The following is a 60674-nucleotide window of genomic DNA, read 5'->3' on the forward strand; positions in this document are numbered from 1 at the left end:
AATCAATGAACAACTAAGGTGTTGCAACGTGCAATGAAAAACTAATGACTGATGTTTCTCGTCTCTCTCCATTCTTGTCTGTCTGTCCCTGTCTATCCCTCTCTCTGTAAAAAAAAAAAAAAAAAAAAAAAAGCGGGGCCTCTGAAGTTCTTTTGGGAATTTTTGTGAGCTGAAGGTACTGGGGTTTCTTAAACTTCAGGGATTATTAAGCCCTCTTTATTGGGTCCATCTCCTTAGAGACCAACAGGTAGGCTTCCTTACCCCAGGACCTCAAAGGGTCATGAAATGAAGTAGACAGTGCCCACTAGATGTGCTCAGATGTTGCCAGAACTTACTGTTCTCTGCCCAGAATGCCTGCCTGATTAAAACACTAATTGTGCTTACAGTAACCAATTCAGTTGTCCAGTGGTGTATGGAACCAACAGCCATAGGTTCCTGTAACTATCTACTGGCTCCAGGCAAGGCTGTGTCCAGGGGCAACGGGTATCAGGGTATCAGTAAGATTCTCCATCCCTCTCCACAGGCAGGCAGGCCACAAGCTTCCCACTCTTAGTAGTCCCCAAATCACTGAGGATGAGGTTTAGATGACCACATGATTGGCCAACCCTGATCCAGGTTACATGCTTAATCAGTTAGGTTTTATTTTGTTTATTTGTGAAACAATAACAATCGCACACACCAGATTAATTTAGGGTCAACCCTCCTGCCCCAAAGAAGTCCAGAGCTGATGATACCAGCTCTACCATCATTAGGGAATCGGTTTCCTAGCATCCTTAGAGGACTGCACCCCTCACATGCAGTGATATAGCTGTCAGGCTTCCAGCCATCACACCCAAATTCCAGAAAATAGAGGGGAGGAGAAAGGGTATATTTTCTTTTCTTTTTTTTTTAACAGGGACAGAGAGAGTCAGAGAGAGGGACAGATAGGGACAGACAGACAGGAACGAAGAGAGATGAGAAGCATCAATCATCAGATTTTCGTTGCAACACCTTAGTTGTTCATTGATTGCTTTCTCATATGTGCCTTGACCGCAGGCCTTCAGCAGACCGAGTAACCCCGTGCTCGAGCCAGCGACCTTGGGTCCAAGCTGGTGAGCTTTTTCTATTTTGCTCAAGTCAGATGAGCCCGCGCTCAAGTTGGTGACCCCAGGGTCTCAAACCTGGGTCTTCCGCATCCCAGTCCAACGCTCTAATCACCGCGCCACCACCTGGTCAGGCAAAAGGGTATATTTTCTTGCCCTTTAAGGATCCTTCTAGAAGTCTCATATAATACTTCGTTATATTTCATTGGCCTGAACTTAGCTGCAAGAGGCTGGGAAATTGTTTTGACCAGGATAGCTCCAGGGTGGCATCTGTTCATACTTGACTCCTCCACGGGCTGAAAGGATCCGTGTCACCTCGTCTGTCTTGGGTACCTAGCACAGTCTGGCTCATTGGCACTCAACCCTGAATGAATAAAAACAGGCCAGATTTGAATAATAAATGGTGAAGACCTGGAATTTGTCATCACATACTATGTTGTCATAGACATGAAGTCACAGGCCTGGCAAGGTAAGTCAGTTCTCTATAGTTATCTAGCTCAGGTCAGTCCAGCATCTAAGGCCAAAATCAGAGGGAAAAAGAAATCCAGTAAAAGTCCTATTTATGTACAAACATTTAATTTTAAGCTGATCTCACCACCAAGGCACAACCACACACTGCAAATGATTCCCGCTGTGTGCTGGGCACAGTGCATGAGACTCGGACTACTACTCCATGTCCACCAAACTCCAAAGATAGTCGCTGACGAATTTCTTGGAGAGCTGGGTGCTGTCCAGGTGAATGGGCTGGGCAACACTGGGGCCACCATGGACTGAGGAGGGCATGATGTAAGGAAACTGACACACACAGCCCTCCCCATGACCCCTCCAGCAAAAGGAGACTGCCCTAAAAAACTTATTAGTCAGATAAATTAGAGCCTGACCAAGTCATGAGTGGTGCAGTGGATAGAGGCAGCCTGGGAAGTGGAGGATCCAGGTTCAAAACCCCAAGGTTGCCAGCTTGAGCCCAGGCTCACCAGCTTAAGCATGGGGTCACTGGCTGGAGTGCAGGATCAGAGACATGAGCCCAGTCGCTGGCTTGAGCAAGGGGTCACTGGCTCAGCTGGAGCCAACTGGTCAAGGCACATATGAAAAACAATCAGTGAACAGCTAAAGTGCCACAACTATTAGGTAATGATTCTCATCTCTCTCCCTGTCTGTCCCTCTCAGTTAAAAAAAAAGATGTTTAGAGCCCTGGCCGGTTGGCTCAGCGGTAGAGCGTCGGCCTAGCGTGCGGAGGACCCGGGTTCGATTCCCGGCCAGGGCACACAGGAGAAGCACCCATTTGCTTCTCCACCCCTCCGCCGCGCTTTCCTCTGTCTCTCTCTTCCCCTCCCGCAGCCGAGGCTCCATTGGAGCAAAGATGGCCCGGGTGCTGGGGTTGGCTCTGTGGCCTCTGCCTCAGGCGCTAGAGTGGCTCTGGTCGCAACATGGCGACGCCCAGGATGGGCAGAGCATCGCCCCCTGGTGGGCAGAGCATAGCCCCATGGTGGGCGTGCCGGGTGGATCCCGGTCGGGCGCATGCGGGAGTCTGTCTGACTGTCTCTCCCTGTTTCCAGCTTCAGAATAATGAAAAAAAAAAAAAAAAAGATGTTTAGAGATTGAGAAATTTTCATAAAAAAAAATTCAAACTTGGTCTTGGCTGGTTGGCTCACCTGTGTTGGCCTGGCCAGGGCACACAGGAGAAGCGACCATCTGTTTCTCCACTCCTCCCCTTTCTCTCTTACTTTCTCTTCTCCTCCCACAGCCATGGCTTAAGTGGTTTGCGCAAGTTGGCCCTGGGAGCTGTGGATGGCTCCATGGCCTTGTCTCAAGCACTAAAATAGCTCGGTAGCTAAGCAACAGAGCATCGCCCTGTAGGGGGCTTGCCAGGTGGACCCCAGTCGGGCACATGTGGGAGTCTGCCTCTGCCTCCCTGCTTCTCACTTAAAAAAAAAAAATTGAACTCTAATGATGCACTATCTTTTTTAAAAATTGTGATAAAAATATATATAGCAAAATTTACCATCTTAGCCATCTTTAAGTGGTCACTGGCATTTAGCACATTCATACTATTGTGCAGCCGTCACCACCATCTATCTCCGGAAACTTTCCATCTTGTAAAACTGAAACTCTGTCCCACTGCACACTAACTCCCAGCCCCGGGCATCCACCATCTATTGATACTTCCTGTCTCTGAATTTGACTCCCCTGTGGGCCTCATGTAAGTGCAATCTTACAGTAGTTTCCTTTTTGAGCCTGGCTTATTTCACTCAGCATGTCCTCCAGGTTTATCTACGTTGTAGCAGGTACCAGAACTTCCTTTGTAAGGCTGAATACTATTCCATTGTATGTGTACACTCCATTTTGTTTATCCATCCATCTCCCAGAGAATACTGGGGTTGCTTCCACCTCTTGGCTATTGTGGCCAATGATACTATGAACATAAATGTGCGAGTATCTGTTCCAGCCCCTGCTTCAATTCTTTAGTGTTTACACTCGGATGTGGGCTTGCTGGATCTCACGGTGACTGATTCCTTTTTAGGCTCCACCACTCTTTCCACAGTGGCTGCACCACTTCACACCTCATCCCAGTGCACAGGGTTCCTTTTCTCCACAAAGGATACTGCCTTTGATCATCCCCGGTTCACACTCATAATCCCACTCAATTTTACTAATTCGGTGATAAAGTTGAGCCACATACCTATACAAGACAAAAAGAAAGAGAAAAGAAAGTTATCCCAGCGTCAAACGCAACAAAGAGCCGTGGCATTGAACACACACAGACACGGGCATGCACTCACACGGGCATTTATGGGACCTACGTGGCTGCAGGGATGGTGACCGTTGTGTCTTCATCAACTTCCTTCTCCCGTTTTTCAAGATCAGCCTCGATCTCCTTGAGGTCCTCTAGCTCCCTGGTGAGCTGAGTAAAACGAACAGTTAAGGGTCCTTGGTTTTGCCTGATCAGGTACTGGAGCAGTAGATAAAGTGTAGGCCTGGGATGCAGAAGATGCAAGTTTCAAACTCCAAGGTCGCCTGACCTGTGGTGGTGCAGTGGATAAAGCATCAACCTAGAACGCTGAGGTTGCCGGTTTGAAACCCCAGGCTTGCCTGGTGAAGGCACATATGGGAGTTGATGCTTCCTGCTTCTCCCCTACTTCTCTCTCTCCCTCTCTCCTCTCTCTAAAAAAACAAATAAAACAAACAAACAAAAAAATTATTTCAGCCCTGGCCGGTTGGCTCAGTGGTAGAGCATCGGCCTGGCGTGCAGGAGTCCCGGGTTCGATTCCCGCCCAGGGCACACAGGAGAAGCGCCCATCTGCTTCTCCAACCCTCCCCCTCTCCTTCCTCTCTGTCTCTCTCTTCCCCTCCTGCAGCCAGGGCTCCATTGGAGCAAAGTTGGTCTGTGTGCTGAGGATGGCTCTGTGGCCTCCACCTCAGGCGCTAGAATGGCTCTGGTTGCAACAGAGCGATGCCTCAGATGGGCAGAGTATCGCCCCCTGGTGGGCGTGCTGGGTGGATCCTGGTCGGGCGCATGTGGGAGTCTGTCTGACTACCTCCCTGTTTCAAACTTCAGAAAAATACAAAAAAAAAAATTATTTTAAAAAATTTTATTAAAAAAAACACGAGAAACTTCAAGGTTGCCTGATGAGGTGGTGGCACAGTGGACAGAGCATCGGACTGGGATGCAGAGGACCCAGGTTCAAAACCCCGAGGTCTCTGCTTGAGTGCAGGCTCCTCCAGCATGAGCATGGTCTCATAGACATGAGTTGCTGGCTTGAGTCCAAAGGTCACTGGCTTGAGCAAGGGGTCACTTGCTCTGCTGTAGCCAACCCCTCCCCCCTCAAGGCACATATAAGAAAGCAATCAATGAACTAAGGAGCCACAATGAAGAACTGATGCTTCTCATCTCTCTCCCTTCCTGTCTGTCTGTCCGTCCCTATCTCTGCCTGTCAAAACAAACAAACAAACAAACAAACAAACACAAAGAACTCCAAGGTTGCCAGCTTGAGCATGGGATCATACACATGACCCCATGGTTGCTGGCTTGAGCAAGTGGTCACTGGCTCGGCTGGAGCCCCTGGGTCAAGGCACATATGAGAAAGCAATCACTGAACAGCTAAGGTGCCACACCGAGTCGATGATTCTCATCTCTCTCCCTTCCTATCTGTCTGTCCCTACCTGTCCCTTTCTCTGTCTCTAGCTTAAAAAGATTAAAAAAAAAAAAGGATCTCTGGCTTTGGAGGGAGGGTTGCCTATGTGTGCAAACACCAGCCACACGGGACCCAGGGCCTCTGGCTCTGGCTCAAAGCATTTTTTCTAGTGTGAATGACTCGCACTTCCCAGGCAAGGGTAAATGCCCAGCTGTTTTGAACAAGCAGGAAAGGATATAGGAGGCTGGCCTTCAGGTGAGTGTCCTCCTCACTGGCCTTCTGAAGCTTGGCTTCAATCTGCTGTAACTCAGCAACCCCCTGGCATGCCTGCTCCTTCGCATCAAGAAGACTTTGGGCCACATCCTTCTCTGCATCAAGGATCTCTGCAGGGTAGAAGAATGTTGAGCCTCAACTTTGGCTTCCCAGGGTCTGTCCTTCCCCTGGGAGAGCCTGAGAAGCAGACAGTGGTTCATCAGCCTATGACCTCTATTACCCCCCATCAACAATGAACATTCTTCCTTCCCTGTCTACACCTCCCCGACAGGCTCATCCTATTTCCAAACACCCACCTGACAGCTGCACCTGGACCTTGCATAAATGCTGCCTTTCACTGAAACACAACTGAACCCATAAATATATAAAATTTTAAAACCCTGTCCTTTGAATACTTAGTCTTTTTTTTAGTTTATTATCTCATGCATTTAATACTTAATAAGAATAAAAGAGGTATACAGAACTAGATTGTTATAAAAAATTATAAAATATTAATGAAAAAATATTAAATAATACCTTACAAAAATCTTAAAACTGTTAAAGATATTTCCACATTGCTTCTTTGAGTGTGTGTGTGTGTGTGTGTGACAGAGACAGAGAGAGGGACAGATAGGGACAGACAGACAGGAAGGGAGAGAGATGAGAAGCATCAATTCTTCGTCACACCTTAGCTGTTTGTTGATTGCTTTCTCATATGTGCCTTGACTGTGTTGGAATCCATGGGAGTCCGAAAGACCAGAGAAATAGGCTTTATTGAAAGGAAGAAAGGAACCCTGCCGGGCATTTCTCCCAGGGAGAAGAATGCCGGTTTCAACTAGGGGTGAGTTATATAGTGTTTGGGAGAGCCTGAAGGGATACTGTGGCAAAAGTCCTGGTATGTCCAGAATGCTCCTCCTTGGGGGGCTTCGAGCATGTGGGTGTTGAATTAAAAGTCCGGGTATGTCCGGAGTCCCTCCTTGGGGCGGCTTGTCAGCTTTTTGGAATTCCTCTGTCTCAGGGGCAATAGTCCAGTAAGGGTGAGGTCTGACAGATAAGCGGAACATCAAGAGGGCAGTTTGGAATACACATATCTATCATTTCTCAACTCTGTGGTTACATATAAAAGAAAGGCAGTTATTGATTTTATAATATATGGTGAGGGGTGATGAGAAGAAAGAGGAGAAAAAATGGGAAAATTATTGCTTCTTCTGGAGAGAACTCAAGAAGGGAACCTTGCCAAGCCAAGTTCCCCATCCAGTTAAGGATGTCATAAATTTCCATGCTGTAAGGTCTGAACCAGGCAATGTCTCCAAAAACTTGAGTGAGGAAGTAAAAAAAAAAATTTGCAAGGAAATAATTGTGAATTCCTTGCTGTGAGTGCCAAGTGGACAGAGTGACATGGTGATACATGGTCTCCTGGATGAGCCTCATGAGATATGCTAGTCTGGTTCCTCTCGAATGGGAGGACATGTGGAGATTTTTAGAGACAGGGAACCTGTTGGTGTAAGTTTTTAGAAGGACTGGGTATGTGTGGTTTAAAAAGAAGGGGGTTTTGGCCTGACCTGTGGTGGCGCAGTGGATAAAGTGCCGACCTGGAAATGCTGAGGTCGCCAGTTCAAAACCCTGGGCTTGCCTGGTCAAGGCACATACGGGAGTTGATGCTTCCAGCTCCTCCCCCCTACTCTCTCTCTGTCTCTCCTCTCTGTCTCTCCCTCTCCTCTCTAAAATGAATAAAAAAAAAAAAAAATTTAAAAAAAGTTAGTGAGAAAAAGTTATTTAAAAAAAAAAAAAAAAAAGAAGGGGGTTTGGAGAACATTCAGGAGGGAACTTCTTGGGCTGAGGGGCAGCTTCTTCCTGCTGTCATCCCTACCTATTTGATATTTCCCTCGTGAAGTTCTCTGGGGTATTGGGGAAGAGTGTAGGAGCATTAGATTGTAGGTAATCCTAGAGATTTCTCTCATCTGGGCCTGTAGGAAATTGATAAAGAAGGGGGCAAGTATTTGTAGATCAGGAATAAAGAGATAAGGAGGGCTGTATAGCGGGTGTGTGTGTGTGAGAGAGAGAGAGGGAGAGAGAGAGAGAGAGAGAGAGAGAGAGAGAGAGAGAGAGAGAAAGTTCTTCCATGGTAAAGTTGGAGATATTCTTTCCTGGCAGCCCTGGAGAGAGTAGTTAGTTTGAGCTAAAAGAAATGTTTCATGTGTTTGTAGGCTCTTCTTCAGCCAGGAAGACCCAGCAATCTTGTCCCCTTACTATGTGAAGGGTAAAAAGACTGAGAAGCGTTAAGAGGTGAATGCTATTTATTCTCCTAGTTCTTCAGGGATATGGGAGAGCTTTAGGGTTAGGGGACCTGTAGGGGTTGAAAGATAGGATTTAGGAGGTTTGCTGATATAGGGTTTCAGATTTTTCTGTTTCACGAGGGCAGGTTTCAAGGTTGATGTGTAGGGTTAGGTAGATTTTTCCAATTTTCTGATTGGTGAAGGTCTGTATGTGGTTCTGTAAGAAACTAGTGAACAAACATAAGAGGCAGAGTCCAAAAGTTAGAAAAATAAATAGGAGAATGAGTGGACTAATGAAAGGCAATAGTCAAGATACCCAGTTTGTGTGAAACCACTGATTCCTTGTTTATGAATTTGCTGGGCTTCAGAGAAAGAGAGAGTAGGAATAAGACAGGGAAGTGGCCAGTCCCCCTGCCCCTAGACCTACTTCTGTAGAGATTCCTAAAGCAACAAGAGGGATTACCTGTACAGCTCTTTGGTCCTTAGATTGACGGGTACTGTACTAGGAATTGAAAGAGGCTCATGGGGTGGGATTAGGTTGATATTTGGGGTGAGATAGATTAGGGTACAGGTTTCTGTCTAATTAGTATGGAGACACAGATAGGTGTTGGTCCCACACGAGTAGAAAGTTCCTGATTTGGTGAGGTAGGTTAAGAGGTGCAGTGGGAGTTGTTAGGATTATAGTGTGTGGACCTGTCCATGTGAAAGTCAGTCCTTGGGTGATGTAATGCTGGAAGCACCTCTTGGACAGTCTTTGAATAGTTTGCTGACTGACCTGTAAATCCTGTAAGTACTTAGGGAAAGGGTGGTTACATTTCTACACTTTGCCATTAGAATTTAAATCCTAGTGACCACTGCTTCTAGCTGGAATTAGCAGCAGGTCCCAGCCTATAATAGGCATGGGGCATTGAGATAAGAGGAACAAAGGAGATACTATACATTAAATAAAGTAACAAACTCAGAGCCCTGGCCGGTTGGCTCAGCGGTAGAGCGTCGGCCTGGCATGCGGGGGACCTGGGTTCAATTCCCGGCCAGGGCACACAGAAGCGCCCATTTGCTTCTCCACCCCCCCTCCTTCCTCTCTGTCTCTCTCTTCCCCTCCTGCAGCCGAGGCTCCATTGGAGCAAAGATGGCCTGGGCGCTGGGGATGGCTCCTTGGCCTCTGCCCCAGGTGCTGGAGTGGCTCTGGTCACGACAGAGCGACGCCCTGGAGGGGCAGAGCATCGCCCCCTGGTGGGCAGAACGTCGCCCCCTGGTGGGCATGCTGGGTGGATCCCGGTCGGGCGCATGCGGGAGTCTGTCTGACTGTCTCTCCCCATTTCCGGCTTCAGAAAAATACAAAAACAAAAACAAAACAAACAAACAAAAAAACTCAGACTGTCAATACCCACAGTAGAGATCTTCGAAGGATAAATATTCAAGCAAGGCATAGTAGATGGCCCTTGTGTTTACAAGAAATGAGATCAGCTTATCTACTACTTGGAAGAAATACCTTAGGCTCGTGAATGATGTCCTTGGGCCTTCAGTGGCAATTCCCAGTAAGCTGGGCAAGGTCAGGTCACAGGTAGCTGGAGCAGGGCTAGAAGAGACTGAACCCTCCCTCCATGGAGCAAGGGGGCAGCTTACCTTCTCATGTCCCTCTTTCCACAGCAGAGGTGTGTCCCTTGATGGGGCCAGGAAGCCTGGCAGGCTTCAGTTCAATGGCCTTTTTTCTACTCTTGAAGTAGGGCCCTGATGGAAGTCTATGAAGCCCTTTAGGGTGCTGGAGCCAAAAGCTGGTATTTCCTGACTTCTTTTGGGCCTTATTTGCCTTTTCTGTTACTTCCTTGGCCATTATAGACCTTAAAAGCCATGCTCAGAAGATCTCACTGAGGGACTTGACAAAGAGAGCAAAATTGGTAATTCAGTGTTTAAAGAAGCCTATTAGATCGAGGAAAGAAAAGAGTTGATCTGTGATGGTAGGTGGTTGGAGACTGTGGAGAGTCTGAGTTTGATCTAGGGTGAGACTTCAGGTGGTGCGGGTTAAGGCGATGCCTAGATAGACTACAGACTGAGAATAAAGTTGAGCCTTAGCAGAGAGGACAGGATATCACTTCATAGCGAGGAAGTTAAGAAGGGTGGCGGTGTGTCTCTTTGAGGCAGGCAGGGAGGGGCTGCAGAGGAGTAGGTTATCTACATATTGTAAGAGAATACTAGTTTTCAGATTGCATGCTGTTAAATCCTGAGCTAGTGTCTGCCAAAACAGGTGTGGGCTGTTTCTGATCCCCTGTGGTAAAATAGTCCATGTAAGTTGCTGGGCTGCATTAGTGTCTAGGTCAGTTTAAATAAAGGTAAACAGAAAGTAAGAGTCAGGGTGTAGAGGAATGGTAAAGAAGGCATTCTTGAGGTCTAGGATTGTGAATGAGTGGTGTTTGGGAAAATTTAGAGATTAGGGACCAATGGATAGAGGGGAATTACTGCCTCATTGATTAGGAGTAAGGCTTGTACTAGGCGATAAGCCCCTGAACGTTTTCAAACAGGAAGGGTGGGGGTATTGCCAGGAGAGTCCATGGGGATGAGTAAGCCTGGTTTAAGATGTGGGTAACTATTGGTTTAAGGCCTTAGAAACAGACAGTTACAAATTAAACAAAGACTTCAGATACACATTATGAATTAAGAAATTTAAATGAGCATGCTTTACTTGTTTCAATTCAAATTATACTAGAGATATTTTCTGACAAACAAAGAGATAAGACGGATTACTTACTCACATAGCTTAATAGACAATTTTGTTTTTTAAAGCTTTTCAAGATGGCAGGGAGTTGCCAGCATAGAGGGGAGGAAGAGAGAAAGCAGATGGATGGACAGTGTGAGCAGCTGGATGGAAAGAAGGGAGGGTCAGAATCTGCAGAAGGAGGAGGAGAAGGAGGAGGAGGAGGAGGAGGAGGAGATGGAGATTAAAGTATTGGTGTGGCGCCACATGGTCAGAGGAGTAAAAAAGATTTAGAGCTTTGAGGAGAGGGGAGAGGGCAAGGAAGAAAGAGGCACAGTCACAGTTTGTAAGGAGGGAGGATGGGTTGGAGAAGAGACAGACAGAACTGCAGTTTGTAAGGAGGGATCAGAGAAGAGACAGGCACCGCAGCCAGAGCCACAGCTTCTAAGGAGGGGGGAGGAGATGAAGAACACAGTGGAGAAGGGAAAGGCCCCCGGCCAGCAGGGGAGGAGAAAGAGAGACTGGTGAAAGAGAAAACAGGATTTAGTGAAGGGAGGGGGTTTTCTGGAGGGAAGAGACTTCAGCAAAAATGATTTGCTAAGGGACTATAGAGGGGTACCGAGAGAGGGATGCCCCTGGGGGTCAGGCAGGAGGGAGAGAGTTGGAAGTTTGCAGAGAAGGAAAGATTAGGAGCAGAGGTTTTAGGTGAGGTTTCTTTGGCCAAAAATGGCCTGCGTGTAGAACAGAAGGCACAGAAATTAAGGACAGGAGAGAAGGGAGAAGAAAGCCTGCACGTCAGGAATTTCTGATGCCCTCCCCGTCCGGTGGCAGAAATTGTCAAGATTTCTTAGGATACTAAGAAACTTGTAATCGAATGTCCCATTTTCAGGCCAATGGGAATCACTGTCTAATTTGTACTGAGGCCATGCCGTGTTACAGAAGAAAATGAGTTTTTTTGGCTTAAGGGCAGAGGTCTAATTTAGTGAGGTTTTTTTATGAGACATCCTAGAGGGGTCTGGTCGGACCAGTGTTTCCCAACCTTTTTTGTGCCATGCCCCACCTTAACCTTTCTAAAATTTTTATGTCCCCCCCCTATGTAACATACATAATTTTTAACATTAAAAAATTGATTTGTTCACTTAATAAACATAAATGATAGGTTCTAGGAAGAAATCAGTATGAAATTGTTAACAAAACACAGTAAGTAAAATTTCAAAACATATAATGAAAAACAGAAATTTAAATTCCAAATAATTTTAATACAGATTTTTCTATATTAATTTATTATTTTAATTTAGTGTGATCCTTGTACAGAGATTTTATATTAGGTTCCAATTTGGTTAGCTTTAGTCTCAAGTCTCCTAGTTGTGTTATATCCAGCCGATTTCTTTTTTTACCAGTAAATAATTTACAGCACTAAATCCACATTCAGCTAAAAATGAAGATGGAAACGGTAGCAATAGTTTTCTTGCACATTTGGTTGAATTTGGGTATTTGATTTCTGTTTCCTCACAAAGCCATGCCATCACTCCTTTGATATTAAATAAAGCTTTAACTGACTCATCATTTTGCAATTCTGCGAGTTCTTCTTGATACTGCATATTTGATATATCAGACAAATCCACTAACATTGGCTGCATCATCCATGTTGGGAAATCAAATTGTTTTAAATCAGAAAATCTTTCTTTTAAATCAGCCGATAGAATATTCAAATGATTGACAATAACAAGTAAAGCGGTATCAGTTACTTCACATTTTTGGAGCCAATGAAACTGTTTAAAGTTCTTGTTGTTAATATGTTTCTGACATAACTCAATATTGGTAATGAAACCAAATATCTTTGCTTTTGCATCGACAAGAGTTTTATTTGTCCTTGGAGTTGCTTATTTAATATATTTAGTTTTTCAAAGATATCGGCTAAATAACTCACAAATGCTTTACCATCTATTGTTAACAGATACTTCATTTCAGGTTTGTCGCTTAAAAAATCACTAAGAGTATCAAACAGTTCCATAAATCTTTTCAAACAGTTTCCTTTAGATAGCCATCTTACTTCAGTATGAAGTAAAAGTCTCACATGGTCTTCATTTTGTTCTTCACAAAATAGCTTGAAAAGACGCTCACATTTGGCACTAGCTTTAATAGCATTAACACACTTTATTACTGTATGTAATACTTCATTCAGAACAGGCGAGATGTTTTTAGCTACCAAGTTTTCCCTATGAATAACACAATGCACAAGAATCATTTCTGGATTTGCATCTTTCATCAATTTTAAGCAGCCATTTTTCTTGCCCATCATATTGGGAGCAGCATCTGCAGCACAAGATGTTGTATTTTTCATTGGTATATCATTGACATCTAAGTAGTTTTTTAGCTTATTATATATACCTTTGGAGGTAGTGGTGCTTTCTAATCTTTTACAGAATAACATTTCTTCAGCAAAATGTCCTTTATCAATATATCTTACGTAAGTTATCAATACTGCCTCACTGTCTCTCAAAGTTGATTCATCCATTTGCAAGGAGAATTTTCTTGTTTTCAGCTTTTCAGTAAGTTGTTTTTCAATATCCTCACTCATTTCGTCTATTCTTCTGCTAACAGAATTGTTACTGAGTGGCACAGCTTTTACATCTTTGTCATCTTTTTCAAGAACCGTTTTAAGAAATGCTGATATTGACGGTTTTATTAAATTCTCTCCTATAGTGTGATTTTCTCCAGTTTTAGCGATGAATAAAGAAATTTGATAACTAGCCTCAAGAACACGATTAGTTGAAGTATGAGCAGTAAATAGAGACTTTAATGTTCTTTTTTCAAAAATTTTCTTTAAAGTTTTAAAGTAACTCAAATCTGAATTAATATGAGCACTATGTTTCGCCTTCAAATGCACCTCAAGACGACCTTGTTTCATTGATTCGTTGGTCAAGCATTGCTGGCATAAAAGACAAAAAGGAATCCGCTCATCGTGAACAGCGGGTATGAACCCAAATTTTAAATATTCCTCCGAATATTGACGATTTTTTTTCTTGCTTGCACCACTCATTTTACTATGGGCTATAATAAAAATAAGATCAATTAAAAACTAATATTAAAATATGTGTTAAAATATATTCAATGTGACATAGAGTAAACGTATACTAAAAATTCATATTTATTTAAATGTATATAACACATTTACTACACTACCACCGCAAATCAAAAGGTATCTATATATTTTTTTTTTATTATTATTATTATTTTTTTATTTATTCATTATAGAGAGGAGAGACAGAGAGAGAGAAGGGGGGAGGAGCTGGAAGCATCAACTCCCATATGTGCCTTGACCAGGCAAGCCCAGGGTTTCGAACCGGCGACCTCAGCATTTCCAGGTCGACGCCCCATCCACTGCGCCACCACAAGTCAGGCGGTATCTGTATTTTTTCCACTTGACAAAATTTTCTGGAAAGTTATGCTTCTAAAATTAAAATTGTCGTGCATGCACTATTATAGCCCCAATAATATTTATAAAATATTATTGCTTTCTAGCCCCGATGCAAGAAGTACTTAATAAAGAGTTTAATATTGATAAAAATAAAATCAAATACTTACCAATTATATCTATACAATATATATATGTATATTTATTAAATCAACGAGTTTTGTTTTTTTTTTAAGTATTTTGTTTTTTGTTTTTAATTTTATTTATTCATTTTAGAGAGGAGAGAGAAAGGGAGAGAGAGAGAGACAGAGGGGGAGAGAGAGGAGAGAGAGAGAGAGAAGGTGAGGAGGAGCTGGAAGCATCAACTCCCATATGTGCCTTGACCAGGCAAGCCCAGGGTTTCGAACCGGCAACCTCAGCATTTCCAGGTCGACGCTTTATCCACTGCGCCACCACAGGTCAGGCTCAACGAGTTTTTACAACAGTTTTGACTGACACTTATTTCAAATTAACACCAACTAAATGCTGTGAAACACTACAGAAGTTGCGATGGGCCAATTAGGTGAGAATAACTGCGTTGTTTAGCGAGTTTTTAAAACGTCTGGGGTTCCCCGCGGCAGACGGCACGCTCTGCGGTGAACCCAGGACGAAGTTTACTTGACGACACCAATCACCCAGTTGATATTTTGGTCTCGTCAAACGAAATTATACTTAATAATTATTTACCGCAATTATTTAAGAATTGCATTTTTTGTTAAATTTGGCACCGATATCTAGCATTGCATTTAAATGGCCCGGGGCGAAAGAGTTAAAGTCCCGTCGAGTCCATTTTCAAATTGCCCCCCTTAACTATCAAACTGCCCCCCTGTGGGGCATGGGCCCCACGTTGGGAAACACCAGCTTAGACCCTGAAGAGCCCATAGTGGAGACAGGTGAGCAAAGGGGGCATCCCCGCCTTTTGTCACTGTCCCAAGAGGAGAGAATCTCCGTGTGGGGGAGTCGTCCCTGATAGAGGTTGTCACCACCTGTGTCAGGGAGCTCTGTGGATGAGAAGTCCGAGAGAGTGGAGAGGTTTGGCTAGGCGCCTAGTCTTCTGTGCAGTCACTGAGACTGAAAGTCAAACCCCTCAAAACGTGAGGTGTGTCAGAGAAAACCGTCCGACCAGAAGGGGTGTTTTTAGAGAGAAATTTAGAGGCCAACCGGGGAAGGGGAAGGGAGAAATTCCTTACCTTTCTGGTCCAGCAGGGGTTCAGGACAGGGTTAGACTGCCGGCCAATCGACCTACAATTACACGTCCAAACAGAATTGGGGAGTAAGCCCGGATGAGCTGCCGCTGCCCATTGCTTCCCTGGTTGTAAGTTTGGACGGCAAAGAGGGATCGTCCAGGCAGTTAGTACCTTGTCCTGGGTTTCGGCACCAGAATGTTGGAATCCGTGGGAGTCCGAAAGACCAGAGTAACAGGCTTTATTGAAAGGAAGAAAGGAACCCTGCCCGGCACTTCTCCCGGGGAGAAGAACCTTAGTCATTTTTTATTTTTAAAAAGAGAGATTTACTGATTTTGGAGAGAGGAGAGAAAAAAAGGCTGAGGGGAAGAGCAGAAAACATCAACTCACAGCTGCCTCCTGCATCTGCCTTGAGCAGGCAAGCCAGGAGGCTCAAACCAGTGACCCCAGAATTCCAGGTCAACGCTCTATCCATTGTACCACAAGTAAGGCCATTTAGTCTTATTTATAATGTCCCACTCCATTTATTACCTCAGCAAGAAGCTTGAGAGTGACTCACTTTCTGTACCCAGTTGGCCATCCAGGCTGGGCAGATCCTCCTGCCTCCTTGTGCAGGTCTTTTGTACCTCCAGAGCTGCCCTGGACAGCCTCCCTGCTGTGCCTTCCTACTGCCAATCTGCCGGTTCTTCGGCCCTCTGCCTTCCGAGTGGCTGTGTTAGAGGCCAAATGCGTAGTCACTCCCCTACTCAAAGAGCTCCCACTGTCTCTGGTGTCTCCAGGAAAAGGTCTAGGCCCTTTTGAGCATCTTCAACATCCGTGCTAGCCTCCTTTCTCCTTACTTTTTACCTCCTCACATGCTTTCCTCTCTGCTCTAGGCACAAAGATGCCTCATTCTACAAACACATTTTTTCATAGTCCTAGGTCTCTGCCTGCCTGTCCTCCATGGGACACATCTAGATGTGCTGGGTAATGCCTAATTCGAACGGTAGGACACTCTACTCTCCCTCCCAGGGCATGACAGTGCTCCTATGACAGCCCCTATCACATTTAATTACTTATTCCTTGTCTTTCTTCCTCAAATCAGAGATAGCACCCACTCAGAATAAACACATGTTGGGACTGACCAGGCGATGGCGCAGTGGATAGAGCGTCAGACTGGAATGCGGAGGACCCAGGTTCAAGACCCCGAGGTCACTAGCTTGAGCGCGGGCTCATCTGGTTTGAGCAAAAGCTCACCAGCTTGGACCCAAGGTCGCTGGCTTGAGCAAGGGGTTACTCGGTCTGCTGAAGGCCCACGGTCAAGGCACATATGAAAAAGCAATCAAAGAACAACTAAGGTGTCACAACGCACAACGAAAAACTAATGATTGATATTTCTCATCTCTCTGTTCCTGTCTGTCCCTGTCTATCCCTCCCTCTGACTCTCTGTCTCTGTAAAAAAAACAAAACAAAACAAAACAAAACAAAACAAAAAAACCAACTAACAAAAAAAACACATGTGCCTGACCAGGTGGTGGCGCAGTGGAGAGCATTGGACTGGGATGTGGACGACCCAGGTTCGAGACCCCAAGGTCACCAGCTTGAGCGCAGGCTCATCTGGTTTGAGCAAAGCTCACCAACTTGGACCCAAGGTCGCTGGTTCTAGCAAGGGGTTACTCAGTCTGCTGTAGCCCCCGGTCAAGGCACATATGAGAAAGCAATCAATGAACAACTGAAGTACCACAACAAAAAACTGATGATTGATGCTTCTCATCTCTCTCCAGTCCTGTCTGTTCCTATCTATCCCTCTCTCTGACTCTCTGTCTCTGTAAAAAAAACATACACACACACACACACAAACACATGTTGAACAAAACATCCAGAAAAATTAAAAATACTTTAAGGTTACTGTGCTCTTTCTCATAGAGTTGGAAGAACCTGCCAACTCAAGAGAAAGCACAGATAAACATGTGTCCCAGCCCTGGTCAGGTAGCTCAGTGGATTAGAGCATCATCCCAATTTACCAGGGTTGTGGATTCAATCCCCGTTTGGGACACATGCAAGAGTCAGCCAATGAATGTATAAACAAGTGGAACACTGGATCAATATTTCTCTCTCCAAAATTAATACATTAAACCAGTGGTAGTCAACCTGGTCCCTACTGCCCACTAGTGGGTGTTCCAGCTTTCATGGTGGGTGGTAGCAGAGCAACCAAAGTATAAATAAAAAGAGATTTAGGCCCTGGCTGGTTGGCTCAGCGGTAGAGCGTTGGCCTAGCGTGCGGAGGACCTGGGTTCGATTCCCGGCCAGGGCACACAGGAGAAGCGCCCATTTGCTTCTCCACCCCTCCGCCGCGCCTTCCTCTCTGTCTCTCTCTTCCCCTCCCGCAGCCAAGGCTCCATTGGAGCAAAGATGGCCCGGGCGCTGGGGATGGCTCTGTGGCCTCTGCCTCAGGCGCTAGAGTGGCTCTGGTCGCAACATGGCGACGCCCAGGATAGGCAGAGCATCGCCCCCTGGTGGGCAGAGCGTAGCCCCTGGTGGGCGTGCCGGGTGGATCCCGGTCGGGCGCATGCGGGAGTCTGTCTGACTGTCTCTCCCTGTTTCCAGCTTCAGAAAAATGCAAAAAAAAAAAAAAAAAAGATAGATTTAACTATAGTAAGCTATTTTATAAAGATTTATTCTGCCAAACTTAGCAAAAATCCGACATAAAGTACTTGGTAAGTAATTATTATATGCTTTAACTTGCTGTAACTCTGCTTTATAAATTTGATAAAGTAAAGTTACTTCCCTATTTTATAAATCACCATAACTGTGGAACCGGTGGGCAGTTAGAAAATTTTACTAACAGAGATACAAAAGTGGGCAGTAGGTATAAAAAGGTTGACTACCCTTGCATTAAACTTTTTAAAAATGCTTTGAAACAGTTGGTATTTAAGTGTTTACAAACTGAAATTAATTTTTAATCAAGGTATTATTATATACATATATATATATGCTTGTGAAAATACATACACACACACACACACACACGCCCCTCTCTAAGCCTCTCCATCCCTCTGAGGCAGCCACTTTAAACACTTCACTGTTTTCTTAGGCACTGACCTTCATATTTCTAAATAATGTGCTTATGCTGCTATTTTTTGATTTGCTTGCTTGAGATGGAGCCAGCTGATTTCCGGTTATGGAAGCTGAGGGTCTGGCTTTCTTATGAAGCCTTCCTGCCCCTTCTGCACTCTCCCTCAATGTGCAGGACAACCTGGAAACCCCTCAATGCGCTCTCACAACCCTTTGAGGGGGGCATCTTCCCCTCTCCCACCGTTTGAGAGGTGAAGAACAGAAGCCCTGAGAGATTCAGGGACTTGTTCACAGGCACACAGCTCCAAACCCTGGATGTGAACCAGGTTCATTTGCTTCAAAGCTCCAGCTCCCTAGAACACTGACTCTTCTCTCCAGCCCCAAATCTATCCATTCTACTAAAACCCAGGCAGGCTGAGTGATAACGATATTCTCCCCACATCATTCCTGGAGGAAGAGTTAAAAGGAGGAGAGAAGGAAATAAAAAAAGAGGAAAGGAGGGCCTGACCAGTGGTGGTGTAGTGGGTAAAGCGTCTACTTGGAACACTGAGGTCGCAGGTTCAAAACCCTGGGCTTGCCTGGTCAAGGCACATGTGGGAGTTGATGCTTCCTGCTTCTCTCTCTCTGTCTCTCTCTAAAAATGAATAAATGAAATCTTAAAAAAAACCCACAAAAACCCAGACACTAATGTATAAATACTGCACAATCCCATTTATATGAGGTCCCTAGAAGAGTCAAATTAAGAGACTGAAAGAGAAGGGTGGGTGCCAGGGGTGGGCAAGGGGCAATGGGGACAAAGTGTACAAAATTTCAATTTAGGATAAGAAAAAAGTTCTGGAGATGGATGGTTGTATAACAATGTGAATGAGCTTAACACCACTGACCTGTATTCTTACAAATGGTTAAAATGGTAAATTTTATGTTATGTCAGTTTTACCACACACACAAAATTTTTGTAGCCTTAAAAACAAAAAACCGTGGCACTGAGAATAACAGTGACAATGCTATCAGCAGTCCCATTTCACAGATGTGGAAAAAGGTTCGAGAGGGAAGCCACCGGACTGAGATTTCCTGGCTTAGGAGTTTACAGCTGAAACCCAGGTTAGAGGCTCTGGGCCTCACTTGTGGCAAAGGCTGGATCTAGCTTTCTCTGTGGCATAGTCACACACTTATTAGCAGAACTTTTTTTCCTTACCTTTAAGAGTCTTATATTTGATGGTGTCTTAAATTCAACAAAAATTCATCCAGCGTTCTCTTCACATAAAGTAGGAGGCATTTTATCCACATCAATTTATTTCATCCTCACCATAGCCCTGACTCCCTCCTTCACCTCCTTGGGGTTCCTGCTTAAACATCATCTCAGAAGACCTTCCCTGACCCAGCCCCCAAAACATCATCACTTCTCCCTACACAACCTAGTTTCTCTCCTTAGCCCATCACCTCCTGACATACCTATATATATTTGTCTTGTTTATTCTGCGTCATTCCCCCACTAGCATATCAACTCCCCTAAGGGATTTTGTCTGTTTTGCTCCCTGCCGCCACCCCAGGGCTGGCACTATGCCTGGGACACAGCAGGTGCTCAGTAAAACATCTAAAGCACCCTAGGAAATGGAGGTGCTGGCTTTCACACCTGGCGCTTTGACTCCTGTCTCAGTTTAAATCCGGACTACCCCAAATCCTGCTCACGAACACTCAGAATTGGGCCTGGCGCTCCAAGCTTCTGTATTTACCACTAAAATCCTGGAGGTGGCTGCCGTCCTAAAGCCCATATTACGGGTAGAGAAACTGAGGCTCAGAGTGAGCAGAGCCTGCCTGTTATTCCCATGGGAAACAGGCCGAGGGTTGGGAGCACCCGGGAGGGGGGGAGTTTCGAGGCCGTCGTGGCCGGACCCTCCGATCACAAAGGCCTGGGTCCCGGACGCGCCCCCGCGCTGGCCTCGATCCCCACCTTGCAGCTGGCGCTCGGCGCCGTCTTGTGTCTCCAGCAGCCGCTCCGTCATCTGACCGTAGCGCCTAAGCAGCCGCCGCTGCTGCGCCTCGGCGTGGTTGGCGCCCAGCAGACTCAGCAGACCCTGGCACAACTCTTCCATGTCGCGAAAAGCCGCCATGACTACACAAACGGCAAATTTAAATCCGCGCAAATTTAACTGCTTGTGTATCCCGCCCCTTTCTGAAGAGCCCATTTCCATTGGCTAGATTCTCCGTCAGTCACTAGCAAATGGGGGACGGCCCCTTGTGACTTGGCCTAATACGCCTGCGCTGGGATCCTCCATCAGTCATCAACAGTGACCAATCAGCGGAGGGGGAGGGGGATTGCCTCCGTGATTTCTGCCTGATGCGCTTGCGCAGGCTGGAAAGCCGCTGCAATAGGTTAAAGCTGTTTGTTTTTTTAGGTGGAGCTCCTGCTGCAGGAAGGGCAGGTTTCCGTGGGCAAAGCGGTAAACTTCTAGTGGAGCTGAGGTTCTGCAGTATGCGTGATTCTGTAAGGGACTGCATAATAAGATGGAGTCTATAATCCCAGCTTTGCCACTTATTCTTGTAGTTGGGTTACCTTGAACAGGATTTTAGAAGGAGAACCTGCTATGAAGGCAATAAAGCAGGGTCATAGGATTGTCGCAAGATTTGGGGTGGGGGAGGGAGGTGACTTTAGGTCGTATGATCAAGCCCTGGCGTGGTAGCTTAGTAGAGCATGGTTCCAACATGGCAAGGTTGCAGGTTTTGGTCCTGCTCAGGGCACATACAGGAATCAAGCAGTGAATGCATAAATAAGTGGAACAACAAATCGATGTTTCTCTCTCGCACTCTTTCTCTAAAATCAATAAAATGGAAGAAAAAGAAAAAAAGCTCGTCCTGGCCAGATAGCTCTGTTGGTTAGAGCATTGTCCTGAAGCAGAGGTTACTGATTTGACCCCCATTCAGGGCACATACAGGATCAGCTCAAGGTTCCTGTCTCTGTCTCTCTCTCCCTCCCTCCTTTCTTCTCTCACTAAAATTAAGTAAATAAATAAAAGTGATAGATACGTGAATTCCAAACTGCCCTCTTGATGTTCTGCTTATCTGTTAGACCTCACCCTTACTGGACTATTGCCCCTGAGACAGAGGAATTCCAAGAAGCTGGCAAGCCCCCCAAGGAGGAGCACTCCAGACATACCAGGACTTTTCCCTCAGTATCCCCTCAGCCTCTCCCAAACATTATGTAACTTGCCCCTAGTCTGTAACTGGTATGCTCTTCTCCCCGGGAGAAGTGACTGGCAGGGTTCCGAATCCTTTCAATAAAGCCTGTTACTCTGGTCTTTCGGACTCCCACAGATTCCAACATTTGATGCCGAAACCTGGGACAGGGTACTAACTGCCTGGACGATCCCTCTTTGCCATCCAAACTTACAACCAGAAAAACAATGGGCAGCGGCAGCTCGTCCTGGGCTTACTCCCTGATTCTGTTTGGACATGTAATTGTAGGTCGATTGGCCAGCAGTCTAACCCTGTCCTGAACCCCTGCTGGAACAGAAAGGTAAGGACTTTCTCCCTCCCCTTCCCCGGTTAGCCTCCAAATTTCTCTCTAAAAACACCCCTTCCTGGGCCCTGGCCGGTTGGCTCAGCGGTAGAGCGTCGGCCTGGCGTGCAGGAGTCCCGGGTTCGATTCCCACCCAGGGCACACAGGAGAGGCACCCATCTGCTTCTCCACCCCTCCCCCTCTCCTTCCTCTCTGTCTCTCTCTTCCCCTCCCGCAGCCGAGGCTCCATTGGAGTAAAGATGACCCGGGCACTGAGGATGGCTCTGTGGCCTCTGCCTCAGGTGCTAGAATGGCTCTGGATGCAACAGAGCGATGCCCCAGAGGGGCAGAGCATTGCCCCCTGGTGGGCATGCCGGGTGGATCCCAGTTGGGCGCATGCGGGAGTCTGTCTGACTGCCTCCCTGTTTCCAGCTTTGGAAAAATGAAAAACAAAACAAAAATAAACCACCTCTTCCTGGTCGGACAGTTTTTACTTCAGACCCCATATCTACGTATGAGTGGTCTGCCTCTACTCCTTTATGGACTTCTACGAAAGTCTAGGTGCGCCTAGCCAGGCCCCTCTCCTACACCCGGGATCTCAGCCTTGGGGTGATGACCTCTTGTCTGAGACTCTCTTTCTATCTCACCAGTCTCCTCTACTGTGGGCTCCTCTCAGTCCAAACTGTCCGGCCAGACTCCCCTCAGCTGTGTCCTCAAAAATCTCGCCAAACTTGGCCTGACCTCAAACCAAAAAAACTCATCTTCCTTAGTAATACAGCCTGGCCTCAATATAAATTAGACGACTCCCACTGGCCAGAGAATGGAACCCTTGATTACAATATCTTAAGAGATCTTTACAACTTCTGCCACCAGCCACCAGACGGGAGGACATCAGAGATTCCTTATGTATGCAGGCCTTTTCTTCTCCCTTCTCTCCTGTCCTTAATTTCTGTACTGTTTGTTCTACACGCAGGCCATTTTTGGCCAGAGAAACCTCCACTCCTAATCTGTTCTCCGCGGACCCTCAACTCTCTTTCTCCTCCCCTGCTGGCCAGGGGCCCCTCCCTTCTCCACTGTGTTCTTAAATCCCTCCTCCATCCTTAAAAGTTGTGTCTTCTGCTGCGGTGCCTGTCTCTCTTCTTAGACCCCTCCCCACTGGCTTTGGCTGTATTTTACCCATTTCGCTCTCCCCACCAGCTTCCGCTACAGCTATGCCCTTCTCCCCCTCGTCCTCTCCCCTCTCCTCAGAGCTCTAGCACTTTAACCTCCCCCTCCTCCTGCAGATTCTGACTCTCTTTCTTTCCATACAGCTGTTCACACTGTCCATCTGTCTGCTTTCTCCCTTCCTCCCTTTTATGCTGGCAACTCCCTGCCATTTCAAAAATCTTAAAAAAGCAGAATTGTATATTAAGCTATGTGAGTAAGTAATCCGTCTTGTCTCTGTTTGTGAGAAAATATCTCTAGTATAATTTGAATTGAAACAAGTAAAGCGCGCTCATTTAAATTCCTTAATTCATAACTTTTATGTAAAGTCTTTGTTTAATGTGTAACTGTGTCTGTTTCTAAGGTCTTAAACCAATAATTACCCACCTCTTAAACCAGGTTTACTCATCCCCATGGACTCTTCCTGCAATACCCCCATCCTTCCTGTTCGAAAACCTTCAGGGGCTTATCGCCTCGTACAAGACTTACATCTAATCAATGAGGCTGTAATTCCCCTCCATCCAGTAGTCCCTAATCTCTACAGGTCTTAGACCTCAAGAATGCCTTTTTTACCATTCTTTTACACCCTGACTTTTACTTTCTGTTTACCTTTATCCGGACACTAATACAGCCCAGCAATTTACGTGGACTGTCTTACCCCAGGGGATCAAAAACAGCCCACACCTGTTTCGGCAGGCACTAGCTCAGGATTTAGCAGCATACAATCTCAAAACCAGTACTCCCCTATAATATGTAAATAATCTACTCCTCTGCAGCCCCTCCTTGCCTGCCTCAAGGAGACACACCGCCACCCCTCTTAACTTCCTCACTATAAAGGGATATCGCATCTTCTCTGCTAAGGCTCAACTTCATTCTCAGTCCGTAGTCTATTTGGGCATCGCCTTAACCCCCACCACCTGAAGTCTCACCCTAGATTGAACTCAGACCCTCCGCAGTCTCCAACCACCTACCACCACATATTAAATCCTTTCTCTCCTCAGTCTAATAGGCTTCTTTAAACACTAAATTCCCAATTTTGCTCTCTTAGTCAAACCCCTCAGTGAGATCTTCTGAGCATGGCTTTTAAGGTCTATTATGACCAAGGAAGTAACAGGAAAGGCAAATAAGGCCCAAAAGAAGTCAGGAAATACCAGCTTTTGGCATGCATTCTTAAAGGCTCCAGTGCCGTAAAGGGCTTAATAGGATTCCATCAGGGCCCTGCTCCAGAGTGGAGAAAAGGTCATTGAACTGAAGCCTGCCAGGCTTCCCGGCCCCATCAAGGGACACACCTCTGCTGTGGAAAGAGGGACACGAGAAGGTAAGCTGCCCCCTTGCTCCATGGAGGGAGGGTTCAGTCTCTTCTAGCCCTGCTCCAGCTACCTGTGACCTGACCTTGCCCAGCTTACTGCAAATTGCCACTGAAGGCCCCAAGGGCATCGTTCACAAGCCTAAGGTATTTTTTCCAAGTAGCAGATAAACTGATCTCATTTCTTGTAAACACAAGGGCCTTGCCTGAATATTTAAGTTTTATTTATCCCTCGAAGATCTCTACTGTGGGTATTGACAGTCTGATTTTGTTGCTTTATTTAATATAGTATAGTATATTTTAGTATAGTATCTCCTTTAGTCCTCTTATCTCAATGCCCCATGCCTATTATAGGCTGGGACCTGCTGCTGCTAATTCCAGCTAGAAGGAGTGGTCACTAGAACTTAAACTCTAACTGCAAAGTGTAGAAATGTAACCACCCTTTCCCTAAGTACTTGCAGGATTTACAGATCACTCAGCAAACTGTTCAGAGACTGTCCAAGAGGTATTTTCAGCAGTACATCACTCAAGGACTAACTTTCACATAGACAGGTCCACACACCATAATTCTGACAACTCCCACTGCTGCTAAGGGCGACTCTTTCCTCCACCTGGACCAGCTGGAGCTCAGAAACAGAGAAATGAAACCGACCCCTTGTCCTTCTATTCTCTATTCACCTCTCATCCTGTATCAGCCAATCAGGGGCTTTCTACTCATGTGAGACCAACACCTACATGTGTCTCCTGACTAATTGGACAAAAACCTGTACCCTAATCTATCTCACCCCAAATATCAACCTAATCCCACCCCATGAGCCTCTTTCAATTCCTAGTACAGTACCCGTCAATCTAAGGACCAAACGAGTTATACAGGTAATCCCTCTTCTTGTTGCTTTAGGAATCTCTACAGAAGTAGGTCTAGGGGCAGGGGGACTGGCCACTTCCCTGTCTTATTCCTACTCTCTCTTTCTCTGAAGCCCAGCAAATTTGTAAACATGAAATCTGGTTTTACACAAACTGGGTGTCTTGACTATTGCCTTTCATTAGTCCACTCACTCTCCTATTTATTTTTCTAACTTTTGGACCCTGCCTCTTACGTTTGTTCACTAGTTTCTTACAGAACCGTATGCAGACCTTCGCCAATCAGAAAATTGGAAAAATCTACCTAACGCTACACACCAACCCTGAAACCTGCCCTTCCGAAACAGAAAAATCTGAAACCCTATATCAGCAAACCTCCTAAATCCTATCTTTCAACGCCTACAGGCCCCCTAACCCTAAACCTCTCCCATATCCCTGAAGAACTAGGAGAATGAATAGCATTCACCTCTTAACGCTTCTCAGTCTTTTTACCCTTCACATAGTAAAGGGACAAGATCGCTGGGTCTTCTTGGCTGAAGAAGAGCCTACAAATGGATATGAAACATTTCTTTTAGCTCAAGCTAACTGCTCTCTCCAGGGCTGCCAGGAAAGAATATCTCCAACTTTACCATGGAAGAACTTTCACCCTCCCCACCCCCCCACCCCCCCACTATACAATCCTCCTTATCTCTTTATTCCTGATCTCCAAATACTTGCCCCCTTCTTTATCAAGTTCCTACAGGCCCGGATGAGAGAAATCTGTAGGATTACCTACAATCAAATGCTCCTACACTCCTATTCCCCAATACCCCAAGGAGAACTTCACGAGGGAAATATTAAATAGGTAGGGATGACAGCAGGAAGAAGCTGCCCCTCACCCTGAGAAGTTCCCTCCTGAATGTTCTCCAAACCCCCTTCCTTTTCAACCACACATATTCAGTCCTTCTAAGAACTTACACCAACAGGTTCCCTGTCTCTAAAAATCTCCATATGTCCTCCCATTTGAGAGGAACCAGACCAGCACATCTCATGAGGCTCATCCAGGAGACGATGTAATCCCATGTCACTCTGTCCACTCGGCACTCGCAGCAAGCAATGCACAATTATTACCTCGCAAAATTTTTTTACTTCTTCACTCAGGTTTTCAGAAACATTGCCTGGTTCAGACCTTACAGCATGGAAATTGATGACCTCCTTAACTGGATGAAGGACTTGGCTTGGCAAGGTTCCCTTCTTGAGTTCTCTCCAGAAGCAATAATTTTCCAGTTTTTTCTCCTCATCACGCCTCACCGTTTATTATAAAATTAATAACTGCCTTTCTTTTATATGTAACCACACAGTTGAGAAATGATAGATCCATGAATTCCAAAATGCCCTCATGATGTTCCGCTTATCTCTCAGACCTCACCCTTACTGGACTCCTGTGTCCCCTGGCCGGGAATTGAACCCAGGACTCCTGCACGCCAGGCTGACGCTCTACCACTGAGCCAACCAGCCAGGGCTCTGATCTAATTTCTTGTTTACATCGCCCCTGAGACAGAGGAATTCCAAGAAGCTGGCAAGCCCCCCAAGGAGGAGCACTCCGGACACACCAGGACTTTTGCCTCAGTATCCCCTCAGGCTCTCCCAAACACCATGTAACTCGCCCCTAGTCTGTAACTGGTATGCTCTTCTCCTGGGAGAAGTGCCCGGCAGGGTTCTTTTCTTCCTTTCAATAAAGCCTGTTAAAGCCTGTTACTCTGGTCTTTCAGACTCCCATGGATTCCAACAAAAAGAAGCTCCTAGCCTTTGTCTCATGGACCAGCTAAAAGATGTAGAAGTCATGACACTTGACTTGTATCCTGCAGAAATACTGGTGTCTGGGCACAGAGCCTGGTCCCCAGAGTTAGCACTCAAGGCCAGTGTTGCTCACTCTCCTAATGGCTGAGCATTGGATGCTGACATTGTTCTGTCACAATCAGCTGTGTGCCCTTGGTGACTGGGGCTTACCTTCTTGCGTAAAGGCAGTGGGGTGGATTACTTAATAAAGCACAGTGAACTAAAGAGGAGATAAGACCTTGGGTTCAGTTTCTAGCTCTGCCAAGTGACCTTGGCAAGTTTTAATTCTTTCTAAGCCATGGGCTAATGATAGCTCCCTTATCAGTTGGGGGTGGGTATATAAGAGATAAGCTATTCAAGATTGCACAACCATAGCCTGATGGATATAAATGCTCCAGTCAAAAAGGGTCACTCGGCCTTGGCCGGTTTGCTCAGTGGTAGAGCGTTGGCCTGGCATGCAGGAGTCCCGGGTTCGATTCCCGACCAGGGCACACAGGATAAGCGCCCATCTGCTTCTCCACCCCTCCCCCTCTCCTTCCTCTCTCTCTCTTCCCCTCCCACAGCCGAGGCTCCATTGGAGCAAAGTTGGCCCAGGCACTGAGGATGGCTCTATGGCCTCCACCTCAGGCCCTAGAGTGGCTCTGGTTGCAACAGAGCAACGCCCCAGATGGGCAGAGCATCGCCCCCTGGTGAGCATGCCGGGTGGATCCTGGTCGGGCGCATGTGGGAGTCTGACTGCCTCCCCGTTTCCAACTTCAGAAAAATACAAAAAGAAAAAATAAAAAGGGTCACTCACCTCCCTTCCAAAAAGCAAAGCTAGAACCACTTCACAACCAGTAGGATGGCTACTATTAAAAAATTTAAAAAAAAAACCCAGAAAATAACAAGTGTTAGCAAGGACGTGGAGAAGTTGGAGCCCTTGTGCATTGTTGGTGGGAATATAAAATGGTACAGCCAATATGTAAAACAATATATGGTTCCTCAAAAACTTAAAAAGAAATATATCACCTAGCAATTCCACTTCTAGGTATATACTCCCCAAATTGAAAGCTGGAAGTTGAAGAGATATCTGTATACCCAGCATTACTGACAGTAAACAAAAAAGGTAGAAACAACCCCAATGTGCATTGTTGGCTGAATGGAGAAACAAAATGTGGTATAGACTATGGACTATTTATTCAGTCTTAAAACGGAAGGAAATTCTACCACATGCCACATGAATGAATCTTAAGGATAAAATACTAAGTGAAGTAAGCCAGACACAAAGGACAAATACTCTTTGGTCCCTAGAGTAGGCAAATTCAGAGACAGAAAGAATGGTGCCAGAAGCTGGAGGTGGGGAATGAAGAGTTTAATTGGGACAGTTTCATTTTGGGAAGACAAAGACATGGTGGTGATGATGCACAGCAATGTGAGTGTACTTAATGCTACCAAACTGGACACTTAAAAAATGGTTTAGATGGTAAATGTCATGTATATTTTACAATTAAAAGAAATTGGATAGTGAAAAAAAATTGGATAGTGGCCGGGAATGGATTATTAAGCATTAGCTGAACAAAATTAACAAAGAGGACAAAATGGTCCCAGGCAATTACTTATGAAAAACAATTTTTTAAAAAAAATTTCGGCTTGCCTGACCAGGTGGTGGCGCAGTGGATAGAGCGTCGGACTGGGATGCGGAAGGACCCAGGTTCGAGACCCCGAGGTGGCCAGCTTGAGCGCGGGCTCATATGGCTTGAGCAAAGAGCTCACCAGCTTGGACCCAAGGTCGCTGGCTCCAGCAGGGGGTTACTCGGTCTGCTGAAGGCCCGCGGTCAAGGCACATGTGAGAAAGCAATCAATGAACAACTAAGAAGTCGCAACGCGCAACGAGAAACTGATGATTGATGCTTCTCATCTCTCTCCGTTCCTGTCTGTCTGTCCCTGTCTATCTCTGCCTCTGTAAAAATAAATAAATAAAAAAAAAAAAAAAAAAAAATTTCGGCTTGACCTGTGGTGGCGCAGTGGGTAAACCATTCAAACTGTAATGCTCGGCTTGCCCAGTCAAGGCACATATGGAAGTTGATACTTCCTACTCCTCCCCACCCCCCTTTCTCTCTCTCTCTCTCTCTCTCTCTATTTTATTATTATTATTATTATTATTTTATAGAGACAGAGAGTGAGTCAGAGAGAGGGATAGACAGGGACAGACAGACAGGAACGGAGAGAGATGAGAAGCATCAATCATTAGTTTTTCATTGCGCGTTGCAACACTTTAGTTATTCATTGATTGCTCTCTCATATGTGCCTTGACCGCAGGCCTTCAGCAGACCGAGTAACCCCTTGCTGGAGCCAGCAACCTCGGGTTCAAGCTGGTGGGATTTTGCTCAAACCAGATGAGCCCGCGCTCAAGCTGGCGACCTCAGGGTCTCGAACCTGGGTCTTCCGCATCCCAGTCCAACGCTCTATCCACTGTGCCACCACCTGGTCAGTCTCTCTCTCTCTCTCTCTCTTTAAAAATCAATAAATACAATCTATTTAAAAAAAACTTTTTTTTCCACCTGGCGCAGTGGATAGAACATCGGACTAGAATGCGGAGGACCCAGGTTCAAGATCCCGAGGTCACTAGCTTGAGCGCAGGCTCATCTGGTTTGAGCAAGGCTCACCAGCTTGGACCCAAGGTTGCTGGCTTGAGCAAGGGGTTACTCGGTCTGCTGTAGCCCCCCGGTCAAAGCACATATGAGAAAGCAATCAATGAACAAGTAAGATGTTGCAATGAAAAACTGATGATTGATGCTTCTCATCTCTCTACGTTCTGGTCTGTCTGTCCCTATCTATGACTCTCTCTGTCTCTGTAAAAATAAAAATAATAATAATTTTTTTTTTCCAAAGGCCCCTTCTTGGCTCACAAACCTCTCTGAGAAACTGACAAGTGTAATAGACTTTCTGCTCAGAAATGCACAACTTTGCATAAACTCCTGTGACTTCCTAAAACCTCTGCAAGCCACCCATCATCTGGTTGAACAATCCAGAGGTAAAACAGAGGAAATGAGAAGTCAGGGGAGCAGCAATCATGAGTCATCAATCACCTTTGGATGGAGAGAGAGGAAGGGGCCTGGGGACAGGGGGCCAGCCCAGGATGCTCCAGTTCCTGTCCTACGCTAGAGACATGAGGATGTTCAGTTTGTGAAAAACCATGGAGCTGTACATTTTTTACATGACTAATGCACAAAATGTATGTTTATTATATCTAAAAAAATAAAACAGCAAAACATTTTAAGAAAGATCCAACATATTAGAAAAAAGTTTGGCAAGAGATACTCTCGCCTGACCAGGTGGTGGCGCAGTAGATAGAGCATCAGACTGGGATGCAGAGGTTCCAGGTTCGAGACCCCGAGGTCGCCAGCTTGAGCGCAGGCTCATCTGGTTTGAGCAAAAGCCCACCAGCTTGAACCCAAGGTCGCTGGCTCCAGCAAGGGGTTACTCGGTCTGCTGAAGGCCCATGGTCAAGGCACATATGAGAAAGCAATCAATAAACAACTAAGGTGTTGCAACGCGCAATGAAAAACTAATGATTGTTGCTTCTCATCTCTCTCCGTTTCTGTCTGTCCTTCCCTGTCTATCCCTCTCTCTGACTCACTGTCTCTGTAAAAAAAAAAAAAAAAAAAAAAAAGAGATACTCTCAAGTGGTTGACAGTGGAGGGTGTTTAAATGGGACCATGGCACCCTCTACTATGCCAACCATTTCTGTATTGTTTGAATTTTGCCTTTTACAATTGCTATAAATTATTTGTCACAAGGAAAAAGCAGTATGTAAAGATTTTAAGGTCTGCACTATAGCTGGGTTAGAACTTTCTGGCACAAAGGCAATGCTTTTCTCTCTCTGGAGCCCAATAGCCACCAGCCCCATATTAATTATACCAGGCACAAGTTAATTATAATTAACTTACATTTAAATGGAAACAGCCATATGTGGCTAGTGGTTACATTATGGGACTGGGCTAGGATAGAGCATAAGAGACTTTATTATAATAGTCTTGTCACTTTTCTTTGAACACAGCTTTGAACACTGTTCAAAATAAGTAAATTCTAGCCTGATCAGGTGGTGGCGCAGTTGTTAGAATGTTGGGTTGGGACGTGGACAACCCAGGTTCAAAACCCCGAGGTTGCCGGCTTGAGCACAGGCTCACCAGCTTGAGTGAGGGGTCTCTAGCTTGAACATGGGATCATATACATGACTCCAAGGTCGCTGGCTTGAGCAAAGGGTCACTAGCTCTGCTGCAGCCCCCTAGTCAAGGCACAGATGAAAAAGCAATCACTGAACAACTAAGGAGCTGCAATGAAGAATTGATGCTTCTCATCTCTCTCCCTTACTGTCTGTCTGTCCCTCTCTCTGATTCTCTCTCTGTCTCTGTAAAAAAAAAAGTAAATTCTAAAAAAGGTACCGATTTTAAAGCTTAAAGAGGACTATACTGAAACAAAGATCAGACAGATGTTGACATTATCATAAAGTAGCTTTATTAAATTCCTTTACTGCCTAAAAAATGATTACAAAAAGGAATACTTCATTTAAATGTAATACTGTCTTTATGGACGTACCGTGGTTGGAAAGTAAAGTTAAAGGTCATGAATACACATGAGAAGAGAATGGGGACAAAGGCTGGGCCCCTGCAGCCTACACGCCAAGCCCAGTGGGTACCAGAGAGAGGGGGACACAGGGACAAATATGGATGTACTGAGGTGTGTGTGTGCAGGGGTCAATGAGCTGCTTCTAGAAGCTTAAAATAAACACAGAGCCTGGCTCTGGGCCAGGATATACGGGCACATAACTCTACCACTTCTCAGAGCTGCCCGAAGCTGCAGCCTTCCATCGGATACCAGTGGTCACCCTCACGCAGCTTTGGTTTTGTTTTTTCTCCAACTTACACACACAAACACTCTCTCTCTCTCTCTCTCTCTCGCTCTGTCTGGGCTGCCTCTCTCCTTTGACCATCCAAGCTCTTTTGATCCCTTCGATCCAAATCAAAGCAAGCCAGATTCCATCAAGCCAAGAAAGCCACTTCTGTCAGAGGAAAGCCAGCCCTTCACTCTGTTGAATGGCCCTGTGAGCAGAGGGCCTGCTCTCTCCCCCTGTGGTCAACCCTGGCAGCCTGGCCCAGAACTGGACAAGGAAGGCGGGACACCCAGTAGCTAGGGGTCTTATTCTCTTGTCACAAAGGCACTTGTGGAGGATCGGAACCTAGCCCCTTTCCTTTTTTGGTTAACAAAAGGAAAGAACAGGAAAGAATACTATGTTGAGATTCTGGGGACAAAACAGGCCATTAAGGAAACTGTGAGTGTCTGGCGAGCCCCATTTCCAGCAGGCTTTGTTCCAGGCAGCTCCGGAAAGCCTGTAGGTTAAAAAAAAAACCCAGCTGGCCCCCCTTGTTTGGTTTTCAGCAAAGCCCTGCCTCTTTAGGTTTGTGCTGGGAGCCCTCCGGGGGCAGCCAACTTTTAATCGAGCACACATGGGGTTTCTGGAGCCGGCCCCATGCTCTGCCAACAAGTACACGGCCTATTTTCTTTCCTTTGAAGAGAGAAATTCTGGAGTCTGGGGAGGATCAGGACAACCAGTAACCCCGGTTCTAAGCCCAAGGACTCAGCAGCCGCTCTGGGAACAAGATTCATTTCCTGTGTCTCTAGGTCTGAAGGATTTTCTAGGAAAATTAATATTTGCTGGGGCCTCCATATAGGAAGGGTTCAGATTTCGGGGCAACTTCTTGAACTACTTACACATCTCAGCTGCTGGGTCTTGAGCCATCGCCCCTCCCCGTACTTGAATGGGGGTGACACTTGGCAGAGGCAGTGAGAAAGCAGAAGAAAGGACTAAATTTCCTACTCCAGGTGACAAGGACAGAATCCATTTTGTGAAGAGATGTCTGGAGGGAGGGGGGGGGCATAAACACTATTACATACCAGACAATTAAATGTGTGGGGGGGTAGGGGGGAGTTAAGCCACTCCAGATGCCACCCGTGCAAAATGACATTCAGGATTAAAATGAAAATATGCAATTCCAGTGACTTTCAAATCGGGCAACAAATATCCCCCGCCCCCGACGATGATTCAAAAATACAGTATTTTTTCCTCTCCTTCTCCTCCAGTCATCGCTGCCAGTAGATTGTTCTCAGTGTTCTTCATAAACCCACGCCCGAGCACCAGCCACTGGTGCCAATTTCTATGAGAACGTAGCTTTGGTCTGCACTGTGGCTGCTTTGAACTGGAGTACGGGGGTGGGGGAGAACCCGCTTTAAGCTGGAGTCTTGTCACTGTTGGGGGCTCCCCCTGGGAAGCAGAAGAAAAACCCACTTGCCTTTGAGACTTAGGCCTTGGTGGGTGTGGGGCTGGCCAGAGAGGACCAGGGACGAGGAACAAGGGAGGAGGAACGGTTCACTCTGGGGCTGATTGGCGCCTAAGAGGAGGTGTCTCTGTCTCCCCATCATGGCTACTCTTCTGCGGAGGACGATACAGGACTTTCATCATCTGCCATTGGGGCAAACTGAAACGAGAAGCAGAATTACTTGTTTGGCATCCTTGCCTGAGAGTCGCTGGCTCTGTTGGCTAGCCGTGTGGCTGCAGTGAATGACCAAGAGGCTGTGATCTTTTGGCCTCAAGGCGGTGATGGTTTTAGGGGAGATGCCTCAAAGAAGCAATCAATAAATGCAATAGAGGACTGTCATCAGGGAGAAGGGATGGATGGGAATGAAAGTGGACAGTGGGTGGTTAGGGAGGAAGGTGTCTGAGCTGAGTGATGCTGAGAGGGGCCAGCCCAGGGCATTTGGGGCAGAGGAAAGGGACCATGCAAAGGCTCTGAAGCAGGAGCAGTGCTGAGGCTGGTGTGGCAAGAGCTCAGTGAGTCGGGGGTGGGGTGGGGGGAGACAAAGGAGAGTGGGGTGGAGGTGAGGGCAGTTGTTCAGGGCCTGAAGGGCTTTAAAGACGACTGGCTTTTTCTCCAATTGAGGCGGGAGCCACAGAGGGCTGTGAGTAGAGAAGGGATGGCCTCTTGCTGCTGTGGGGAGAACAGACTGGAGGGGCAGTGGGGGCAGGAGCAGGTGGGACCAGGGCAGAGCCAACAGTAGTGGTCCAGGTAGACAATAATGGAAGATTGGCGTTCCTCCCTTAGGAGTCCCTGGGGGCAGGAGCACAGATCAGATCGCAAGGCAGCACCGGCCTCATCACCCCCATCTTCCAGTTGAGGGAACTAAGGTCCAAAGCTGATCCCAAGATATACTGAAGCCAGAAAACCTCAGAGCCTCAGAAGAACCTGGGAGCCAGGTGAAGACAGATGGCGTAGGTCTCTGCAACCTTCCCTCTCTTGGGCCATTTGAAGAATGGCTGTGGTCCACAACCCCTATCCTGCTACCCTTAACCCAACCCCAGATGTGCCTCGGGGCAGCCGGGGCAAGGACAAGGTGGGGCTGAGGAGGAAGGGTCAGCGAGGCTCCAGGCATCCCCAAACTATGGCCCTCGGGCCACATGCGGCCCCCTGAGGCCATTTATCCGGCCACCGCACTTCCGAAAGAGGCACCTCTTTCATTGGTGGTTAGTGAGAGGAGCACTGTATGTGGCGGCCCTCCAATGGTCTGAGGGACAGTGAACTGGTCCCTGTGTAAAAAGTTTGGGGACCCCTGCTCTAGACATTGGGCTTTCATTAGAATGCCCCAGGGCCTCTGCCCCTTCCTGGTTGTGAGACCTTGAACCAGGGATGTAGCCATTCTAAGCCTTAACTTCACCACCTAAAAAATGTAAATAATAGTACTTTATGCAAACAAATCAGATTATTGTGGAATGTTCAAGAAATCATGCCTCGTAGGCACTTAGCGTACTAACTCTTCCATCATACAAGGGTATCACTTTGAGGCCCTGGCTGGTTGCTCAGTGGATAGAGCATCAGCCTCGCATGCGGACGTCCTGGATTCGATCCCTGGTCAGGGCACACAAGAGAAGCCAACAACCATTTGCTTCTCTCCCCCTCTACTTCCCCCTTCTCTCCCTCTTTCCTTCCCATAGTTAGTGGCTTGACTGGTTCAAGCATTGGCCCAAGTGTTGAGGACAGCTCAGTTGATTCGAGCATTGGCCCCAGATGGGGGTTGCCAGGTAGACCCCAGCTGGGGCGCATGCGGGAGTCTGTCTCATTATCTCCTCTTCTCACGTAAAAAAAACCCCAGGTATTGCTTTGAGGACCTACAGGGAGTGGCCAGCTCCCCCATCAGAATGGAAAGGCTTGTCTACTACACCAGACCAGAAGGACTTTTTCCTCTATCAAGCACTTAGGACACAGCTAGTATCAATTATTATCCTACTCTTATCCTTTGGGAAGAGTGTTTTGCTAACAGGCAAGATACTTTTAAAACTCAGATTTCTGTGGTCAAATAAGAAAAATGCTGGGTTAAACACAAGTTAGATTAGGTTTCTTTACAACGAGACTTCTCAAGGCCTTTAATAGACTGTCATGGTTTAAATAAAAGCCAAAGTCTTCACTGCGGCCCACAATGCCCTGTGTGATGTGTGGCGTCACCTCCCTACCCTCATCTCCTCCATGCACCAAACACACCAGGAATGCTCCTGCTTCAGGGCCTTCGCACCGTTTGTTCCTTCTGCCTAGAGAACCACATGATTTCCTCTGTCACTTGGCTCAAATGTCACCACTTCATCAAAGTTGAAAGTAGCTCCTCCATCACTCACTGTCCTTCATATCCTGTTTTATTTATTTATTTATTTATTTATTTATTTATTTATTTATTTATTTTTCATTTTTCCAAAGCTGGGAACGGGGAGGCAGTCAGACAGACTCCCGCATGCACCCGACCGGGATCCACCCGGCACACCCACCAGGGGGCGATGCTCTGCCCCTCTGGGGCGTTGCTCTGCTGCATCCAGAGCCACTCTAGCGCCTGAGGCAGAGGCCACAGAGCCATCCTCAGCGCCCAGACCATCTTTGCTCCAATGGAGCCTCGGCTGCGGGAGGGGAAGAGACAGACAGAGAGGAAAGAGAGAGGGAGGGGTGGAGAAGCAGTTGGGCGCTTCTCCTGTGTGCCCTGGCCGGGAATCGAACCTGGGACTCCTGCACGCCAGGCCAACCGGCCAGGGCTCATATCCTGTTTTAAATTTCTTCCCCACACTTTCTATCCCCTGGCTATGATATACACTAATTAGCTTATTTTCTCTTTTATTAGAATGTCTGGTCAATGAGGGCAGATTTTTTCTTCCTGTTTCGTTCAGTGCTGTGACTGCCAGGGCCTAGAATAGGGCCAGAGGCAGTTGGTGCTCTGTAAATATTTCTCAAATGACTGAATGGTGATTAAGGACATGCACTTGGAACCAGATAGATCCAGGTTCAAATACAGTTATGCTGACCATGACCATACAGTCTCAGCTCTCTGTGACTCATTTCCTCATGGGCACCATGAAGATTCAACAAGCAGATGACTATTAAGTCCCTGGCTCGGGACCCATACACCATCAGCTCTTCATAAACGTCTGTCCCCTCCCAGAGTCCCCCACCCTCTGCCCTGACAGAGTTGAGACTCACCGAGCACTTGATGTTCATGTGGGAGTACAGCATGGACGCAATTTCACTCTGCCCCGCGTCCAAGGCCACCATCAAAGCTGTGCTCCCGTCCTGTAAAGCATTGTTGCTATGACACCCAGCACTGAGTTCCTGCCCTCCCCGAGGCGCACCTGAGTGTTGACTTACGCGGTCAGTGAGAGAGATGTCACAGCTGGGCACGGCCAGCAGCAGTCCCGTGATCTCCTTGTGGCCGTGCTCGCAGGCACACATGAGGGCCGTGGAGCCATCATCATCTTGTACATTGACGTCTGCCTCGCAGGCCAGCAGAGCTTTGACCACATCTACTCGTCCATGGCTGACTGCCAGCATCAGAGCTGTCTGCCCTGCCTGGGCAGGAAGAAAAAGGCCTATGAACTTTGCAGGCCCCAAGGCATGACATCCCTGCTCTGGAATCTTACAGGGTTCCTGAGTAACCTGATGCTAACAGCACCCCCACTCACTGGCCTCCTTCTGTATCTCAAACCTTTCTACCACCGGGCCTTTGCACTTGCTGATCCCTCCTCCTCCTGCTGTCTCATTTTCACCCCTCAGGTCTCAGCTTAAATGTCTCTTCCTCAGGGAGGTGCCACTTGCCTCCCCACCCCCACACCTAACTCATAGGTGTAAACAGATGTAAAAATTTAACAAAATAAGATTTGTATACTTTTCTGTATGTCAGTTGAACCTCAATAAAAATTAAAATGTTCACCAGTAGATGAACAGATAAATTGTGGTAAACCCATGCTATAAAATATTATTCAGCCTTAAAAAGGAATGAAATATTAATGTATACTACACCATGGATGAACTTTGAAAACACGTGCAGTGAAGGAAGCCAGACGCTAAAGGACACATACTACCTGGCTCCAGTTGTATGATATACCCACAACAGGTGAACCCACAGAGGCAGAAAGCAGACTGGTTGTTCGGGGGCTGGGGGAGGGAGAGTGGACAGTGACTGCTAACGCGTGGAGGGTTTCCTTTAGGGAAATGGGAATGTTCGGGAAGTAAATAGAGGTGATGGTTGTGCAACACTGAATGTACTAGATGACATTGAATTGTTCACTTTAAAAGGATTGTTATGTTAATTTCACCTCAATTAAATAAAAATGTAAACTACAAAAAAACACACTATTATTATTTTTTGAGAGAGCGAGGGAGAGAGATGAGAAGCATTAACTCGTGGTTGTAACACTTTTAGTTGTTCTCATATGTGCCTTGACCAGGGTCTCCAGCCAAGCCAGCGACCTTGGGTTCAAGCCAGCAACCTTGGGCTTCAAGCCAGTGACGATCAGATCATTTTGATGATCCCATGCTCAAGCCAGCGACCCTGTGCTCAAGCCTAATGAGCCCATACTCATTTGTCTCAGGTCAACGCTCTATCCACTGCACTACCACTAGTCAGCCTAAAAACCTACTTTTAATTTAAAAAATAAAATCAATGTAAAAAGCAAGCAGAGTCTGCTCCTGTCCTGCGCCACTGCAGCACCCTGCTTCTCTCCCTCACTGTGCTCGTGCCCTTGCAATTCCCTCCCCTCCTCACTGTCCCCACTGGGTCCGGACTGCCCTACTCTTCTGCTCCATACCAGTCCCTGCCCGTTGCTTTTATTGTCTCCCAGCTTCTGCTCCCCAACATGCAGCTGAAGGGAGATTTCAAATCAGAAAGTGGGCCACACAACTGCCCTGATGAAACACCTCTAGTGGCTTCCTGCAGCCCCTAAAGACCAAATCCACTCCAAGCTGCCATGCTGCCATGCTCCCAGAGCCCCTGCTGACTAGTGAGCTTCAGGAGTTTGGGGACTGTGTCAGCTTGTCCACCATTTGAGCTTCTGGCATCCACTTGCTGCCCAATGAATTACCAAGCAGCATGTGCGATGGTGTCAGGTTAAGGAAGGCTGAAGACCCCTATGTCTTCTTCTATCCCTCACCACGTTTCCACCAGAAAGATCCTGCATCAGAGGCAGCCTGATAGGCAGGTCAAAAGAACAAGGCTTTGAAGCTAGACCCCTTGGTTCAAATCCCGCCTCCTCTAATTTGACCTTAAGGAAGTGACTGCTTCTCTGAGCCTCAGTTTCCTTGTCTGTACAGCAGGTATTCTCCCCTGGGTATGGAATGGATCATGTTTGGGCTTGGCGCACGGCCAGGACTTATCTAATGGGAAAGGTTTCCCAGGTCTGTAGCACCAAGGGCCTGTACCTGGCTGGCTTTGGCATTGACATCTCCAAGCCGGAAGAGCTGCACGAGAGTCTCGATGTCATCCTGGGTTTTCAGGGTGGCCAGGGCAGTAAGCATGATGGGGCTGTAGCCAGCACGGTTCTGCTTGTCCACCTGGCAGACACCTGTGGGAAGGAGGCAGAAGGACACAAGCCCTCAGACCCCGCTAACGCTGGCCAGGCCTGCTACAAGGTGGGGGGACGGTCCCCAAGGACAGGGACACATCTCTGCCATCAGACTAGGAGCCTTGTTCATTCTACTATGATGGGCACTGGGCATCGTGTCTCCATCAGTCTATGTGTGACCTAATTTCTCCCTTTTCTCAGACTGAGAATCCCATTCTGCCCCAAGGTATCTGTCTCCATTCTGACACCGTTAGATGAGTGGCTCCTCAAAATGGAGCCACGCCACTTATAAGTGGCGGCATCCCACTCCTCCCTCAGACTGGGGCCCCTGACACTGGCATCTCCATTTAGGGCTTAGAGTAGGAGCTGTGTCCCCGTTGTTCATCTGGACAGCAAGTCTCCTTCAGACTGGCCTATGCCTCCTCCATCAAACTGTGGGCTCTACCTTCTCTATCAGACTAGGAATCTGTGTCTTCGTAGTAGACTAGGGAAGGGAAAATATTTGCTGTTGAACTGAGCACCACATTGTCTCAATGAGCCCCAGACTGAGGACCCCTATGTCCTCTTCCACCCCTCACCCCATTTCCACCAGACTCTAAGAGGCCATGTCCATCCCTCAGACTAGGGTTCCAGAGATGTGAACTCCATTATACAGGGGTCTGTACGGATGGTGGAGAACCACATGTCTTCTATAAGACCATGGCTGGCCTTTCCAGAATACTGGGGCTATAGGAAGGACCTGCATCTCCTCCACCGGAGTGTGATGATGGGATCTCCTCTACTAAACTAGAACAGCCATGTCTCCCCCATTGGACTACCAAACCAGGTTGGCAATGGGCCCCCTCCCCCAGGGCCCCCTTGTCCTGCCTGGCTGAGCTCACCGCTGTCTAGTAGCTGCCGCACCACCGGAAAGTTGGCATGGGACACAGAGTAATGCAGCGCAGTGTTGCCATTGCTGTCGGCAATGTTGACGACATAGTCCAGCAACCGTGAGGACATGGCCCGGAACGTGACCAGGTGGCGCCGCACAAGCTCAGGGTGGGCATCACTGCGGCAGGCCAGGCGTAGCCATTCCTGAAGCACTGTGGTGTAGGCCACTTTCTGGATGCAGGTCGGAGAGGAGAGGGGTGTGAGGGTGGGACCAGGGCTAAGCCTAGGAGGGGAGTATGGGTATCCCTATCCTGAACCAGAGCCATGAGGGAGGAGTGTGGCCACCCCGCCCAGATGAGGCCCTGGAGTCAAGTGTTGTATCCCCATCTTGGACAAGGGCTCTAGAGGGAAGTGTAGACACTGCAATCCAAGATCTACTCCCTGAAGTTGTGAGCATCTCCATCCTGGATATGACCCTCAGGAGCCAAGGCCAGGTTTGCCAGTACACCATCACTCTCAGGCCACTCCCCACCTCTCGGACCCCTCTCCAATGCCATGACTTAAGCACACTCCCCCGGGCTCCTGGGGTCCCCCTGGGGCTGGCACAGGGAGACACTGTAGATAAGAAACCAGAGTGTGGGGAAGGAGCCGCCCCTCACCCAGCCCCGGGGCCCCACTGTACCAGCTCCCGCTCGGTGAGGGCATTGGGGTTGTCCAGGTACTTTTCCAGGGCCAGGCAGGCTGAGATGAGGTCGGGGCTTAGCTCCATCCTGTCAGGGAGAGGGGGTTTATCTTCAGAACACCTCAGCCTCCTTACTTCCTGCATTCGGCTAGGGTACTCACAGAGGGCCTCAATGCTCCAATCCTGCCAGGGCTCACCTGAGTGGTGGAACCTCAGATGTCCCCTTCACCAGAAACAAATTTTTATGCTATAACCCCCGGGGCAGACATGGAGAACAAATAGACTCCAAGAGAAAGTAGACACACAGGCTACAGTCTATTCCAAGTGGTCAGTGGTAGATGGAGAATATTTTCCCAATATCAGACTTTTCATCAAGGAAAAAAAAAGAGATTCATAGGATAGACAGGTCGGGCAAAAATGTCCCCAAAATGTAGGTGGCTCAAAGACTTTACCTGCCCTCTAAATCCCAATGCAACAGCTCAAACTGTCCCCATCAGGCTCTTCATCAAAGCCTCCAGATCTTCAAAATGCCCAGAAGAAAGTGCTTCTCTGCTAATTTAGCTTAAGGTGTGCATGACTGATGGCGTGTTCACTCAAAAGGCCTGGACGGTGGGATTTGAAGTCACCCCACATACAGCCCTGGCCCTGCCTCCCACCCAGAAAACTGACCGAATCTCCTCCTCCACATTCGATCCTGATGCTCCCTCAGGTGTGGGCACGTGCTGAGATTCCCGAGATAGTTGGTACTCCTCCCGGCTATTCCTGGCCACTGCCGTCCCTGTGGGCCAGAGCTGGGGGGCTTCAGCCACACTCAGCGCCCTCGCCTCAGGTTCTGGGGCCTCGTTCTCTGTGCTCTCATTGTCGGAGAAGTTCTCTGCCGTGCTGGAATCCTCAGATGAGGACTCACACCTGGGGAAGAGGAATGCGCAGGGTGGGAGAGATGCTGCAGATGGGACAGGGAGTGCTGAGGGGGTGGGGGAGGGGCATGGGTCTCTGATCAATGGACCTCGGTTCCCCCATATGTTGAATGGGGATAATACTAGTATGGACCTCAACAGATCTATAGGAATGTGGGTACAGCACCTGGCACACAGTAAGTGTTCATTAAACAATAGCCATGACTAGGATCACACTGAGGTGGGGGGGGGCAAGGAGGGACTGCTTCTCCCTTCTACCCTTCGGGACCTCTCACATACTTTGCTTCTTACTTGTGGGTTACTGATTCAGACCCTCGGTCCACCTCAAATGTCCGGGACCCTCCTGCATCTTGCTTCCTCTGGACGAAGTCTAAACTTCCTGGCATTTGAAGCCCCACACTGTCCCCGACCATCGCTCCCCGTGCCTCTGCTTCCTCAGTCTTTACTCAGGGCAGGCCCTCCACCAGGGGAGCCCTCTCGCCCCCTTCTCACTTCCAGAACTCCTGCTGTCTTGCAGTACACATGCTCCTCCTTCAGCAACTTCCCTGGGGAATACCATGCCTCCCAAGCCCCTAAATGGCCTAAGCATCGCCATCATCCCCACTGTTGCTCCAACCACACTGCTGGAACCACCCAGGAGGGCCCGGGAGCTTCATCAGGGCAGAGCTGAGCCTGACACCTTCTAAGGCGGAATGAGCACAGTGGTTACAGCTCAGGCTCTGGAGCCAGAGCACTGGGGCAGGATCCTCAGCACCATGTGAACTCAGTGGTGGGATTCAGCCAGTTTGCACTGGTTCAGCAGAACCAATACCTAAACTTTTGTTGAGTTCAGCGAACCAGTTGTTAAAATGGCACTTGTAATGAGGGTTCCCTCTAAGGTGGGTGCCTGGGCAACTGCCCAATGTGGAAATCACAAATTTACACTCCTTACTCTTTTTTAATGTTCATCTGTGTAACAGCGAATTCTAAGTGCCCATAGTAATGTTAATTCCATCATAGGTGAGAAAAACTGCAAGTGAGGATGCCAATCAAGAAGCAATATGGAAATATCTTAAAATAACAGGGTTTTTTTTATCTTTTTTTTTTTTTTTACAGCAACAGAGTCAGAGAGAGGAATAGACAGGGACAGACAGACAGGAATGGAGAGATGAGAAGCATCAATTGTTAGTTTTTTTGTTGCACACTGAGACACCTTAGGTGTTCATTGATTGCTTTCTCATATGTGCCTTGACTGCAGGCCTTCAGCAGACCGAGTAACCCCTTGCTTGAGCCAGTGACCTTGGGTCCAAGCTGGTGGGCTTTTGTCAAACCAGATGAACCTGCGCTCAAGCTGGTGACCTTGGGGTCTTGAACCTGGGTCCTTGGCATCCCAGTCTGACGCTCTATCCACTGCGCCACCGCCTGGTCAGGCCTTAAAATAACAGTTTTATTGTTTTTTGTCAGGTGCTATTTAATATTTTTCATTAATATTTTAAAACTTTCTTATAATCTAGTTTTGTGTACCTCTTTTTTTGTTCTTATTTAAGTATTAAATGCAGGAAATAATAAACTACCTTTTGGTATATTATTTTTTATACTTAAAACAGTCATTAGGACAGAGAACCGGTTGTTAAATTCTTTGAATCCCACCACTGTGTGAACTCCAGCAAAGACATTCAGCCTCATTGGGCCTCAGCTTCCTTACCTATTGTGCTTTAGTTAAATTAGTGAATCAAAGTGAGAGGCTTAGACTCGATCCTTGGTACATTCTTGGAACAAACAGGGGTATGAGATCTGGGGAGTAGAGTGGGGGCTCCTCTCACCCGCCATTGACCCCCACGAACTGGAGGCTCCTCTGGTGGGCGATGGGATCTGCAGGCTCCTCTTTCCACTTCATGATGGATCGCATGCCCACCTGGGGCCCACCTGAGGGGAGGGGTAGTGTCACAAGGGTCTCCTAAAGCCAGACCCCATGCCCAGGCCTCCAGTCCTCCATCCCTCTTAGCGGCCACTCCTACTTACCTGCACCGCTGGCTTCCTCTGGTTCCTGTGTAGCCGCTTGCCTGGCGGGCTCCCTGTTGGTGGTGTTGTGGGTGGGCACCCAGCCTGAATCCTTCCTGGGCTGTGCCAGGGAGGTTGCTGCAGACCCTGAGGGAAATGAGGATGACTCTGCAGGAGCCTGTGGGGGACCTACAGGGGCTGGAAAGAGGTTGCTCACTGTGGGTGACAACAGCAAAGCAACAGCAGTAATACTGACTGCATCCTGGGGTCAGGGACACTAGGGGCTAATTCTTGCATTACTTCATCAAATCTTCCAAGCCCCTGAGGAGAAGTTGGATTATTACAGATGAGCAACCAAAGGAACCAGAGGGTTGCCCAGTGATCAAGCAGCAGAATCTGATTTCAGCTCTAGTTTGTTGCCTGCCCCACATTGGTCAGAGACAGGGAAGACCCTGTGACCCCACGATGCTGGCTCATGACCTCTTTCTAACAACATACTAAGCATTGTCTGGAAACAAAGTTTGATCACAGCTGAGCGTGGTGGTCACTATATGTAACATCAGGCAACTGACAACCTCTCAATGCCTCTGGACAACAACATTCCTACTTCCTGGCATCTGATGCAGATTAAAGACAGTAGGTGGGCCTGATCAGGCGGTGGCGCAGTGGATAGAGCGTCGGACTTGGATATAGAGGACCCAGGTTCGAGACCCCGAGGTCGCCAGCTTGAGCATGGGCTCATCTGGTTTGAGCAAAGCTCACCAGCTTGGACCCAAGGTCGCTGGCTTGAGCAATAGGTCACTCCGTCTGCTGAAGGCCCGCAGTCAAGGCACATATGAGAAAGCAATCTATGAACAACTAAGGTGTCGCAAAGAAAAACTGATGATTGATGCTTCTCATCTCTCTCTGTTCCTGTCTGTCTGTCCCTATTATCCCTCTCTCTGATTCTCTGTCCCTGTAAAAAATAAATAAATAAAATGCTTTAAAGACAGTAGGTGGAATGAAGAGCTTAGAACAGTATGTGCACTTCAACAGTGCTCAAAAGACATCTGTCAATTCAAGAGAATTGTAAAATATATTTTGATAAGACTTAATATGATTTTTTTTTAACAAAAGCAGGATTGTGCTGTAGATATTTTGTATCTGGTTTCCACTTTTTTTTTTTTTTTAGCCAGAGAGCGAGAGAGAGAGAGAGAGAGAGAGAGAGAGAGAGGGGAAGGGAGAGAGATGAGAAGGATCAACTGATGGTTGCAACACTTTAGTTGTTCATTGATTGCTTTCTCTCATATGTGCCTTGATGCGGGGGCTTCAGCTGAGCCAGTGTCCCCCTGTTCAAACCAGCAACCTTGGACCTTTATGCTCAAGCCAGTGACCATGGGGGCAGGTCTATGATCCCACACTCAACCAGCTATCTCAGGGTTTCAAACCTGGGTCCTCAGCATCCCAGGTTGATGCTCTATCCACTGTGCCACTGCCTGGTCAGGCTGGCTTCCTTTTTTCCTTCTTTACTTTTTTTTTTTTTTTTAGTTCAGTGAAAGAAGGGGAGGCAGAGACAGACTCCTGCAGGTGCCCCAAACAGGATCCAACTGGCAAGCCCACTAGGGGGCGATGCTCTGCCCATCTGAGGTGTTACTCAGTTGCTCAGAAACTGAGCTCTTCTTAGTGCCTGAGGAGGAGGTCATGGAGCCATCCTCAGCGCCTGGGGCCAACTTGCTCCAATACAGCCATGGTTGCAGGAAAAGACGAGAGAGAGAGAGAGAGAGAGAGAGAGAGAGAGAGAGAGAAGCGAGGGGGAGAGGTGGAGAAGCAGATGGGTACTTCTCCTGTGTGCCTTGACTGGGAATCAAACCCAGGACATCAGGACATCCATACCCTGGGCCGACGCTCTACCACTGAGCCAACCAGTTAGGGCTTCCTTTTTTACTTAATTCACAAATTTTTAGAAAATCCACCTATCTCAGTTTAAGGACAAAAGTGCCTTTTTGGGTACCAGGCTCTGAGAGTACCCACTGTCCATCTGGGAATGGAGTTAGTAGGAAACTCCAGCCCCAGATCATCAGCCTGGAATGAGGAACAAAATTCCAGTCACCACTGTAAATGGCTGTCCAAGTCTTAGAAAGGTCCAGGTCCCCCCAAGCTATGTGTGGCTTTTGTGTCATCACTTCCTCAGGACATCCCCATCCTGCCACTGGCCATGGGTTCCACAGACCAATTCATTTTAATTCTCTTTAACAATTAAAACTTTTTTTGACATACACAGTAACTACTTCAAGTCCCTGGGTGATACTCAACTTGAGTTAAGAAAAGAACAGAGAGTAAATACTTGGGACAAGCACATAGAAAAGATGACACACTTGGCCACAAACAGGCCAACAGCACTCCAGCCCAGGGTGTGGCTTGGGCCAGGTTGATTCCAGAGCTGCTTTTTATGTGAATCTCCTGATTATTATTTTTTTTTTTTGAGAGAGAGAGAGAGACAGGAAGGGTGAGAGATGAGAAGCATCAGCTCACAGTTGCGGCACTTTAGTTGTTCATTGATTGCTTTCCCATACATGCTTTGATGGGGGGTAAGTTCCAGCTAAGCCAGCGACCTTGGGCTTCAAGCCAGCAACCTTTGGACTCAAGCTAGTGACCACAGGATCATGTCTATGGTCCCATGCTCAAGTCGGTGACCCCGCACTCAGGCTGGTGAGCCCATGCTCAAGCTAGTGACCTAGGGTTTTCAAACCTGGGTCCTCAGGATCCCAGGCCGACACTTTATTCACTGTGCACCACCTGGTCAGGCCTGATTATTTTTTATTAATTTTTATTTATTAATTGATTTTTTAGAGAGAGAGGAAGGGAGGGGAGAGGTGAAAGGGGAGGAAGGGAGGAAGAGAGAAACTGATTTGTTGTTCCACTTATTTATGTATTCACTTGTTGAATTTTTTTTTTTTTTTTTTTTTTGGTGGGAGAGAGAGGCTCAGACAGACAGATAAGAATAGAGAGAGATGAGAAGCATCAACTCATTGTTGCAGTACCTTAGTTGTTCATTGATTGCTTTCTCATATGTGCCCTGACCAGGGGGCTACAGCTGAGCAAGTGACCCCTTGCTCAAGCCAGTGACCTTGGACTCAAGCTGGTGAGCTGCGCTCAAGCTGGAGACCTCAGGGTTTCGAACCTGGGTTCTCAGCATCCCAGCCCGATGTTCTATCTACTGTGCCACTGCCTGGTCAGGCGGTTTATTTAAAAAACAAACAAACCAACTTTTAATCAGTGAGTTTTAGGGCAAATTATTTAAAAAGAGAGACAGAGAGAAGATGTGAGAGAAGCATTCATTTGTTGTTCCACCTAGTTGTTATTTCATTGGTTGCTTCCTGTGTGTGCCCTGACTGGGGATCGAACCTACACCTTGGCATATCGGGACGAGGCTCTCACCATCTGAGCTATGTGGCTAGGGCCAAGTGAATCTCCTGTGTTCTTTTAAACCTTGTCAGTAAATTCACATCAAACAAACAAAAACATTATGTGGCCGAGTGAATTTCATTAGGAGGCAGACGGCACAATCCGCATGTATGTCCCAAATTCACACCCCTGATTTAAATACCTGGAAGGGTAAAAAAATCAGGTAAAGCAGTATTTTGCTAATGAAATAAACCAGGCACAACAGGATAAATACTGTGTGATCCCACTTACAGGAGGTAGCGAGAGGAGTCAGATTCCTAGAGACAGAAAGTAGAACAGTGGGTGCCAGGGGGAGGGGGTGGGGATGACTGCACACAATGTGACCGCTGAATGTCACTATCCGACACTTAAATTGGTTGTGGCGGGAAATTTTATGTTGTATGTATTTCACCACAATTTAAAAAAAGTAAAGATAACAACAACAGGAAAATGGACTAGCACCATGGCCCATTCTGACCCAGAGAAAAGCAGGCCCTGCCTCCAAAAGCTTGGGTGCCTCCTTCCAGCAGGAAGAGGCCAAGGTCAGACTCTGCAATGCTAAAATAACAATAACAATACTAAAATTGATAATATTTATTGCTGTTATTTCACTGGGGGATGGGGCAAACTGGTACCAAAATTTTTAGGGAAAAAATAAAGCCCATGACCAGCTAAGATAATTTTAAAAAATGGGTAGAGGTGGGAAATCCAGCGTAGGACAGAGTAAAACATATTCCAAAGCCAGAACAGTCCAAACAGTGGGACACCGTTATAAGAGATGGGCCGAAGGAATGGAGGAGAGAGAGCCTAGCACAGCCCCTCTCTGGGAACTGGGGTAAGACAGAGAGGGGTTTCCAAAACAAGTGGGAAAGGGTGGGCTCTGGGCTATGGTGTTGGGGAAAGCAGCCTACTCTAGCCAAGAAAAAAATCAAGCTGGAACCCCCCTCAGGCCTTACACAGAAAACAAACTCTGAAGAAATAATATGAAGATACAACTATAAAGCCACAGGAAGAAAATGTAGAATATCAGGGGCCTCAGGAAGGGGAAAGATTCCTTTACAAATTCCTCAGCGTCTAACCACTATGTGGTACACCTGAAACTAATATAATATTGAATGACAAATGAAAAAAAAAACACTCAACAAATGAAACTTCAAATAAAAAAATTCCTCAAAGCACAAGCCATACAGAAAAATACAAGGTGATCTCACTTATATGTGAAATCAAATAAAACTGAACTCATAGATAAAGAGAACAGATTAGTAGTTACTGGGGATGAGAGCGAGGAATGGGTGAAGAGGGTCAAAATGCACAAAATTCCAATTATAAGGAAAATACACCTTTGCCCTGGCCAGGCAGCTCAGCTGGTTAGAGCGTTGTCCCAATATACCAAGGTGGTGGGTTCAATAAAGCAGCTTTAGACAGTAGGTAAATGAACAGGATTGGCTGTGTTCTTATAAATTTGAAGTTTATATTATTTTGCTCCTATCACAAAATTTTACTTTTCATATTGTTAAACCATTTAGAAACATAAAAACCATTTTTGGCTGTGAGCCATATAAAAGTAGGCAGTGGGCTGGATTTGGCCCATAGGCCATAAATTACCAATCCTTATTCTGGTATATTCCAGAAACTTCTCAAAATTGCCCAAAGAAAACTGGACAAAAGCTACAAATAGGCGATCCACAGAGGAATCTTATTAAACATGTATAGTGAGCCTGACTGGTGGTGGCACAGTGGATAGAGCATTGACCTACACTAAAGTCTCAGGTTCAAAACCCCAAGGTTGCCAGCTTCAATGGGGGCTCACCTGGCTTCAGTACAGGGTCACTGGCTTGAGTCCAAAGATTGCTGGCTTGAAGCCCAAGGTCACTGACTTGTGCCCAAGGTCATTGGCTTGAGCAAGGGTTCACTGGGTCGCTGGTCAAGGTAGTATAAGAAGCAACTAATGAACACTTAAGTGATGCAACTATGAGCTGATGCTTCTCATCTCTCTCCATTCTTTCTTCCCTCTCTCTCTCTCTCTCTCACTAAAAAAACAACAACAAACCAAAAACAAACAAACCCATGTATGGTGATGCCCAATCTCATCAGAAATTTAAGAAATGCAGCCTGACCAGGCAGTGGTGCAGTGGATAGGGTTGGACTGGGATGCGGAGGACCCAGATTTGAAAACCTGAGGTCGCTGGCTTGAGCACAGGCTCATAGACCTGACCCCATGGTTGCTGGCTTGAGCCCAAAGGCCGCTGGCTTGAGCAAGGGGTCACTTGCTCTGCTGTAGCCCCCCCGGTCAAGGCACATATGAGAAAGCAGTCAATGAACAACTAAGGTGCCGCAACAAAGAATTGATGCTTCTCATCTCTCTCTATTCCTGCCTGTCTGTCCCTATCTGTCCCTCTCTCTGTCTCTCTCACAAAAAATAAAAAAGAAATCAAAGGAATAGCCTGATCAGGCGGTGGCGCAGTGGATAGAGCGACGGACTGGGATGCGGAAGGATCCAGGTTCGAGACCCCAAGGTTGTCAGCTTGTGCGCGGGCTCATCTGGTTTGAGCAAAAAGCTCACTGGCTTGGACCCAAGGTCACTGGCTCCAGCAAGGGGTTACTCGGTCTGCTGAAGGCCTGGGGTCAAGGCACATATGAGAAAGCAATCAATGAACAACTAAGAAGTCGCAACGCGCAAGGAGAAACTAATGATTGACGCTTCTCATCTCTCTCCGTTCCTGTCTGTCTGTCCCTGTCTATCTCTGCCTCTGTAAAAAAAAAAAAAAAAAAAAAAATCAAAGGAATGCAGAATACCACTGTGCAGCAGCACCAGATGGGCAAAACATTATAAAGACATATAAAACTATATGTTGGTGGGGATGTGGGGAAATGGGCATCTTGGACCTAAGCGTGGCTGGTGAGTGACAACAGGGACAGCCAGGATCAGACTGAGCTTCTGAAACTGTGCATCTCCTGTGGCCTACTGGGGAGCAGGTGAGGGTATTCCTAGCGTTGTTCAGCAATTAGGAGTTGGAAATAAGCCATCTGCCCACCAAGGGAGGATCAGATAAGTAAAGTGTAGCACATACTAGGGCATTGAAAGTGATAAACCCAGGTAGCTCAGTGGATAAAGTGTCATCCCAGCGCACCAGAGATCATGGGTTCGACCCCAGTCAGGGCATGTACAAGAAGCAATCAATGAATGCACAACTAAATGGAACAACTAAGTGAAATGAGTTGATGCTCATTTCTTTCTCTATTTCCTTCCCAACTCCTCTCAAATCAATGGGGAAAAAATGTGAGAAACCAGGCCCTGGCCAGATAGATCAGCTGGTTAGTTCATTGTCCCAATATGCCAAAGTTGCGGATTCAATTCCCATCAGGGCACATACAAGACTCAACCTATAAATGCTTAAGTGGAACAGCAAATCAATGTTTCTCTCTCTCAAATTAATCAATAAGTAAATAAAACAAACAAAAAAAATTAATAATGCCTGACCAGGCGGTGGCGCAGTGGATAGAGCATTGGACTGGGACGCAGAGGACCCAGGCTCAAAACCCCAAAGTTGCTGGCTTGAGCAGAGGCTCACCAGCCTGAGCGGGGGGTCTCTGGCTTGAGCATGGGATCATAAACATGACTGCATGGTCACTGGCTTGAGCACAAGGTCATTGGCTTGAGCAAGGGGTCACTCGCACTGCTGTAGCCCCTCAGTCAAGGCAGTTGAGAAAGCAATCAATGAACAACTAAGGAGCTCTAACGAAGAACTGATGCTTATCTCTCTCCCTTCCTACTTGTCTGTCCCTATCTGTCCCTCTCTGTCTGTCTCTCTGTCTCTGTCACACACATACACAAATAAAAAATTAATAAAAAGTGACAAACCAGATTTATATATATTAGGATGGAGAGTTCGAAAATAGTGTGTACAGAGAAAAAAATTAGAATGGCTTTTTATCTAAAGCACAATACTATTTTAGGAAATTAAACATGCACAGGGCATATTTTCCAAGGACACCCAAATATCTAAATAAGCTTCTGGAAGGTAGACTGCCAGGAATGATACTAGGTAGGGTGGGGGAGGAGGATTGATGATGGATGTGTGTGAACGGTACATGGTAGAGATTGGCCAACTATGGCTCCCGGGCAGGTTTTTACATTGCTAAATGGTTGGAAAAACAATTAAAAGGATTTTATTTGGGACACATGGAAATTATATGAAACTGACGTTTCAGTGTCAGCACATGAAGTTTTCTTGGCACACAGTCTTGCTCGTTTATGTCTGTTTTCATGCTACAAAGGCAGGACCGAGGCACCAAATTCATCAAAATGTATACATTAAGAATGTACATTGTTTGTACATAATAGATCTTAATAAAGCTAGGGGAAAAAAGAACTGAGCAAAACTGAATTGTTGCAACAGAAATCATATGGCTCGCAAAGCTGAAAATATTTACTGACCCTCATCATTGAGGGCGAAGATGAAAGTGAAAAAAGAGTAAAACAACAGTGGTGTGGTTACCATGGGTAGAAGAAATTTCATTAACTCAGGTTTGAGCCTCTTAAGTCCAAAGAAATTGTTAAAAATGTAAATTACTCAAGGCCCTAACTGGTTTGCTCAGTGGATAGAGCATTGACCCAGTGTACAGATATTCTGGGTTTGATCCCTGGTCAGGGCACACATGAAAAGTGACCATCTGCTTCTCTCCCTTTCCCTCTTCCCCTTCTCTCTCTTCCCTTCCCATAGCCAGTGGCTTGACTGGTTCAAGCGTGGGCCCCAGGCACTGAGAATAGCTGAGTTGGTCGGAGTGTCAGCCTTAGGTGCTGAGAATAGCTCAGATGATTGAGGCACATCCTACCACTTAAAAAAAAAAAAGTAAATTATTCAGCCACCCAGTGCTGGAAGGGAGTTGAGCCCATAGGGGAGTAAAGCAATTTGGTAACAGACATCAAGGACCTCAAAAATGCCCTTTCAGCCCTGGCTGGCTGGCTCGGTTGGATAAAGCGTTATCCTGATACGTAGAAGTTACCGTGTGGTCCCTGGTCAGGGAACATACAGAAACAGATTGATGTTTATGTCTCTCTCTAAAAAAAATCAATCAATACATTTTTTTTTAAAATGCCACTTCAGAAACCTATGCTGAAAAAACATCAGAGGATATGAGGGGTTCCTGAGGAAGGACATCTGGGTGGCACCCTTGAGAATAAACAATGTGATTGTTCAAAAATAAATAGCGTGGCCGTGGCCGGGTAGCTCAGTTGGTTCAAGCGTGTCTGATATGCCAAGGTTTCAGGTTTGATCCCCAGTCAAGGCACATACAAGAATCAACCAATGAATGCATAAATAAGTGGAACGACAAATCATTGTTTCTCTCTCAAAAAATATTAAATAAAAATAAAAAATAAATAGCACATCCCAAGAATTCTTAACCCTTTGAGTAGTACAAACATTCATGTACATCCTCGTGCCTCCTGATCATCCATAGTACGATCATACATGTGTAAGGCAACATTAAAAAAAGACAGATGTATGTTTTGTTTGTTTCTATAAATTGGTTATCAAACAAACATGATTTTAAGCCTGACCTGTGGTGGCACAGTGGATAAAGCATCAACCTGGAACGCTGAGGTCGCCGGTTCAAAACCCTGCACTTGTCTGGTTAAGGCACATATGGAAATTGATGCTTCCTGCTCCTCCCCCTTCTCTCTCTCTCTCTCTCTCTCTCTCTCTCTCATTCTCACTCTCTTCTCTCTAAAATGAATAAATTTTAAAAAGTAATTATCCAAACATGATTTTAAGTTAATAAAACTGTAACTGGAACTAATTTCATTTTTTGAAAAAAAAAACTCACTCCCAAGGGTCAGTGAGCATGAGAAAAACTCACTACTCAAAGGGTTAATAACATGAGAAAATGTCCCTAGGATTTTCTAAAATCAAAGAAATTATAATCCTTTGAGAACTGTGGGCAAATATCTTAACCTGCCTGTGCCTCAGTTTCCTCGTCTATAACAAGGGAATTAAAAACACCAGCCCACCTAAGGGATTTAAGTAAGTTAAAATATGAAACAGGAATCAAACAATGCCTTGGTCTATAGTAAGGGCTGACTAAATGTTTTTATAAATAAAATAAAGAGAAACAACAAATTCCACCAGCTCCGTGTTGCCAGACTTGAGAAATAGTTATTATTTTGAGTTAAAAAATTAGGAAGGAAAGAAGCAGAAGTGTTGCCAGCAGTTGTGTTTGGGCAGTGGTAGGTTTATGGATTTTTATTTTGTGCTCTGGATTTTTCTGTACTTCCCAAAACTTCCATAAAGACTATCATTTGCTCTCATAGATATATGTTTCAAATAAGAGCAAAGGAAATTTCAAAGGCTTAACGAGACCCCAGGGGTGCACATGCTTTCTTCCACTGATCTCTCTGTGGTGACTTTGCCAGGTTGGGGGACAGGACTTCGGGGTTCTCCAGGCCTCTAGTAGCCCTACCTACTTTTTTCAGCCTGAGAGGAAGATTACCATTCACCCTCCTTGCCCTTCAACTGCAGTGAGCAAATTCTACATAGCAGAGAGGTTGGGCTCTACCTTGCCTCCTCCTCCAGGGTGCCCTCCGTGACCTATACATCTGGCTGACACACCTAAGTGAATACACGGTCCCCCAACACTGTCAAGTCTTCTTGGTATCTCACTTTATTTCCTGTATTGCTCCTCCCCAGTCTACAAACCATGCAGGATCCACCCCTATTGCTCAGGCTATTCTGGACCTTGCTTCTCTGGTCTCATCCTATTCCAGCTTGTTCAATGCCTTGGATGCACCCATTCCCCTCCTCCCCTCAGGGCCTTTCCCCCTGCTGTACGCCCTCTCACAAAAATATTTTCAGCTTTGCGGGCCATATGATTTCTGTTGCAACAATTCAGATACTCTCTTCCCACCTTTTTGCCACCTAGCTGCCTCTTTCTTTTGACATCTTGTTTCAGAGCCAACAGCTAACCCTTGAGCACCCATTATGGGCCATGTTTAACACTTAACATGAATTGAAGCATTTAAGCTTCACATTGATCTGGTGACATCAGGCTCTCAGGACTCCCAATTCGCAAACGAGACACAGAGAGGTTAAATAAATTGTTCAAGGGCACAGAGCTATGGAGCAGGGAAACCAAATTTTCAGGCCATCACCCCATCAAACATGTATCTGCTTCAAACATGTATTTTCTGAAAATTATATTTCTTCACTTATTTATTGCTGTAGCTTTTGGGGCTTTTGTTGGTCTTGTGCACTGCTCTGTCCCCAGTGCCTAGAAGAGTTTGGTACGTAACAAGCACTCTATAAACATTTGCCAAATGAGTAGACATTGAAATGAATTAGCACATTGGGGCTGGCTGCAGCAAGAGGGAGTTAAGTGAGACACAAGAAAGAACTGCTGAGGGGCAACTTGCTTAGCATGGGGACATTACTATTTCTGTGTCTCCTGTAGGCAGGCAGCCCCATGGCTGCCCTCGGAGGCATGTCTGGAATGGAGGTTGCCTCTCAGAGATCCTGAGGCTGGGCCAGGCGGGGTCCCTGGCTGGAGGCCAGAGGACCAGGGTTGTGTGTTTGAAATAGACACAAAACAGAGGGGTGGTGCCCGGAGCTGGCCAGGAACAACATGGAAAAGCAAGAAAACACAGCTGGGTCCCCACCCTCCAGCTGTGCCCTAGAGTCCCACCATGGGGTTCTGGGCACTTTAGATTTGAGGCTGGGATGAGAATCTGGGCCCCACCTCTGAGACCTGCTGCAGGTTCAGGCCAACTTTGGTTTAGATCCTGGTTTGGCCACTTCCTGGCTGTGCGCCACAAGGCAAGTGCAGCTTTTCCCCAAATCCCCCTTTCCTCAACTATAAATAGAGTTGATGTGAAAATCATTAGCAGATGCAGAAGCAAGCATTGATTACTTACTGTCTGCGCTAATTCACTAGTGTACTAGAAGTGCAGACCGTCATTATGTCACTTCACAGATAGGGAAGCTGAGACCCAGAGAAGAGTTGGCTCACCCAGGGACACACAGCAAGAAGTGGAATTTCAACCTAGGCTGCCAGGCTGCAAAGCTCCCTGTCTTTAGCTCCAATATGGGTGAAACACTTAGCACAGCACCCGGCACCAGGCTGGTATCTGATAAAGAACAGCTGTTATTATTGTGAATCATTCTGGCAGCTTCTCCCAGGGTACTCAGGGCAACTGTGGTGGGGCAGCTGCCATTTGGCACATCCCACATCCCCTTTCTCAGCATGAGGACTCAGCACTTCCTCCAGGGAGCATCCCTCAGGACTTGGCCACAGGATTTGGGTGGGGCTCCTTCACCCTCAGGGACTAGAAAGTGAGGGGCACAGTGATGAGTTCAGTAGCTCAGTATTGGGCATGTGATCCAAACCAGACAATGAGTTCTACCCCTGGGATTTTTATTGGCAATATTTGGACTGAGGGGCTCCCTTTCCACTGAGCTGCAAGCATAGATGCCCAGAGCGGTGGGGCCACCTTTACTGGCCTGAGAGAAAAGCTTCCAGGATGCACAGAGGAAGAAAAACAGTGCAGAGCACCAGGATCCAGCTATGCCTGAAGTTATCACTGTTACAAGAGCAATACATTGTTTAAATTGGCCTGAGATTGGTTCCTGCTACTTACCGAATAAAAAGGGAGGTTTTTTTGCAGACCCTGTCCCCCAAATTTTCTCTTTTCTGGATACTTACAATGTGCTAGACATGAGGACAGACATTTAACAGACACTCAATTTTCCAGCATGATCCCTACAGCAAGCACTGAGTTGGTGGCACAATTTTGTCCCCTTTTGCCAGATGAAGAGACAGAAGCTCTGAAATGGGAAGTGACCTGTCTGGTGGATGCCAGAGCTGGAGTTAGACCCTGATGTTTAGATAAAGAAGGGATGAGCCTCCACTATCCTCCCTTGCCCAGTATGGCTCACCTTGTGTCCCACTGCAGTTTCTCTCTGTGATGCTGATCTTCTTCACCAAGTGGACATTGCCAGTGGATGTGATGGGTGAGGGGAACACTGTCTCCACCACTTCATGGCTTCGGAACATAGCAGGGCTCTCAGTTCCTCCAGATGTCGCCAGGGCCCGCAGTCCTGCGCCATAGGGCTCCAGACTCTGGGCCCGCTGTGCAGGGGCCCCAGCAGCTGTGCTGGCCGCCACCTCCACCTCCCGAGGCCCCTCTACCACGCGGACGGTGTCCACACGAACTTGGTTGTCTGGTGGTGGCCAGGAATGGGGTTGGGGGGTGGACTGGGGGTCAGCCTGTCGGGCCTGAGCTGCCTGCAGCTCCTGAAGCGCCTTCTTGAGCTGGGTCTCCAGCACTGCGATCTTGGCGGCAAGGGCCACCTCCCCATCGGGCACACCCAAGTCCCGCTCACGGACCCAGGTGCCCACGCTTCGGGTTTCCAGTGGTACCCGATCTTCGGGAGCCTCAGGGAGGTCAAGGCAGAGCTCGCTGCGGCCCCGGGGCCCTGAAGGGTGGCCCAGGAACTTCTGGCTCTTGAGCTGCACCGTGAGCTGCCGCTTCTCCTCTTGCAGCACAGACAGCTTCACCTGGAGCACAGGTATCAGCTTCACCTGCTCTTCCAGCTGCCGCAGCTTCCGCAGAGCCCCAGCCATCTGTTCCCGAACGTGGGCCAGGTGCCCTGCGCTAGGTGGCACTGGCGTGGACACTCCCGAGCCCCGTGGTGTCGGGGGCGGCAGCCCTACACCCACCAATGAGCTGGTGGAGCTGGCCGCGCTGGGGGTCAGGGAGCCCAGGGCGGTGGGCGCGGCCGCCTGGTCCTCGAGGCGGCGCCTGGCGTCCAGCAGGGTGCGCTCCACGCGAGGATTGAAGCCGCCGCGGGCCTCCAGGGCACCGTACTGCGGGTAAAAGCCGCGGCCGCAGTAGGAATAGGCGGAGTGGCGGCTATCCCCGCTGGCGTTAGAGCACAGCGACTCGGTGGAGGTCCACCAGGAGCCAGGGCCGCGGGGCAGCGAGCCGAGGCGAGGCCGGCGCTGCACGGCTACCCGCCGCAGCGTGTGGCCCTTCTCAATGTCGTCCACATACTTGAGAAAGTCTAGGTCCAGGCGGTAGCCATAGGGCGTCTCCACGGAGTAGGGAGGGTCGGTATCCTTGGTGGGGAAGGCGGACGGGGAGGCAGGGCCCGGGGTCCCTAGGGCGGGAGAAACACTAGTATCTCTGAACACTGCTGTCTTCTGATGCCCCCCAGGAGAGTCAAGATTTATTTGCCCAAGGGACGGGAGCTCACTGGGCCCTCAACTGCTCAACAGTGTCTGCAGGCTCAGCAATCACCCCTACCTCCAACATATACACACACAGAAGACACGGCCTTGTTTCAGGTTTCAGCTCCTCCAGGGCAGAGCCAAGAGGCCTCAATTCAGGCCCTCAGGGCAGGTTATGTTCCACCCTCAATCCTCATCCCCAATCCCAGGTAGGGCCATTTCTCTCCTCCCACCAGGCCTCTCTCCCCTCCCTAAGGTCTCCATGACGGGTCCATCTCCCCACCCCATTCCCTCCCAGCCCTAGGCTGGGCCCTCTTCTACAGAAATCTGACCTGGAAAAGGGGCTGGCACGTGCAGGACTTGGGCCATTCTCCCCTCTGTAGACGCTCCTCAAGAGTCACTGGGAGACCCTGAGTCAGACTGCCTTCAGCACAGGCTGAGGCTTACCTGGGGAGAGGAAAAGATGGAGAACTGAGCTAGGAAGGGTCTACAGAGTTTCCTATAGGGAGGGGAGGTGGCCACCACCCTCCACAGCTATCTTCCTCAAGTAAGGACCCACTCATAGGTGTACACCCAGCCAAGCTGTGGAAAGGGGTGCAGGAGCACAGCCTAGAACAAAGAAACCAAACTTCACAGCCTGCCTGCCCATCTGTCCATCCCCTGGACAGGCTCCAGCTGTTCCCACAGCCCCAGCTCCACGAGGCCCCCAGGCCAGGAGCCCCAAGCCCTACAGGCCCCATCTTTCCTATACCCCATTCTCTCAGATTAGGCCAGGAGTTGGCTATGGGTACAGATGGGGGCTGAGGTGGGCAGAGGGCAGGGGTGCTAGTAAGGGGACAGCCATCCTGCAAGGATCTGAGGAGACAAAGATCCAGAAATACAAAGAGAGCTACAGCTCAGAGTAGAGGACCCCACAACAGAGCTGGGTCAGGGCAACTGGGGTTGAGGGGATAGGGAAAATTGTGGGGAGGCAGTGAGGAGCAAAGCCTTTCCCCTTTATGGAAACAATTTTCTCTAAAAATAAACAGTTTCACTGCTGGGCTACCCGGGAACTTCCTGCCCCCCCAGGACATGTCCGGCTAGGGAGGGGGGCCCAGCAGCTGGGTGGTGGCCCGGGAAGTCATGGGGGTGCACAGAGGAAGTAAGATGGGGTGCCTGGAGGTTGCAAAGGGGAGGGACAATCAGGGCATCTCACTAACTCACGTCCCCAACCCTGGAGTCCAGCCAGTGTCCTTTTGTCCCAAACCTTGTGCCTGAGCTTAATCAGTCCTTTCTACTGTTTGACCTCCAGCTACCCTGCTGCAGAGGCCCAAGCCCATCCTGCCAGCAGGGAGGGCGCTTTCCAGCCTGTGGGTGCCAGAGCAGTGGGTACCTGGGAGGATGGGCCAGGCGGGGCACCTGCCAAGCATGAAGGTGGGGCTGGGGATCCAAGGGCTGCCAAGCTGGTCCTTCTCTCACACCTGGCGTGTCTCTTGCTTGGCGTCTTGCTTTATCTTTCCACTTCTCGTGTCTCTGTGTCTCTGCGTCTCTCTCTCTCTACTTCTCTCTCCCTGTCTCTCCACGTCTCTATCCTCACTTCTCCGTCTTGCAATGCCTGGAACACATGGTCACTGACTGTAGGAAATTTGATTTTCCACCTACCTGAAGGTTCACCTTTGAACAACAGTATTAAAAGTAAATTCTGGGGCCCTAGATGGATAGCTCGGTTGGTTGGAGCATTGTCCCAAAGTATGGAGAGAGGTTGCCAGTTTGATCCCAGGTCAGGGCACAGGAACAGATTGATGTTCCTATCTCTCTCTCTCTAAATCAATGAAATAAACATTAAAAAGAAATAAATAATGCCCTGGCCAGATAGCTTGTTGGTTAGAGCTTTGTCCTGAAGCACAGAAGTTGCCAGTTCAATCTCTGGGTAGGGCACATACAGGAACAGACAGATGTTCCTGTCTTCCTCTCTAAAATCAATAAATAAAAAATTTTAAAATAACAGAAAATAAAAAATAATAATTTCTGGGAACCCGAGAGACCAGCAGCAGGGAGGATTGGAATAGCCTGTGGGAGCCCCTGGAGGTAGACAAGGATGGGGTGAATAATAATAACTATGTAATGATCACACAACCCCACCAGATGGGGAATCTTGGGGCACAGAAATGCACAGTGACTTGCCCAGGGTCACTGGACAGGGAAGTGGCTGGTCCTGAATTTGAACCCAAGCCTAGCAGATTCCCCCACTGCAGACCAAGCCACCCTAACCCCCACTCCACATCCCTCTACCCATTTTCAAGACAGAGGCTGAGGTCTGTGGGTCTCTAGCCATCTGACTGTCTTCAGTGAGGGCAGGTGACTCCAGGTGGAGAAAGACTGGAGGGGGGAATGTCTGGAGTTGAGACTCTATGGTACCCTTGGGGGACGGGTGTGTGTGTGTGTGGGGGGGCGACACACAAGATAGAGACAGAGAGAAAGGAAGACAGGACACTTAAAGAGACAAGGTAGGGGGCTCATAGAAGGGGCGCAGGGTCGGGGACGATGCCCTAATGTCCGACGGGGTCTCCCTAAAGCCCCACTCGAAGACCAGCCTGGATGTCTCTGAGGTCTTCCCGCCCCGCTCCCCGCCCCAAAGATGGGGGTGAGGAGGACCCCACCCGTGCAGGGAGGGGCGGGGCCTGCGGGGTCCCTGGCTAATGGCAAACAGCTGCCGCTCCCCATGCCGGCCCAGCCACCAGGCCAAGGCCCAGCCCGGCCCGGCCGGACGCCTGGTCGCCTTCCCGCCGCTTGGGGCCTGGCTCCGGTCCGGTCTCAGAGTGCAAAGAGAGACAGAGCAGGGGGAAAGAGGTAGAGGAAGGTGGAGATGGGGAAAGGGGGCAGAGGGGAGGCAGTGATGGGGCAGAGGGGTAAGGCGAGAGATACAGATGGAAGACAAGGACGAGGTTAGGGCAAAGAAGCAGGGACGACGGTCAAAGATGAGAATGGGGCAGAGACGCAGGGACCGGGACACTCAAAAGTCCGTAAAGTTTGGGCTGAGATGGTGGAGTTGGAGGCAGCGGCTGGTCAAGACCCGCGAGGTGTTGTCCCGGGGTTGGGGGTGGTGTAGGGACCACGCTGAAACCCGGACCCGGACTCGAACCCCGATCCAACCCCGGGTCCTACTCGCCTCCCGCGCTCCGGCCGCCGCCGTCCCAGCGTCCCGCCGCCCGTGCGTCCTCGGTGCGCCGCCGCCCGGCCTCCGGGCCCTCGGCGGTAGCTCCACCCCGCCCCGCCTCCTCCAGGCTGTCCCAGCCCCTCATGGCCTGCCCCGCCCCCCGTCGCCTGCGAGTAAGGCAGAGCTGTGGAGATGCGGCCAGGAGGACACGATCACACCTGGAAGGCAGGTGTGTGCGCGCGCGTGGGGGTATCCGGCCTTGTCTCCTCGTCTCCCCTTCCCAAGTCCTCGGGGCAGGGGCCTCCACCGCTGTCCTGTCCCGCCTGCGGCAGCTGGGCCGCTGCGGGGGGCGGGAGGGGGAGGGACTGGTCAGGCACCAGCTACTGGAGGGCGCGGAGGGATGGCGCGGCGGCAGGTCACCCCACCCCCAGCAGGCCAAGGGCTGGAAGCGGCCCAGTGCAGGCCTGGTATACGGTGGCGTGACCGCCGCGGGGCGGGGAGGGGGCTGGATCAGTTCAAGGCTGCCCAGGCCATGGCTAAGGCCTGGGTTCCCTGGCCAGCCAGACCTGGGCTCCAGTCTTAGCTTCGTCATGCCTTTAAGTGCTCGGTGCCTCAGTATCCCCATCTGTAAGATAGGGTTAAGCGTATGCCTAATAATGGTGCTCAGAAGATTCACCAACCATGAGGCAGAGGCCAACTGCAGTTCCATTGGGCAAAAAGACC

At 47.9% G+C, this 60674-nt stretch overlaps 2 protein-coding genes and 1 long non-coding RNA gene across 8 annotated transcripts; 1 reads left to right on the forward strand and 2 right to left on the reverse strand.

Annotated features, from left to right (window-relative positions):
- Positions 1-652: 652 nt before the first annotated feature.
- On the reverse strand, positions 653-20268 carry SPC24 (SPC24 component of NDC80 kinetochore complex). Of its 2 annotated transcripts, none has more exons than XM_066253348.1 (5): positions 20082-20266; positions 5454-5598; positions 3884-3988; positions 3686-3762; positions 653-1852 (listed from the first exon to the last, which is right to left on the reverse strand). In XM_066253348.1, exons 1-5 carry the CDS (start codon positions 20239-20241, stop codon positions 1749-1751), a joined length of 591 nt encoding a protein of 196 aa, XP_066109445.1. In that variant the 5' UTR covers positions 20242-20266; the 3' UTR covers positions 653-1748. The 2 variants fall into 2 exon arrangements, with proteins under 2 accessions (XP_066109445.1, XP_066109446.1); XM_066253349.1 differs by lacking the exon at positions 653-1852 and adding an exon at positions 1942-2142 and having other exon boundaries at positions 20082-20268.
- Positions 20269-20528: 260 nt separating this feature from the next.
- On the forward strand, positions 20529-26733 carry LOC136320180 (uncharacterized). 2 transcript variants are annotated; one of them, XR_010728273.1, is made up of 3 exons: positions 20529-20615; positions 21443-21644; positions 26137-26733. It is a non-coding gene; the product is annotated as an uncharacterized lncRNA (long non-coding RNA). The 2 variants fall into 2 exon arrangements; XR_010728272.1 differs by having other exon boundaries at positions 26398-26733.
- A 4555-nt stretch (positions 26734-31288) lies between these two features.
- Positions 31289-60092, reverse strand: KANK2 (KN motif and ankyrin repeat domains 2). 4 transcript variants are annotated; one of them, XM_066273725.1, is made up of 13 exons: positions 59964-60092; positions 58188-58409; positions 57148-57262; positions 55522-56745; positions 43190-43315; positions 42991-43093; positions 40941-41180; positions 40272-40359; positions 39601-39820; positions 38577-38719; positions 36528-36728; positions 36363-36452; positions 31289-33329 (listed from the first exon to the last, which is right to left on the reverse strand). In XM_066273725.1, exons 3-13 carry the CDS (start codon positions 57182-57184, stop codon positions 33276-33278), a joined length of 2526 nt encoding a protein of 841 aa, XP_066129822.1. In that variant the 5' UTR covers positions 57185-57262; positions 58188-58409; positions 59964-60092; the 3' UTR covers positions 31289-33275. The 4 variants fall into 4 exon arrangements, with proteins under 4 accessions (XP_066129822.1, XP_066129805.1, XP_066129812.1 ...); XM_066273708.1 differs by having other exon boundaries at positions 43190-43366; XM_066273715.1 differs by having other exon boundaries at positions 43190-43366; positions 59960-60008.
- Between the last annotated feature and the right edge of the window lie 582 nt (positions 60093-60674).

Source organism: Saccopteryx bilineata, chromosome 1 (assembly GCF_036850765.1).
Source record: "Saccopteryx bilineata isolate mSacBil1 chromosome 1, mSacBil1_pri_phased_curated, whole genome shotgun sequence".
Lineage (NCBI taxonomy): Eukaryota > Metazoa > Chordata > Mammalia > Chiroptera > Emballonuridae > Saccopteryx > Saccopteryx bilineata.

Coding starts and splice junctions, on each gene's coding strand:
- KANK2 (XM_066273708.1), bottom strand. CDS start 57,184: ATGGCCCAAGTCCTGCACGTGCCAGCCCCTTTTCCAG. Junction 39,821..40,271: donor CCCTCACCGAGCGGGAGCTG/GTACAGTGGGGC, acceptor ACCTGCATCCAG/AAAGTGGCCTACACCACAGT. Junction 38,720..39,600: donor GCGGCAGCTACTAGACAGCG/GTGAGCTCAGCC, acceptor TCCTTCCCACAG/GTGTCTGCCAGGTGGACAAG.
- SPC24 (XM_066253348.1), bottom strand. CDS start 20,241: ATGGCGGCTTTTCGCGACATGGAAGAGTTGTGCCAGGGTCTGCTGAGT. Junction 5,599..20,081: donor CGCCGAGCGCCAGCTGCAAG/GTGGGGATCGAG, acceptor TCTACCCTGCAG/AGATCCTTGATGCAGAGAAG. Junction 3,989..5,453: donor CACCTGAAGGCCAGCCTCCT/ATATCCTTTCCT, acceptor TGTTCGTTTTAC/TCAGCTCACCAGGGAGCTAG.